A 72,089-nucleotide genomic window follows, 5' to 3' on the forward strand; every position below is an offset into this window, starting at 1 on the left:
CAATCTGAGCCTAAATCAAGAGTCTGACACTTAACTGACTGAGCCAACCAGATGCCCTGGTAAAGACACACTTTAATTAGAAGAAACCCAATTATAAGTTGGGAGCCACAGTCAGATGACATATTTTCATAAGTAAGATTTGTTTGTAGGCTAAAAATTCTATAAGAATTATGGCTTTGTCATTTATATTTTTAGAAAGGAGGTCCGTTTTTCTTACGCATAGGAGATTTGCATTTTTTTCACGACAGCCTCTTATTAACATTTCTGGTGTCCAGAAATACTTATCTTTAAATGATTCCAGAGGGAATGGGGAACCAACTAATGAGTATTGAAAGTTCCCTTCAGGGCTTTCAGTGCAAACTTCATAAGAGGTACGTAGTTGAACATCTTAATGACTGTTCTCTGCAAAAACATTTCAGATGGCTTAGTTTAATCAAACCTAGGAAATCCCAAATCATATAATAACAATAGGGAATGCTGTACCTAACTACAGGATATGTTATAAAAAGATGACAATTTCCCGCATGCTTGTCTTAAAGATTGATGCCTGGAGTTAACAGCCAGATTTCCCAACATTTCTTTATTTAGCTCATTCTGTTTGCAGTGCTGGCGGATGGAGAATATACACAGGAAAATAGATGTGGATTCTGTTCCCATTAAGGATTTTGATTATATGATGGTGTAAGGTGTGAAGTAATAAGGGTTACAAGAGGTATATTAACAAAGTAGTATGGAAAATTAGAAAAAAATAAGTGAAGTCTGATGATAAGTAAATAAAAAAGGCTTTGTAGAGATGTTTGAACTTCTTCAAAACAGTAAGGTGGAAGAACGTTAAGATACAGAAACCTGATCCAAGACCAATGTGAAAATGGGGAAAATAGTAAACCAAGGTATGTATAGGTACCAGACAATAGAGAACGTTGACCTGCCACTCCTGCCTCCAGAGAAAACACGTATTAAAGGGAATAAAGAACATACCTGAAAATTTAGGTAGGAATCAGACTGTGGAAGAACTCCATCTTCTATATGTCCTAGGAATTTGGACTTGATTCAAGAAAGGCTAGATCGGGGCGCCTGGCGGGCTCTGTCAATAGAGCTCGTGACTCTTGATCTCAGGGCTGTGAGTTCAAACCCGATGTTGGGTGTAGGGATTACTTAGAAAAAGTGGAAAAAAAAAAAAAGGAGGGGGGAGATAGATAAGCTGACTTTTGAGCTGGGAAGTGCTATATTCAGAACCGTGCTTTAGAAAATGGAATTGAAACCATTGTAGAGGACACTGTAAAAGGTGACAACTGGATAGACTGAGATCACATTTTTCTATGTGGACTTTATGTTATCATTCATTTTCTAACATTTTTTTATCTTAATTGGTTCAAACTCCATTAGAATAGAAGTTGGCAGTTCATGATTAAACTGCTGGTTTTTTTTTTTTGGGTTTTTTTTTTTGGTTTTTTTTACCTCTTTACTTATTTGATTAAGGAAAAGAAATGCAGACCTATAGAGCTGTTTTATTGTTCTGGTAGGAGAATAAATCCTATGCAAGACATCAGAGAGGATCCCAAAGATTTGCCCTCAGCCATGCCATTCCAGCCTCTGAACACAGTCGGACTCTGCAGGGACAGCAGTAACCGGTTGTTTAGCACATCCCGGTAGGAGAGGGAAGCGATGAGAATATGAACCCCAGAATCATAGCACACACATTTCGAGCTCATTCCAGTAATCTGGAGTACTTTCGTCCAGTTCTAGCGTGCCAGAAGACTATTCTTGCTGTCAAGATGATCAATAAGCCTTGATGTCCCACATAGTTTTCGTATCTAAACTCAGCCATTATAACGTGCTTTATCTGAACATTAACACAGCAGGCAAATAAAACTGCAGTACGTGTAAAATAGATCCGCTCACCCACTGGTAGGAGCAAATTTCTCATCAACACAAAGGCACACAATGACCACCACCACAACCACCCTGTGAGTCATATATTCAAGGGGCCCAGATGAGTCTTTCTTCCCAAATTCATCATCTTTCTTCTCACAACGAATCAGATTTTGTCAAGTGCAGGATCATTTACTCCAACATCATTTTAATTAAACGGCTGTACAAAGAAGTGATAATCTCCCCAAATAAGTCATTGTAACCTTAAATCGATGTTAAATAAAGTTAAACAAATGCATGATAGTAATTTCTCCATCTTTTCACAGGATACGCATTCTAAGCTATTCCTGCTTTGTTATTTGCACCATTTCAAAAGGAACTTTTTTTAAAACCAAGCAATATTTCTTCCCCATTGTAAGTCATGCACATTGAACTTAGGAGTCAAATTTCTCCATGAGTCATGCCCTTTGCCAGCCCGTAAATCAAGAATTTTTTTCTGGGAAAAATTACACTGAACTGCACAGATTAGAAATCAAGTTTCCTCAGTCTTCAATGGGTACACGCCTAATTATTTTAAACTATTCTTTAACTTTGAATCTCATTCCCTGGCTCATGGTAGAGCCGATTATCACACATACCATCTTTTTGTGGTAACGTCAGGATATATATGAAGGCTGGGTGAGAGCGACATCTGCTATATGGGAGGCTTTGGGTGTGTTTGATCTTCTGGGAAATACACATTCTCACACCACAAGTTACCTGAGAAACAGGAGGAAATTTCTCTGTGCAATTCTGAGAAATAAGAATATGAACTACTATCCAGTGAAATTTGAGTATGGACTCAGTTCTAACTAGAAGCAGAGTGAGACTTTTTCTTAATAGTGAAGAGAATATTGCAGTGCTTCATTAGGTGTTATATTAACAAATATGTTATTAAACATATATAACTAGTATACAGTAAATATTTTTTAACTATGAGTTAGGTCTTTGTGGATTATCTTTATATACAAATACCCCACCAGCTCTTGGTGTGTATAGAGTATATATGTCATTCTTTTTTATGCCATTTTTATGCCAAAAAAAGAATATTTATACCACTCTCAGCAATTTCATAGTACAAATATTTTCCATGAGAATGTATGTTATTCATATTTTAGTGATATTATAAAACACAATAAAGAGCTTTTGTAATGTCTCACTAAGTATTAATCACAGAGCCAGATATAAAATGTATTTTTTTTGCAAAAATAACTTAATTCTTTATATTTTTCTTAAATAAGAAATACACTTATAAATAGCCTATCCAATTTTGGTAATATTTAATTAAAGTTTTTTAAAGTTTGCTAAGCTTATCCCTCAATATCCTCCAATGTAGTTTTTTACAAAAATTAATTTTACTTCCACTTCTGGCCATGATAGGATCAGAGACGTGTCCAACTATCCCACGACAAGCAACTAAATACTGGACAAAATAGGTTAAATAGCTTCTTATCCCACCCTACAGATACTGATAACAAATTCTTTAGGATTGTAATCACTGAGAAATGAGAAATAAAATAAGATCACTTTATTGTTGCCTTGGGATTTTGCCTGGAGGCAGTGACTTTAACACACACACACACACACACACACACACACACACACACAAATTTATTTCTATATTTCTTTCATTTTATTCTTATTTTTTATGATGGAATTATTTTACAAATTTACATCATTTCATTTACTTTCCAGCAAAACTGTCAAATACTATTTTACATGAAACCTCTGTATATTAAAGAAATTAAATAGCAGTATTGCTTTTACCGGAAGGGAAAGGGAAGCTATTACTGTTTTTACCCTAGCACATTCTGTATGGTAGCTGATAATAGTTCTCTAGAAAACATAGGTGAAAACTGTAAGGCAGTAAATTTGTGGCAGCAGATTTAGTCAGGTTGTGAAATCTTGGTTGCATGCATTGTTTATAGATTCTTCCTATAGAATATTCCAAATTAAATTATGAAATTTAATTATGCAATATCAAACTGAAACACAGACATACATGTTATGTGATTGAGGCTCTGTCCATGTCACCACTGAGATTTGAATGAATCTTTATATTTGACATTAGTCGATCTGTTTTAACAAAACTAGCCCAACCCTTGGAGCAATATGACTTCTTGGAATATATGTGCTTTGCATTGAATGTGGTTAAGTCTGATAAACCAGGTTTACCATTTTGGGATGAAGGGTAGTTTCTATACCTAATTAGTATTGTCCTGCAAATGCAGCCCTCATTGTTGATGTTTATTTTTGGTCTGAATTATCATAATAAATTATGATTACTTGAGCATTCAGATTTAAGTAGATGATTAATGTAGAATCTATTTAAAATGATGGATTAGGGTGCTCTGTAATGATAGTCTTTTATCATCATGATTTATCACATCTTTCCACTAATATAGTCAACCTTTAAAAAATTTATAACTTTTAGACAGAAAGTATGCATTTTTATCATTTTCAAATGAAAAAAAGCATCTTTTTAAAATTAAGTACACATTTTAAGCTATCAAAAACTACAGTGGCTTGCCTTGAATAGAGTCGTCATTCATTGAATAATTCCATTGTTTTCCTTTTAATATTCTTGAGATTTCAGTAAAAAATGAAAGGGTTTATAATTAATTTTAAGTATACATGCAGGAATTTTTACTTTAAAATTATTGTTCTGTTCCTTACTATTTTGTCTAAAGTATCTTTGAAAACCAAAATAGACCTTCTAATACTCTGGTTTCTCTTCAGATCGCATAAATCTTTCGCCTTTTACAAAATAGACCTTCTATATTTATTCTAATAGTAAATTATGCAATAACATTTTTAAGAGAATTTTTAACTTGCATGAACTATATCCATCGTTCTGTCTGGATGCTCTTGGTAGGAAAATAGGAAAAACTTAAATAGCTCGAGTTGCAATCATTCAGGACCCACACCTCGGCTGATATTAATTCTACTTATGGGGAAGTGTTTCACATCTCCTTAGGATACTGGTGCCTATTTATTAATTGTGGATCTCAAAGTGCCTAACTTCCTTAAAAAAAAAAAAAAGACATACTAAAACAGTAATAGAGCATTAGCTTAACACACCCTGGACATAGTAAAAGTTTCTCCTTTAAAAAAAAAAACTACTTATTTATGGCACTAGACCTGAGGAGGAGGAAAAAACAAAGTACTCAAAAATGTCTTGGTTACTGTACCTTCCCTTAGATAATATTTAATAATAATGGTAATCAGGCCATGCCTATCAATTCCCAGATAGATCTTTTATTTCTTTTATTTTTTATTCTACTTTTTTGTTTACATACTTTTCTATTGCTTAAGACATTTTTTCAGTCAATATTCTAAGCTTACTTTTGGGGTTTCATAGTTACCCTCCTGTACTCCAAAAAAGCTAATGGATGAAATTGTGTCATATTTTTTTAATTCCAAAAGGCAAATTATCTTGTCCCTCTTTCTTCTGTCTTAACAAGTAACCTGTTTAAGAGCCCATCTTGTATTCTCTTGTTATGGGCCCATAGATGGGTCGTTTTCCTTGGTTTGCTCCTTGGAACTGAGGTCTATGTGTCAGGACCCATAATGAGGAGTCAGGCTGATTAGTGGGGCTAGGATGTGGTTTCCTTGTGTGCTGGTGGTTTCACAGAGGGCCCGTTGGAACAACACAAGGATACCTCTCTGTTGATCAGGAACACTTGAGGGTCAGGGTCTGACTCCCTCACAGTAGACAAAGACCAGAAAAATCAAGCAACGTCAGATTCCTCCCAGGAGTTGTGGTGGTCAGGGCATCTATTAGGGGTCTCTGGGGGCCAGTCACCAATTTTCTCATTCCATTTCTTTTCCTCAAATGCTGCTTCCGAGATGCCTGCCCAAGCTAAACAACTGTAGTTGTCCTTACAGAGGTGGCCAGACTGTGTTTTTTTGAGAGAGAGAGAGAGAGAGAGAGAGAGAGAGAGAATGTGTGATCACATAAAGGACAGGGAAGGAGCAGAGGGAGGCAGAGAGAATCTCAAACAGGCTCCACTCTCCGTGTGAAGCCTAATGTGGGGCTTGACCTCGGCACTCAGACATCATGACCTGAGCTCAAACCAAGAGTCAGAAGCTTAACCACCTGAGCCACCCAGCCACCCCCCAGAAGTAGCCAGAGTTTTATTCATCTAACCCTGTTTGCCTAGTAGCTCCACCAAGATCCTGACATGAGAATGGTAGATGGAGTCCAGATTCTCTTAGCCTTTTCTCTCTTTTTATTTTAAAATATATGAGATTGCATGAGACTTCTGAGAGTGTACACAATTAAAAATAAGATATCTAGGTTTAAGTTTACTTACAATTATATTACTTGACAGAAAGGTAAAATGTAATATTCTAAATGACCTTATTTCTATTTTAGATGCATAATTTTTGTTTAAGTTTAAATTCAATAGGGATTTAATAAATGTTAAATGCAGTACTTACAGTACTTGATATTAAGAAAACCAGTTAAATTATCATTTTTTGCATATGAACAACTGATTTGTAGTTCAATTTTTAAAGATGAAAAAACTGTATTTATATTCCTAAGGTATTGAATTATCAGAATACTGGAAAAAGAACTTCAAAAATCAGGCAGTACCCAGTAAGTTTTAAGATGTAGCTATAACCAAGCTACCAGATGGCATGATTACAAGAAGTAATCAAAATTTTATGAGCATGTAGTTGGAACTTTAGGAGCTGTTCTATTGCTATTATGGTGCTGGAGATTTTAGTGAACTGTTAATTATGGTTTTGAAAATAAATTAATTTTAGAGAATCATGGAATTTATCCCTGAGGGCCGAGGCTTAATCTCATAGTAGAATACAACTTTAAAACATCATTCTATGTGGTATCAATAATGTCTTTATTTGAGAAAAAGGAGTAAATTTAATGCCTCAATATGAATTAAGAGATCATCTCTCTTTAAAATGGTGCTCTAGTCCCTAGATGCTTGTTGTATCATGATATATGATGGTCTCACTGTTAATTACTAAGGCATTAAAGGATATGGGAGTAGAGAAATGAGTCATGTCTTATGTGGGGACTCGTCGTCCCCAGGCTGTCCTTCCCTGCTCAGGAGCCCTATTATTTTATCCAGTTCCACGCGTGGCCTCAGGCAGTTTGGCAGATGCTAAGCTTACAGGCAAGGTTAAACATCTTCACTAGTGCCCTGCAACTGCCATCCGCTGACATGAGTAACCCAATTAGTTAATTTTATACTCATTTAGTGCCTCATTTTGGAATAAAGTCCTTATATATGAGTTGCTGATAGCAAAATCTTTTCTGTCTTTAACATATTAGTAAATCAGACTAAAGTTCATATCAACATAGCGACCCTTAGGACTACAATGCTTTTTGTATTAGTACATTCACTGGGAGTTTTCTATTGCTTAATTTCTACAACTGTTCCTATTGTAAAATACCTCCCTCAAGGGCTAACTGAGGAAATTTCTGGGAAGCAAATACAAAGGATCATCTTTCAGGTATGACAGATATTAACAACTCTGGTTTGAGAATACTCCAAACTTTGTGTTCAGTATTTTCTCTCTCCAGAAACTATAAAAACAATGGCAGAGAGAGAGAGAGAGAGAGAGAGAGAAAGGGAGGACAGAAGGGAAAAAGTCCTTTTTCCTTGTGTACCTATTTGTACAAAAACACACAAACATACAAAATGGCAACATAAAACTGTCTTCTTGGTTTCTTTACTTCCAAGCTTATGAATGTATTTTCTCCACCCAACTTTACCACCTACTCTTAAGCCCTACCTTAGCCTTTATATTTAATAGTAACTAAACCACTCACTCCCCCCCCCTTTTTTTGTTTCAATCACCACATTATCTGACTCTTTCTTTGCTTTCCTGACCACTTATCCTGGAACTGATCCATGGCAAACAATAATATGCTTCGATCTGAATGGGCTGTGAGTTCCAGGTGTGTCTGAGTGAGAAACATCCAGAACAGTGGCGGTTGAGTAGGTGGCTTTGCTCTTCTTAGTGTGGATGAACAGCATCCAGTCAGATGGAGGATTAACTAGGACAAAAGGCAGAGGAAACAGGAATTCAGCCCTTTTTTCCTGTCTCACTATTTTAATGGGATATCTTGTTTCATCTTCTCCTACCTTTGGTCTGGGGTTTACACCACCGGTTCCCCTGGTTTTCAGAGGATTTTCTCTTAAGATTTCCCCTATTTTCTCCTGTTATCAACTCTATCTATCTATCTATCTATCTATCAATCAAGTTACAGGTATAGGTCCAGGTATAGAAAGATATAGGTATGCACACCTGAACATATGCATATAGAAAGATGTAAGTATAGATATAACAAGTTATATATCAGGTTATAATATAACTATATTTTTATAAAAAAAGAAAATAAAAATCAAAACCATGTAGATCCCATGCCCTTCCACTCACCACTGACTCTTCTCTCTTCTTTACAACAAAACTAAAAATAGTCGTGGAAACTTGATACATTAATCCCACAACTCACTCACTTCTCAGACTACCCTCTTTTCCATTTTTTTCACTGAAATGGTACGCGTAAGCCATCATCAAAACCTCCATGTAGTCAAAACCACAACCTTTCTTAATACTATTTTTTTTAAAGATTTTATTTCTTTGAGATAGAAAGCAAGCACAGGCAGGCAGAGGGGCAGAGGAAGCGGGAGAAGAGGCTCCCTGCAGCAGGGAGCCCGATGCGGGGCTCGATCCCAGCACGCTGAGTGAGATCGTGACCTGAGCCAAAGGCAGATGTTTCACCAACTGAGCCACCCAGGTGGGCCTTTTCTTAATGCTCTTACTTGAGCATTTCATATATCTTTTTCTCTCTGCTGCTGCTCCTGCCTCACAAAATGCTCCTTCTGTTTTCCTCACTGCTTCTCTTCTTCCTGACTTGAAGAAATGGCCTGAAGAAGTACTGACTCTTGTAACTTTTCTCTTCTCTATTTACACATATTTTCTGAATAATTTCATCCAGTGCCGTGGCTTTGAATATAGCTTTGGTGCTGACAACTTCCAAGTAGGCGTTCCAGGTTCCATCTCTCCCCTCCGAAGATGTTCTGTAATATTTAACTCACACAGAGGCGTTAAGGTATATTCTGGCCAGACTATGACCATCCGGTTTTAGATGAAAAGAGAAAGAATGAGAAATTAAAGTTACAGACATGTGCCAAAGAGCTAATACATGAAGGAAACCGGTTTGAAGCCCAAGTCTTGCGCTGTCGGTTGATTATATTACATGATTTTGTTCACATTTGGTGCTGTTCAAGTATACATTTTTAAAAAATTCTGTAAGTACTACTGAATACTGTACTCTGAATTCATTCATGGGAAACTCATAAGTGTCTATCACTCTTTATTACCTTCTATATTTAGTGAAATTTAGATAATGAAGATAATGCTTATAAAAATAAACAAGATTTTTAATGTGGTGAGAGAAATCAAGGCCATCCATTTCCGAGAAATCATCTGTGCTCTTGTGTTGCAGTCATCGCTGGTGCACTTCTTACACTCACAACTGTGGTGCTAGAATCAGTCACTGATGTTGCTGGGCAGACTCTTGAGATAACCTTTGGTGAAGTGTCAGAGATAAGGGGATTACTGTTTACTACTCCTGACTCCCCTCCATTTATTCAGGTTACCTTACTAAAATGCATTTGCTATCTTCCATTTTTGATATATATCCTTACTCAGTGTTTGTCTCACAACTTGCTGGAAAACATGAAGCAATTACTCAAGCCATGTCAGTTTGTCAGGAAGGAAACCAATGAGTGATGCACTTTCCATGACAAAAGCAGATGTGATTCGGAGAATACACCTATTGATAAAAGCAGTAGGAAAATGAAGAAATAATAGCTAATGTTACTCTCACCCACTCTTCAAAAATTATGAAATCCAGGCAATTTCAGACAAGTTGAAAAAATGGCAGTAAAGGAGATATTTCAGAGCCTATTTCCCCCCTAAATGTCAAGGAATACAATATCCATTAATGACACATTTATCTCTAGAGGAAATATGGCTGCTTCTACCTAAAGGGCTAAGTGATTTTAAAAATAATTAAACTTTTAATTTCAGAATAGCTTTCAATTTCCAGAAAAGTTGCAAAGATATTACAGAAAGTCTCTGTGTATTTCTCACCAACTATCTTTACTGTTAATGCATTCTATTACTATGACACATTTTTTGAGACAAAGAAACCAACTTTGGTGCCCTACTATTAACTATATTGAGATTCCTCAGTTTGTCCCAGAAGTCCTTTTTCTGTTCCAGGACACCACATTTCTGTTAGTTGTCATGTCTTCTAAAGTTTTTTCTGATCTATGAAAATTTCTTGGATTTTTTTTTTTTTTTGATGACCCTGGCAATCTCGAGGAGTATTCCCAGATATTTTGTAGAATGCCCTTCTGTTTGGTTTTGTCTGATGTCTTTCTCATAATCAGACAGGGATTGTGTGTTTGAGGGGTGGAAGACCCCCACATTATATCAAGAGCTTACCGTCACCTTGGTTTATCTCTGCTGATGAGCACCTCAGTCACCTGACTGGGTCAGTATTTGTCAAGTATTGCTGCTGTAAATTTCCTTTTTTTTTTTTCTTACTTTGCTACTGTTTGAAAGTAGAGAGACTCTCTCTTTTATTATTTGTAATAGATTCATTAAAGGCACAAGGGTATCACAGGATAAGAGGGACACCCACATAACACAGCAGATTAAGGTTTCTATGTATTGAGTCAGCTTCCCTGATGGTTCCTCCTATAATAAATCTCTATGGGGGTGAATTGCACTCATTTCTCCTGGGAGGTAGATGCCACTAATACCTGTAGCTAAAACTGTCCTTTTTTGTGGAAGGACAGTTTTTCCACTGGAAGAACTAGGAAAATTCCTTAATTTCCCCACTAAAATTAGCACAAAATAGTCTATTTTCTATATTTGCTTTTCTTTTTTAGGCTCTTTAGAACAGCTCTGTCCCAAACTGTGTCTCATGGAACACTGGACTGTAAGAAGCAGATGTTTCATGAGAATGGTTTCATGTTAAGTAAATTTGGAAAAGGCATGGTTAAAAGGGGAAAAGTTCATATACCACAAACCATTCACAGTTTTTAAATGTGTTACATTATGTTGTATTTCCCAGTCTTGTGGCTATGACATTAAAGCTCCTATAAGGTACTGTCTTCAGGAAGCAGTTTTTGTGAAAAATTTTTATGGAGATAAATTGGATAATTCAACCGAAAACATTTTAAAACAGCAATGCAGTTCAACTTGAAGACACATAAAATATGCACATTTAAGAATCTGAATGATCTTTATATAATTTCTTTCCAACTCTATAATTGAAATGTATAATTTTTTAATACATCTGGCCAAATGTCACTATTTTTTAAAATATAGACATTTTTAAATAGGGTTTTAGTTTTCAGAGTGGCTTTTGGTTTACAGCAAAATTCAGCAGAAAGCCCAGAGATCCCATGTAATGTCTTGCTACCACTCCCCCTACTCGGCACACAAGCTTCCCCAAGATTAACATCTCATTCCAGAGTAGTGTGTTTCTTAAAATTGGTGAACCTACATTGCCAGGTTGCTATAACCCCAAACCCACAGTTTATAGTACAGTTTACTCTTGGTGTTGTACATTCTTTTTTTTTTTTTTTTTTGGACAAATGTATAATGTTATGTATCCACCTAATTATGGTATCATAATTAGGTTTCACCATTCTAAAAATCTTCTGAGCTTTGCCCATTTCCTCCCCCTCTCCCTCCAATCCATGACAACCACTAGTTTTTGGGTTTTTCTTTCTGTCTCTAAAGAGTTGTCTTCTTTAAAAATGTCATAAACTTGGAATCATAAATACGGATCTCTTTAAGGATGGGTTCTTTCACTTAGTAATATACATGCAAGTTTCCCCAATGTCTTTTTTTTTTTAAGATTTTATGTATTTATTTGACAGAGAGACAGAGAGGGCACGCAAGCAGAGGGAGAAACAGGCAGAGGGAGAAGCAGGCTCCCCCTGAGCAAGGAGCCCGATGTGAGGCTCAATCCCAGGACCCTGGGATCATGACCTGAGCTGAAGGCAGTCACTTAATGACTGAGCCACCCAGGCGCCCGCCCCCGCCAATGTCTTTTTATGGCATGATAGTTCATTTCCTTTTTGCTCTGAATAATCTGCCATTGTACACATGTACTATAGTTTATTTACCTATCAACATTTTGAAGAAAACCTTGGTTGTTTCCAAGTTTTGGCAACTATGAATAAAGCTGATATAAATGTTCATTTTCAGGTGATTTTTTTTTTCTTTTTTGGTGGGTGTAAGTTTTACCTCATTTGAGTAAATACTAAGGACTCTAATTGCAGAATCATATGGTAAGCGTATATTTAGTCTTGTTAGAAACCTCCAACTGTTTTTTTAAAGTGGTTGTAGAATTTTACATTCCTACCAGCAACCAACGAGTGTACCCATTGTTTAGTATCCTTGTCAACATTTGTTATTGTCAGTGTTCTGGATTATGGACGTTTCAGTAGGTGTATAGTGGTATCTCATTGTGGTTTTAGTTTGCATTTCCCTGATGACATAGGGTATGGAACATCTTCTCGTGCTTATTTACCATCTACCTGTCTTGTGTGGAGGAACATTTGTTTAGATATTCTGTCTATTTTTAAATCAGGTTGTCTGTTTTCATATTGTTGAGATTTAAGTGTTCTTTGTATATTTTGGATAACAGTCCTTTATCATATATGTCTTTGGTAAAATTATTCTCCCAGTCTGTGGCTTACCTTCTAATTCTTTTGATATTGTGTTTTGCAGAGCAGAGTTTTTAATTTAGTTTAATTTTTTAAAGATTTATTGATTGATTGATTTCACAGAGAGAGAGAGAGAGAGAGAGAGAGCAAGTATGAACAAGGGGAGAGGCAGTGGAGGGAGAGAGAGAGAATCCTTGAACGGGCTTGCTTCTCAGTGTATAACCCCATGGAGGGCTCGATCCTCGGGCCCCAACATCATGGCCTGAACAGTAATCAAAAGCTGGCTGCCCGGCCAGCTGAGCTACCCAGGTGCCCCATGGTTTCTAATTTTAATGAAGCCCAGCTAAAGCTGAAGTTATATAGTTATCTATTCTTGCAAAGACCTAAGTAGCTGCTTTATTTGTTTTAATTCCAACAACTTTAACTTACAAATACTATTTGTGCAGTAAGAATACTCTCTGTATACATTTTATAGTAATTTATGTGAAATAGCTTGCCAAATTGTTCTTACCTACCTTATTCTAGGAGTAGCAGTGATATATAGTTTGCAAGAATATGGTAGACGGATGGAGTTGCATTTCTGATTTCATGATTTTGACTGAAAGAAAATGAGTTTTTCCAATTAGGAAGAAACACACACACACACACACACACACACACACACACACACACACGTACACACGCATGCACTATAAATAGTGCCGCTGGTTCTTGGTTCAGATGAATTCCTTCTGAATTTATAAATGCAACGAAATCTTATTTTTCTTTTCTCTTTGGCTTCTATATGCCAAAGTAAATATTCACAATACTAACGGCCTTGTGCGTTGTAAAAGTCCCGTTTGTGTATGTTTCCCACTGATTTTGACTTCAGTTCAGCTTTCAAACTTTCTCTCAATAAATTATGGGACAAATATTTATTAATTCATCTAATTTCCTCAGTGTCTCAGCTCAGAGATTTCAGCTGATTACATTTCAAATTTGAAAAGGTTAACATAATTGATCATAAAAAGTGATACTGAAATACTTTTCATTCTCTTCCCTCCCAAGAAATAAATCCTATTATTTTAAGTGTATGTTTGTTATAATATGTTTAAAATCTTCACTTTAGCAGTTGCCAAAAACTCGGCTCTAAAAATATAACAAAGATTTGTTGCAGTTGTTAGGTTAACTTGCAAAGCATGTTTAGGGAAGTGGGAAGAGAACTGCAGAGCCTACGACTTTTCTTGAGCCTCGGGGATATTTCAAGGGTTTTTCATTTTAGGGATAGTTGGCAGAGAAGAAGTTCAATTCACTTCTCAGGATTAAAGCCAAATTAATAATTTAATGAGGGAAATGAGGACATGACATAATTGCTGAAATGTGCATTTCTGAGTAGGTATCTCCACTCTGTCATTGAGAGGGGTCATCCTGAAACAGATCTCGCAGACAGCAAGTCCCCTCAGATGCTGCTTAAGTATCCTTAACAAGCGTCCTATACTCAGAACATATTGAGCTTCTAATGGCACCATCTGAACAGCCGCCAGCACCATCAACCTGGACAAACACTGTGAAAAGTACGAGAAAGGCTTTGAGAACCTGTTATGTGCTAGACACTGTGTTTTCTCTGTTTTTGTCTGTTATCATTTCAATGGTCTATTATCAATGGTTACAATTCACACCTCCATTTTACAAATGATAGAAACGGAATTTCAAAAAGTCTAGATACCAAGCCCCGAATAACACACATTGTCTGTGCGACCCCAGCTGATGTTCCCTTCTCTGTGCCACCAGATCACGACAAGCTGCATGCCTCTGTGTGGTTTTTACCCCAGGTGACATCTTTTCTTTTCCCTTGTCTACCTGCTCAATTTATATAGTTTCACTAGGATTCATTCCAGACATCTCACTCAACTCAGGTATTTTCTCCTTCCTAAGGTTCTGCTGAGCTAACTGCTTAATCTTCTCCTTTTGTTTATTCAGTGACATTATATTTTATAGTAGCTTTGACATATCTGTACCTCATGAAAAAAGCCAAGATGATAAAATTCTTCAGAGCCAGTGTTGTGTATTGTTTGTCTTGATTTCCATAATGTAGCATGACCTTGCCATGTAATACTAGCTGCATGATAGAACTTTTATTTATTTTTTATTTATTTATTTGACAGAGAGAGAGAGAGAGAGAGCGAGAGAGAGAACACAAGCAAGGGGAGTGGGAGAGGGAGAAGCAGACTTCCCGCTGAGCAGGTAGCCCAGTGCAGAGCTCGAACCCAGGACACTGGGATCATGACCTGAGCCGAAGGCAGCTGCTTAATGACTGAGGCACCCTGGCACCCCACAATAGAACTTTTAAATTGGAATGATTATCTATGATGTCTGGCCATCATAAGGTAAAAATCTCAAGGAAAAATTCTACTCGGACCTTTAAGAAATATTTTCAGGTAATGTGAGAGCCAAAAGTTGAGATACAGTAAATGAAAGAGATGTGGGGAGAGATGCAATTCAACTTCAGTGGATCCAGTTTTATACAAGTGACCTTGTGACAGTAGACCATCAAAACTCCCTTAGATCCTGTGACATCTTCTGGGTGAAATGTCCATAATAAAAGAAAAAAAGACATAGTAAATGACTATGCCAGCTAAAACACAAGCTATATGGAGTCTATGTCAAGTGCTTAAAAATCAAAAGGAGAACCTCGGTGATGGTTGTGACATTCCCAACACACCATGTCTGATGTATCCATGACCTGTTCTCTTGCGAGCCCAGATCAAGAAGACCATAGTACACACCTGTCCTGCTCTTCAATTGTCCTATCTGACTCAAAACAAGAGTTTTATTAACTTAATATTATTTTTTTTCTAGTTGAGTTTTAGAAGTTGAATTTCATTATTCTGAAGTAATCTCTGATAAGTATGAAAACTCATGCACATAAAAGCCCCTTGAAGTAAGGCAAATATTTTATTTCACATCTCTTCAAAATAATGAGGATTTCATGAGACCAAGTGATTTGCATTCCCTTTAATACTGCCGCTACATTTTGAATCAGGGTATTATATAAGATCTTCAGCCTTTTTTGTTTTTTTCATTTTTATTGGTTTTTAAACAAAGAACACTCCTTGTAATGGATTCCTTAAAAATGTTTTAAGTGACAGGAAACGTCAAACGCTGAGGTGAATTTCATTGTATTCAAATGATTAATGAGTTTATGCCATGTTGGAGGAACACTTACTAAGCCTGTTTGTCATACGTTATGCTATGTGCAGACATGTGTGTATTATAAACACTTCTTCCTTATAGAGCTCAAGATCTATCAGTTTATATCTATAGACAAAAGCATTGCCACCTGTCCTCCAAAACAATATGAATAAAGAACTTATAATGTTTTAAACACCATTGAAAATATTTTAATGAGGAAAAAGGAAAATTTTGTTTATTAGAAATGGTCTACCTTGCTTGAAAACTGACAAATTATTGACGGAGAGGTTTTCTTAGTTACATAATTCTGCTAACTATTAAGTTTCTTTGCCTACATTTATCAAGAGTATAAAATCAGTATTATCAAAGATTCTTCATGATTTGGGGGAACTTTATAATTTTCAATGGGAAAAATAATGATTCTCAATGAGTGAGGCAGAAAAGTAAAGTTTACTTTGATTAACTGAGAGAAGAAAAATGCAATGAAGTTTGAAAAATAGAAGAGGGTTTCTATTCAAAACACTGGTGAAGTTTTATTCCTTATGAGGTCAAAGCACAAAGAAACAAGTTTAAGTTCTAAGATGAGAATTTAAGGAAAATATTGTAACAGTTGTGTTATACAAATAGGGTAAAGGCAAAAGAAAACAAAATAATAGAATCTATGTAGAAATTTTCTTGCAATAGGTTTTATTTGAAAATGTCAGCCCTCATTTACTTCCCTGTAGTTGACCCACATTCATCATGTAGTTGTGGTTTGGAGTTGGGAAGAGAATAATACAGATTACAAGTTTCAAACTCTTTTATCATGCACATAACATCTTCCTGAGCGATTTCACATGCCAGGTAATATGCTAACTTTTGAAACATAACCTTCCATCGGGGAAATTGTGATCCACAAACACAGAAAAACAGTAAATGGATATTCTATAACAATTTGATAAATGCTGAAATAGTAGTAATGACAAAATGGATCTTCTGGCAAGGAAAATTACACATGGTTTTAGGAGAGGGTCAGGAAACACTTGCAGAGAAGAGGGGACCACTTAGATTTAGAATGACATATAGGGGTCAGACGAGGGCCAGAGGAAACTGGAAGAAAATGTAAGGATAGAAGCCAAGATGTAGAAAAGTTTGTCACAGTTTGTAAACTGCAAACTGTTCAGTGTGTCCAGAACAGTATAAGGGGTGAGCGCTGTCACTACAAAGGTCTTCACATTGTGGTAAGAAATTTGAATGTTATCATCAAGAAATGGCTAGTTATTAAAGCAAGGGAGTAGCCTGGAAGAGTTTTATAGAACCATCATGACACAAAGTGTAAGGAGACTAGAAACAGAGACATATAGGCGCCTGGGTGGCTCAGTGGGTTATGCGACTGCCTTAGGCTCAGGTCATGATCCCGGAATCCTGGGATCAAGGCCCACATTGGGATTCCGGCTCCATGGGGAGTCTGCTTCTCCCTCTGACCTTCTCCCCTTTCATGCTCTCTCTCTCTCTCAAATAAATAAATTTAAAAAAAGAAAAGAAACAGAGACATACAGACACCTGTATAATAGTTTTGTCAATAAATAATGGAAGCCTTTATTAAATGCTGTTGGGAATGGAGAAAAGGAAGACATTGTTTGGATGTGCATTTGCATTTTATACACATATAAGCAAATGCATATACAAACACAATCTCTGTCTAGTAGGACCCTGGTAGGTAACATTAAAACAAGATAACTGCTATTTCCTCAAGTAAAACCCACATCCACTTGAAAATAATGGTTAAAGGGGCACAAAGGAACTGGACATTTCTCACAAAATCATATACTTTCATCACTATTATCTGGCTACAGAATTAAGTTCATACTTTGGATTTTTTTTTCCAGTACTGTTCCAATACTCTTTCTAAAGAGATTGGAAAGGTATTGATCTCTTATTTGTTTCTGGGTAAGTCTTTCTAAAGGACAGAAACAATTGATCTCATTTCTTTTATGAAATTTACCATAAAATCATACATATATTTATGTTGCTTGCCACATGTGTATTATCAAGCTGTGGGGCTACAGAGTCCCCAGTAAAATTACGGAAGCTGGAGTCACTCTGGGACCATATTAGGGCACCTGAGGTGAGACAGTTAGATGTTGGCTCCTTTTCCTGGCAGGTCCCTTGCAGCCACCTGTGAGGGACTGTCATGAGAGATAACACTTTTATTGCATCAGTGGTAGAAATAGATGAAAATAACTGTAGACTGTGTTCACTGACATCACCCCCAACAGGGAGTGGGTTTGTGACCCACCATAAGGGTTCTCATGAATATATAGTGACTGAGTGCATCTGTCAATGGGTGGGTAGGATGGGCAGGGACAGGGGTGGGGTACAAATCTGCAGGGACAGCAATTTTGTCATTGAGGCCTTATGCACCAGAAACTGATTAGCCTGGAAAAATTCTTTTTCTTTCTTTTCTTTTCCTTTTTCTCTTTCTTTTTTTCTTTCTTTCTGCTTTAAGTTTCTATCTTTATGATATTTTTCAAAGATCATATTTTGTCTATGCTTCAGTTTGGAAGTCATACAATGACCTTTGTTCAAAGCCAATAAAATTCTTACTTGACTAAGAATTATTAAACTCTGGAATAGATCACTAAGAAACACTGAACAATGTCTTTGAAGGGGAGATTTTCATTTTCTCTGGTCTTTTGACAAAATTAAATGGCGTCCTGGGCATTCTTATTTGAAAGTACGAGAATGGACTAAATGTCCTCTTCAATTTACTCTTTACCTTATCTAATGTAAAATTGTATAATCCCGAATCCATCTTGAATTTCATGGAAATAAATAATTCCTTTTAAGCAGTCTTCTCAACTACTGGGTCTTGGCCTTGACTCAGGCCATTAAGAGTCAAGATTTTGGCAGAGAGATGCCTACTGTTGTATTGTCAGTTGCTTTTTCATTCAACTTCATTGCCATGACTTTGGCTGCTCATTTGCAAAGGAAGAAACAGCAGGTACAGAAGGGCCATTTCATCAAACTGGTGCTGGGTATTTACAAAGTGAGTTTAGTCAACCTCAGTTTGCTTATCTGCTCCATAAACCATCCCTAAATAATCCATTTTACTTGAACAACTATATAATTCATGAAAAGCAATTTAACATTGTACTTTTTAAATGCTAGGCTTGCAGGGGTACCTGGGTGTCTCATGGGGTGAGCCTCTGCCTTCAGCTCAGGTCATGATCTCAGGGTCCTAGGATCGAGTCCCTCATCGGGCTCTCTGCTTAACCGGGAGCCTATTCCCCCCCCCCCCCGCCTACTTGTGATCTCTCTCTGTCCCTCTCTGTCAAATAGATAAAATCTTAAAAGAAATAAAAATAAAAATAAATGCTAGGCTTACAACTGTGAAAAAGCAATGTTAAGAAGTCCAGAAATCATGCCTGTTTCATATGCTTAAAGGTCACATAAGGCCAATGTGCTGGTTCCATGAATTTGGGTAAACATTGAGTCTGTTGAATTGTCAGCACAAAATATCCATCATGAAATGGGCTCACTTGTGGAATTTCTATGTAGTGTAAAGTGAGAAAAGGCTTGAAGTCAACTTAACAGATGGAAACTGGCTAAAGTGATTAAACACTGAAAGTTCAATCCCTCTTTACAGAGCTGCACTGAATGTTAAATCAGACATTTGACCAATGAGATCAGGCAAAAAGAGAAATGCATTTCTGCTCACAGTAATCCATATATATAATATATTCAAAGTACTTCTGAACTGGGATGTGAACCTGGGATATCTCCTTGGTAAGAGTAATTTTATTTTATACCATTTGAATCTTGCAAAATATGCCTGCAGAGAATTTTGAGTTCTGAAGCAATTATTCTGTTATTATTTGTTCTCAATATCTTGTATTTTAGTTCAAATATGAAGAATACTTCTCTAGTTAAATCCACTTAGTCAATTCAACTGTCAAATGATAAAGGACATGGAAAGAAATATGCTTATTATTATTCAAATAGGTGGCCCTGAATAAAATATTCTATCTATGCTATTATTTGGGAAATGCATTTCTCTGTGATTTTAAAATAGTAAATTTATAATCATAAATGCCATAATTTACATACCCAGAATGCCTAATCCAATTTATATACTTAAAAAACAGTTTTATACAGCATTTGATTGGAACAGATGTAACTTTTGTATTCCTGGTAATTACAAAACTGCAAGTAGTATTATCTTCTAATTAAAATTTATTGGAACAATTAGAGCCAACAAAATAAATGAAGTTGTATTGGATTATAACCCAAAGTTTAAAAATACATATCCATAAATGCATTCTGATATCAATAAATGATTGAATACATAAACAAATTGGGGAGGAAGGTCCAAATCTCCCATACTGAAGAATTTCAAATAATTTATGTAGATATTCTGCCCTTGAAGACGGTAAGCATAACTCTCTACTTCCTAAATATGAGCTACACATAGTGAATTCCTTTCGAAGACTTTGTGGCTGAACAGAGGGAGGTGTAACTTCATAGTGGAGAATCTTTCAAATGCTTCCTCTGCCAGGTAATCAAGGTCAACATCAATAGTGATGTCATGTTGATAATACGTATCCTTGATACACTGTGATGAAAATGGTCCTTTCCCTCTGTGGTCATCCTCCCAAATGTCTGATGAAAGACATCAGACGAATTCCAATAAAAGGACATATTATAAAATATCCAACCTGTACTTCTTATAACTGACAAGATCATCAAAGACAAGAGAAGTTTGACAAACTGCCAGCCAACAGGGATCCAGGAAGACATGATGACTAAATGTTATATGGTATCCTGGATAAAATCCTAGAATAGAAAAAGAACATTTAAGTAAACATCAAGGAAGTCTGAATAACATATGGACCTTGGATAGTAGTAATATGTCAATATTTGTTAGTTGTAATAAACAAAACTCAGTAACGCAAGATGTTAATAATAGGGAAACATGAGGACAGGGTATATGTACTATCTACTCAATTTTTCTATAAATCTAAAACTGTTCTAAAAATAAAGGCTATTCAAAGTAATATTTTAAAACATTATGTATATAATAAATATATATGTGTACATAATATATATTTATAATTTTCAAAATTCATTTGAACACGTGACCTAGTATAACCAGTAAGATTTCTACAGAAAAATAATTACTAATAATCTAACCCAAACTTTCAGTGTCATATGTTTTCCTGTAAACCTCTTGATTTGGGGAGATAAAACACTAATTAAAATGCATAGCTTACAAAAGAAAGGGTTATGTTTTATCTGCTGACAAGTTGCTAAGAAACATCCCACTGATTTTCAAATTTGCATGTTAGGGGTTTCTTACTCAATTTAAATGTTTGTTAATGGCAAAAGAATTTACCTCCAAATTATTTTCTAGCTTGTTCATTCTTGAGTCTTGAACATTCTCTGCTTTGCCTACCCTTTGAGAATTGAAGGAACATATATAGATTCACCTTCAGGGAAGGCTTGTTGGCTACAATGTACTTATGGTTCCATCACATCAACAACGCAAGTCTTTCGCACTTCAAAACTCCCACAGCACTTTGGTTCTAATCATATTTCGAGAGTAATCATTGCTGACCTTTTCAAAAGAAATTCTATCTTCCTCACTTCCTTCTTTGCACCTGTGGTAGGCAGAAAAATGGTTTCCCAAAGATATTCATGTCCTAATCCCCACAAACTAGAAATATGTTAGGTTACATGAAAAAAGACAACAGAGGTTGCAAATGGAATTAAGTTGCTAACTCCAACCTTAAGACAGAATACGATCCTATATTATCCAAGTGGGCCCAACATAATCACAAAGGTCTTTGAAAGTGGAAGAGGGAGGCAAAAGAGGAGAGTCAGAGTGAGATGTGGTTAAAGAAGCTAGGTCAGGAGTGCCTGGGTGGTTAAGTTGGTTAAGTGTTTTGGCTTAGTCATGACCTCAGGGTGTGAGACTGAGTCCTACATAGGCTCCACTTTGGGTGTGGAACCTGCTTAAGATTCTCTCTCTCCCTCTGCCCCTCTTCCCTGCTAGTGCGCAAGACCCCTCTCTCCCTCTTTCAAAAAAATAAAGGTACTTTAAAAAAAAAAAATAGGGAGCAAGTTCAGAGAAATTCAACATCACTGGCTTTGAGGATGAGGGAAAGGGGACATGAGCCAAGGAATGTGAATGACCTCCAGAAGTGGGAAAAGGATAGAAAATGGATTCCCACCTTGAACCTACAGAAAAGAATGCACCTTGTTGACCCATTTTGGACTTCTGAACTACAGAACTGTTAGATAAATTTGTGTTGTTTAGGGTGCCCTGGTGGCTCAGATGGTTAAACATCTGACTATGGCTCAGATTATGGTCTCAGTGTCCTAAGATCCCGCACCCTCTGGCTCCATGCTCAGCAGGGAGTCCGCTTATCTCCCTCCCTCTGCCCCTCCCCGTGGCTAGTGCTCTCTGTCTCTCAAATAAATAAATAAAACCTTTAAAATTAATTAATTGATCAATTAGTGTTGTTTGAAGACACTAAGTTTGTAGCAATTTGGTATAGCAGCCATAGAAAACTAATACTGTGCCCCCAAATACATGTGAAACCATGTCTATATTTAATATAGCATTCCTTCCTATTATAGTGCCCTGATTTGTTCATTCATATTTTCTCTAAGTATCTATCAGGCCAGGAAGTATCATTTGCAATTCTAAGTTAGCAGCATTGTCACTTTGGCAACATTTTGGCACTCAGTAAATAGTTACTGATCAAGCGAAGACTGTGCTTGTAGCACATAAGACAAACACCCTGGACTTTGAGGCAGAAGAAATTCTTAGTTTCTCTGATTTTCAGTTTACTCATTTATAAAAGTTGTGTTCTTTAAGGCTATGAATTTGAATATTATAGTGCTTTTGGATATGAAACTGGAAACATTGTACAGATATAAAATGTTAGAGTTATCTAGCTTATGTTGCTGTTAGCTGTCTGTCACAGCTTTTCCCAACTAGTCTGGTAAATACGTGAAAATACAGACCAATTCTAACTCATTCCTCTGCATCTCTTCTGCAACATGCATTATGGAAATTTCTTATTTATTGTTTAAAAATAGCTACATATTTAAAACAGCTTAACTAAATGTAGCAAGAATGGGTTAGAGCAAAGAAAGGACAATGACTTAAAGCAAGAATAGAAGTTTTATTGTTAATGGGAAGTATTCATCCTTTCTGATGGCTGAGTAATATTCCATTATATATATGGACCACATCTTATTTATCCATTCATCTGTTGAAGGGCATCTTGACTCCTTCCACAGTTTGGCTATTGTGGACATTGCTGCTATGAACATTGGGATGCTGGTGGTAAATTGAATTTAAATTTAAAAAAAAAAGCTTCCTTGTTATTCGAAATGCCACTTCTTTCATTGCCTTCTCTGAGATTATTTTAAAAATGTGGTTCCTTTCTCATCTTCAGTGTCTGTAATATCATTCTTAGTACTTTCTAAAATATGGGTAAGTGATAGAGGATGACAGTGACATAATGATAGAATTACATGATTTATTCAACTAAGTAGGAAAATAGATTTGTGCTTGAATTATCCATATTCACAATCTTCGCTGAAAAGCTATACGCTCTGATGGTCCATTTCTACATTGTGCTTTCACGAAGTTCTTAAGCATCCTTCATTCAGGGTTATGGCAACAGAAGGCAAAGTTCTGATGCTGATATGCAAATGTTTAAGATGTGGACCTCCTATGAGCACCCCAGGGTATCTTTCTGAATTCTTTTCTTTTACTGGGAAAATTCCATCTTCCATCAAGGTGTCTAGAATTTACTGTTCCCACTGATTTCCTCCAGTGCTGAAATCCAGACCAGAGAAAATGTCACTCCTTTAATAAGCCTACCAGGTTACTTGCAGTTTTAGATTTCCAATTAACTCTGGGATGAAAGGATTTGGCCATGTTAGAAAGAATTTCAGCCATCATTGAGCAAGTTAGAAAAGCACATTTTGGAACCAGGGATCTAATTTTCTAAAATCTCATCACCTAGGCAGCAGCATATTTTGCGTCCTTCTGAAACCGACTGTCTTATTCCTATGACTGAGCACATCCGTTTCAAGACTTGAAATATCTTTGACCATAAGAAAAGAAGACAAGTTCCAACATATCATACCTTTGCAAATATGAATTTTATAATGAAATTCCTTCTTATGGGGCTTTAATATCAGTGTTATTGTAAGGTTTAATCAGTATATTTTGAAAACATGTTAAGATCTTTTAAGGATTACAGTTAACCACTAAAAAATATTTTCTGTTACCTGTCATATTCTATCATAATTTACTGTGGAGAGACATACCTTTTGACGTATTTGAAAGGAAGAAGTATGTGTGTGTGTGTGTGTATGGGAGTGGGGTTGCTAAATGCTTTATGATAGAATAATGCAGATATATGAAATTAATTCAAAAACACAAGCAATTTTACAATGCAGGTCATAAAAACTATACTTGATGAAGAGTTCTTGTTCAGAATTAATGTTCACATTTTCTCAAATTTGTGTCTGTCACTTAAATTGAAGTGATTTCACTCTAGATTTGCCAGTTCACTTAGCCTCTTGATTCTCTCCTATAATGTTTTGTCATTTTTCAAATTTTTAATCTCTATACTGCTCTTTGGCAGCGGTGATTCACTGCCTAGGAAAAGTGCTGGAATATGTTATAACATAAACAAAATCTTCATTTTTCTTAAGACTTTTCTTGGTAATTTTATATTGCCTAGAAACCCTAACAGAAACTTCATATTTTGGAACATTTCTAAATTTAACAGTTAAATTAGAAGTTCTGCCTATTTATTATTAATTACATCTTCCAATATGTGGAAAATAATCTATAGGCTATTTAAAGTGAACATGTTAAAATTGATTCTGAAAGCCAAATTAGTCATTCATTGTCTTGAGACTCAAAAGGGAGAGGAAACAGAGCCATTAATAAAAGCTACTTATATCCAAATGTTTCACAAATTATAGTTGGAAAGTATGAGTCATAATGGTTAAACACTTCATCATCATTTTAAGACACACAGACAAACAGAAAATCTTATAACACTTAACTTTATCACCTACCAAATTTTCTTTTTCCTTTAAGATTTTGTTTTTAAGTAATCTCTCCTACACCCAGTGCAGGGCTCAAACTCATACACTGGAAGTTCAGAGTTGTGTGCCCCATGCACCGAGCCAGCCAGGCATCCCCAGCTGCCATATGTTCTTACTGAGTGTTGGGGGTAGGGTCAATTTTTGCTTGGCTTATTACCTTTATAAATTCCATTAATCAGTACATAGTCCCTTTCTTTCCATTCTTAGGTTCAGAGTATACAAATGATCAATGAACACATAGACGAGAAGAAACTTCTTTTTTTTTTTTTTTTAAAGATTTTATTTATTTATTTGACAGAGATCACAAGTAGGCGGAGAGGCAGGCAGAGAGAGAGGAGGAAGCAGGCTCCCCGCTGAGCAGAGAGCCCGATGTGGGGCTCGATCCCAGGACCCTGGGATCATGACCTGAGCCGAAGGCAGAAGCTTTAACCCACTGAGCCACCCAGGCGCCCCCAGAAGAAACTTCTTAATATGTACCTTAAATAAATACATTTGTTATCAAGTGACTTTTTTTTTTTTTTACAATGAAGATACTTAAGTCTTCAGTTAGCTGAAACCTGGAAATATAGATTATACGTTTCAAGGGAGGATTCAAGACCTCTTTGTGACTCTTGCAAAGGTGATTTCTGCAAATATCATCAGTCAATCAAAAGTGGATAGAAAGGCTAAGAAGAGAGTTGGAGATTGGGAAAAGATTGAGAAAGCAGTTCTGTGCCAGAGTTCCTTCCCCCAGCCCAAAGCCTGGGAGAAGGGGCTTCGATAGGATAACCTGGATTGTTCGATGTTTGTTTCCTCAAAGACATAGTGAACCAGTGTTCCATTCACGTCCTAAAAAACAAACACATAAGTTGGCTGTCTAGCCTGCGATGGCAGGAAAAGGCGAGATGTTCGAGGTTTGCCCTTTCTGACTGTGAGGTCAAAAGTCATGTGAGTGTTTCCCAGAGGTCATGCATGGAAGAAAATCAGCATAGAGTTGCCTGGGATCCTGTCCAGGATGGCGTTGCAGAGATCAGTGGGAACTACGACAAGGAAGAGAAAGAGAAGGAAGAGGAGGAAAAGAAGTCGAAGAAACAGTAGCTAAAAACATACCACTGTATGCTCAGATGCTCCCTGTAGAGGGGTGACAGAAAGAGCAAGTGTTCTAATTTCCAAGAAATCCAAATGAATTGGTTCCGTGGAGAAAGAGGCAGCTGTAAGGAACTGCCAAGTACAAGACCATACTATGCAAGGGTGCCTCTCTTATTCTCCTTGTAAACCAAAATCCGAAGTTTCCAGAAGTAAGAGTCTGCGAAGCAGAGTGGAAACACCAGGAGAGAGAGGGAGAAGGTAACGACCTCAGCCCTTTCACAACTGGCTTCTAACAGGCCAGAGCTGGGTGGAGTTCTCTCTGAATGCAGTCTGAAGATTTACTTACACCTGGAAAGAGAAATATTATTCATCTGGGACTGTTTTTGTTACTAGAAATAACTGAAGGCCTTTTTATCATCTGAAAAGAGCTAGAGGAATCATGGGCAACTATTTTATTTATTGTCCAACAGCAGGAAAGACCCAGCCTTCTAAAATGAGTTACTAAGGACCATGGCAGGAGGGGGAGACAAAATGCATTGATGTTAAAATTCTACCCTGTGCGGCTCTGTTTTTAAACTTAACAGAGCACATTCAGAGTTAAAAATGGATGAATAAGTGAATGAACAAATGAATGAGTGAATAAGTAAATGAAATAAACAAAAGCAAGTAATAAGCACTTTCTCTGAATCCAATTTCCTTTACCGCTAGACTCTTTTCACTGTTTATGTTAACCTCTCAGTTATAGCCTGTTTTTCTGGAACTTTTACTTTACATCTTCTACTGGACATTTCTTCAGACTAGGGTCTGTTTCTTCTGGTTCTTATTAATTTCTTAAAAAAAGATTTTGAGTCTATGTAGTATCAAGTTGTATAATTAGAGGAAACTTGTAAAAATCAAAATTTCCATAATGGTTTTTCATATGTTTGTCTTGTTATATTTACATGAGACATAAATGATTTAAAGTCTTAGATGAAACTTAAGTGGGATTAAATTCTATGATGGATTCCATTTTCAACTGGGGAGCCGTATCCTGCACTCACGTTGAACTTGAACACAAGTGATGGTTACCTACCGTCTCCCTATGGTCACACTGTCACAGGCAGTGCTGGGGCTCAATCAATTCATTACCCCATTGTTAAGTCTTCTAGTATTTTCAACATAAAAACCTAGGAGATAGATGCAAGTGTGCCAAAACTGTCTGACAGTTTATGTACGTACATCTATCTATCCATCTACCTATGAACTCATACTGATCCCTCTGATTTCATTGCAATGCCACAGGTAATTTGTTCTTCCTTCTTTGCTTACTTGTAACTTCTTCCTCCTGCAGAGAAAGTGTTTTCAATCCTAGTATACACATAAAATAGATTTACTAACTAGACCACAGCATTTAGGTACAGCTGTTGTTTTTAGCCTTACGGTATCCAGTTGAGGGACTGTTTTAAAAAATTACTTAGCTCAGTACTTTTCTTGCCCACCACTTTCAGGATGCTTATGTTATCAATTTGTACTAGAATTAGGTTCACTTGTTAGTGTTCATATTCGTTTTTTGGGTTCCTGCCAAATCCTGCTTGCTTTCCATATGTATATTTTAAATTAAATGTTTTTCTCTCTCAGACTCATTTTCCCTCTCACATACAAAGGCTATGTGGTCATTATTAAAGGACCATAACACATATTTTTTTAAAAAATATTTTATTAATTTATTACAGAGAGAGATAGACAGACAGCATACACAAGCAGGGTTAAGAGCAGAGGGAGAAGCAGATTCCCTGCTGAACAGGGACCCTGATGTGGGACTCAGTCCCAGGACCCTGAGACCATGACCTGAGCTGAAGGCAGCCACTTAACCAACTGAGTCACCTAGATGCCCCAAGTTTTTTAAAATTCAAGTTGGTCACTTAAACAAAATTGATCTGGGTTGGAAATGACCAAAATGATGTGTTTAGCTGTCTGGTTAACCTGCCACATAGCTACTGAATAAGCACTATGATTGAAAATGTGTGTTTCAAATAAAGATGAACGGGGGGCCTGGGGGTGCAGTTGGTTAAGCTTCCACTTCTCAGCTTCAGCTCAGGTTGTGATCTGCTCTGTGCCAAATGAAGCTGCAAGGGGACGATAGTCATCAGCAAAGCAGGGAGAGGGACTCACGAAGACCCCAGGCATCCTGGCACACTGATCTCAGACTTCCAGCCTCCAGAACTGTGAGAAATAGGACTTGGTTTGTGTGAGGCACCGAGTCTGTGGGAATTTTGTTAGAGCAAGCAAACTGACGTAGATACTTCATCTAACGCCATTGCGAATCATCGTTGGGAAATCCAGTCATGCAGTCATGCCCTGATGACGTGCTGGAGATGAGAAGCACAAAATCAAGGACTTAAATTCTAGCCAAACTGCTTTGGAAGACTTAAGAGATAGTTGAGAGTTATCATATTGTTAGAAAATTACAAAGTGCAAAAGACATGGGGCATGCTGTAGAGAGACCAGGTCTGTCGGTCAGCAATGAAATAGAAGAGAAGAGAGTGAGAAGACAACTTACAGGACATTTTGATGAGGACCAGTCCCAGAAACTCCAGGCTGCTTAGGGTTCAAACTTAACTGGCTTGAGGGAAGTTTTAGAAGATAGTACTGTCGTGATCAATAAAGGAAGTTCAAAAGATGGAGATGTATTTTGATTTTTCTAGAATGAATTCAACTGTGTTCCACATCAGAGAGTATAATTGTGAAGGTGAAATGCCACTGGATAGGTATGGACATGAAATAGGTAGAAAAATAAGCTCCTGACCTAGTGACAAGAACTTTGAAAATGGTATAATGTATTCTTTTCCTCCGAAAATGATTTGAAGGTTTTTACTGGGAAAGAATAGCTCTGGATTTTTGTGTGTGTTATTTTTATGTAAGTCTTCTTGGGAAAGGTTGGCCAGTTGTGATAAGGTTAATGAGTAGCAATGTGTTTTGGGAACTTCTTGAGAATGAGGGTAAGAAATTGCTTAATTTAAGGGTTACATATAATATTTTGAAATGTTACTCTTTGGGAATTAAGTACTGAGTTAATTATCCTTTTAAAAATGATGATTTTTATCTGTATATACCATATTTACTCTATCCTTTCATGCATTCATGGACATTAGGTTGCTTCTATATCTTGGCTATTATGAATAATGCTGCAGTGATCATGGAAGTACCGATATTTCTTTGACGTTCTTTTTTTTTTTTTTTTAAAGATTTTATTTATTTATTTGACACAGAGAGAGATCACAAGCAGGCAGAGAGGCAGGCAGAGAGAGAGGAGGAAGCAGGCTCCCTGCTGAGCAGAGAGCCCGATGTGGGGCTCGATCCCAGGACCCTGAGATTATGACCTGAGCCGAAGGCAGCGGCTCAACCCACTGAGCCACCCAGACGCCCCTGATGTTCTTTTTTTATTGTTGGTTTTTGACATTTTTTTTTAATTTTTTCATTTTTTTAAAAATTTAAATTCAATCATTAGTTCTGATTCAATGTTTAATGATTCATCAGTTGCATATAACACCCAGTGCTCCTCACATCATGTGCCCTCCTTAATGCCCATTCCCCATTTACCCCATCCCCCCACCCACCTCCCCTTCCACAACGCTGTTTGTTTTCTGGAGTCAAGAGTCTCATATGGTTTGTCTCCCTCTCTGATTTCTTCCCATTCAGTTTTCCCTCCCTTCCCCTATTGTCCTCTTCTTTCAATTATTTTGTAATATATATATACAGTAGTGAGATTGCAGGACACAAATGATAGTTCTATTTTTTACATTTTTGGTGGAACTTTGAACACTGTTTTCAGAGTGGTTGCATCAATTGACATTCCCACTAACAGTGTGTAACAGTTCCAGTCTCTTAACATCCTTACCAATACTTCTCTTAAAAAAAAAAAAAAAAAAATCCGTCCTGATAAGTGTGAAGTGATATTTCATTGTTGTTTTGATGGGCATTTCCTTGATAATTAGTGATATTGAGCATCTTTTCATATATCTGTTGGCTATTTGCATGTCCTTTTTGGAAAAATTTCTATTATAGTCCTTTACCCATTTTCTAAATGTGCTGTATGTTTTTTTGCTATCCAATTGTAGGAGTCCCTTGTATTTTTGAATATTGACCTTTTGTCAGATATATGGTTTACAAATGGTTTGCATATTTTCTCCCATTCCATGGGTTGCTTTTCACCGTGTGGCCTGTTTCCTTTACTGTGCGGAGCTTTTCAGTTGGATGCAGTCCCATTTGTCTGTCTTAACTTTTGTTGCATGTGCTTTTGTTGTCATAGCCAAAAATTTACTGTCTAGACCAATGCCATAAAGTTTTCCCTTTATTTTTTTCTTCTAGAAGTTTTACAGTTTCAGGTCTTACATTTAAATCTTTAACATTGAGCCTTAAGGCAAAAAAAAGGGGGGATGAATCCTGATATTAGGATAACATAGATGAGCCTGGAAAGACATTGTGAAATGAGCCAGTCACAAAAGCAAATACTGCATGATTCCATTTATGTAAGGTACTATATCAGAGAATAGAATGGTGACTGACAGAGACTGGGGGAAGGTGAAAGAGGGAGTTGCCATTCAACAGCTATAAAGTTTCCATTATGCAAGATGAGTAAATTTGCAAGGGGTACCTTACGACACTGTGCAAGTTAACAATATTGTACTGTGCACTTAACATTTTCTTAAGAAGGTAGATCCCCTGGTAAGTATTCTTACCACAATAAAAATAAATAAATAAAACTGTACAATGACTTTTTTGGGACTTTTTAAAAATATATACTTTATTTATTTATTTGAGAGAGAGAGAGAGAGGGAGCACAAGCGTGGGGCAGAGGCAGAGGGAGATGCTGAGCAGGGAGCCCAATGCAGAACGTGATCCCAGGACCCCGAGATGACCTGAGCTGAAAGCTAATGCTCACTGACTGAGCCACCCAGGTGCCCCTGTTCATTTTGGTAATCTAAGTACTAAGGAAAAGAACATCTTAAATGGGGCAAGGTTGATTAGGTTGTGACTACTTCTGTTTACATTAAACTAATCTGAAGGTAGGAGTATTTTTTGTTTTTGTTTTTTTATTTATAATTAAACCTGAAAGTAGACATTGTATGGATGGATCAGAATTGTATGATATGAATAAGAAATAAAATATAATTGTATTTTAAAATTTTGATGCCATGAAGTTTAAATGATACCAAATGAGTGGCAAATTTTTCATGTTTAACTTACTAATTTTTTAATACACGTGGAAATTTATTTTAGTCTATCAAGTGAAGTTAGACTAACTTGAATACACTCTTCAATTGTATTGAATTGAATACACTCTTCAATTGAATATTGAATACACTCTTCAATTGATACACAATTGTGTCTGTTCCATTTTTTTATAAAATTTTTATTTATTTATTTGACAGAGAGAGATCACAAGAAGGCAGAGAAGCTGGCAGAGAGAGAGGGGGAAGCAGGCTCTCCGCCGAGCAGGGAGGCCGATGCGGGGCTTGATTTCAGGACCCTGAGATCATGACCCAAGCCAAAGGCAGAGGCTTAACCCACTGAGCCACCCAGGCACCCTGTGTTTTTGTTTCTGTTCTGTTTTTGACCAGTCTTGACTTTTCAATTTATCAGTGCTTCATTTTACACATATTATGCCATATTAACTTGAGAAAAAGAAATATCCCAGTGACTGTATGGAGGAACAATTACTTCTCTAGCCATCTCTCAGTTCCACTACCAACGATCACTATAAATTCCATCTCAGCAGAATAGTGACAGTCATTCTAATAGATCCATTGGGTGGGGATGGGGATGGTGGTGTTGATTATTTTCTTTTTACTTACACAGGTTTGAAAGCTCACCTCTTTATAAATTTCTCTGGCTCCATGTTTCCTAATGGAAGAAAAATTCAGACTAGCTGAATTTAACTCACTGAACTCCTCCTGAGGAATCTTTCAATCTCTTTCTTAAATCACCTCAATAAACAACACGTTTAAAGACATGCAACATGCAAATATGGCGATTTCTTTGAATTCCTCATTCAGTTTCCCAGCTTGGTCTTTGAGAAATATATACATACGGCCAAAGAGCTGGCCAAGAGCGGCTCCACTCACAGCTACTCTGAATATTACCTTATTATTGAAACATATTTCCCCCCAGTATTCGTAAAGGGATATGGATATAGTGAAGCCATTTCTTTTCTGTAATTTTTCACTTGAATGACCAAGTGTTTTATTTTTATCCGAAATAACAGAAACACACTTTCAGAATTCTGCCTCAAGGTCATGTAAAATTCCTAGTCCTGTACTCCAAAGTTGTCCACCAACAACTTGATGGATTTACTCTCTTCTAGGACATTGTCCTTGTCTGTTAAATTTATAATATCAAGTATGAAGTGACAAGTCCTTTATGCAGGGAAAAGGAAGAGAGCTAAACTTGATGAAGATCCATTACATTTTTAAAGTTTCTGTGCATCCAGTGACTTAGGCGCAGAGGGAAAGCCTCGGGAAAGGGAAGGGCAAGGAGCTGCATCTTGAACACCGTATCATTAAGAAGACAGTAGAGGAATCAGTGTCACATTTTAGATTTTGAACACATATAACCCCCCAAATAGGTGACCTTCTCCAACTCATTCATCATATGACCAGAGAAGCAGTTTACTCCCATAAAGGGAAATCTTTACAAGTTCAATGGTTCTTGAAATGTCTAAAACAGAGGGAATGCATGTTGAGACCTGTGCCGAGATTAATAGAAAAACGGTAAGAAAAACCTCAGGGATTTGGAGCAAAGCCGTTTTCTTCAGATGTATAAATAATTCCCTCTTAGGAAAAGAGAATTTCGCTTGCTGTAGGATTCTACTAGAATCTAAATAGTTGAAACCACAGGTTACTAGGTAATTTTTCAACCCCAATTACACATTAAACTGACAGATAATTACATGTCTTGCAGCAAAGTTGATTTATCCTACCAGAGTGATGTGTGCCCTCAAAATATCTCCTTATTGGGACACCTGGGTGGCTCAGTCAGTTAAGTGTCTGCCTTCAGCTTGGGTCATGGTCCCGGGCTCCTGGGATCAAGCCTCGAATAGGACTCTCTACTCAGCAGAGAGTCTGTTTCTCCCCCTCTCTCTCTCCCTCTGTGTGCTCTTTCTCTCAAATAAAATCTTTTTAAAAAAATCTCCTTATTAAATGGAAGCTGTATAAAAACATGTGTTGCCCAGGGTCACTGAAAACACATTTCTTAAATTAGAGAATTCCTCAAACACTCCATGTAATAAACCTGTTGTTCTAAAAATCTGAGTTCATCAAATAGACACATTCAGGAGTTTCAAAAGAGGTCCCTTACAAGACCTGAAATAAAATAACAATGCTTTTCTCTTGTTCATAGGCATCTTTACAAAGAAATATTTTAGTACCGGTCATCCACAGGCATGACCTCAGAAAAGTTCATTGTCCAATTTGTCTGGAAGATGAGTTAGTATGCAGTCAGGATCTAAACCCACCCACTGGGAAGGTCCATAAATATGGTTGAAGAGAGGTGGGAAGAATAGAAAGAGGCACAGTGCTTGGCACACGGTAGATGCCTGCCTCCAGTGTAGCGATGACTACTGTCTCTCGGTTAATGATGAACTCTTATAGCCCAGACCTGGGTGATATGTAAACAATGAGTTGATTATGAATGGTATTTTTCCAGTTAAATGCTCAGGGAAAAGATAACTTCCCAGTGACAGTGCCTGATTGTTCCACTCAGCTCTTTATGGTTCGTCTTGGAATTTTATAGGTCATGAGATGGTATCTTATGATTTCATATTTTTTGAAGTATCCTTATAATAAATAAATAATCTTATTGCAGTTAAGATAATATGAGTTATGTCTTTGCCTTTCAACACAAAATAACTTGCAAAGCTGAAGTAGAAACTTGTGTCACTTTCTTCAACCCTGCTAATGTAGATGTTACATCTGCAAAAGGTGGAGCTATCATTAGACCTAGGGGAGCTGTCAGGCATATCAGCAATTACTGTAACACACTTCTAGCAACTAAATGTATAGTAATTTTTAAAAACAGATTTTATTTATTTATTTATTTATTTGTCAGAGAAAGAGAGCACATGCATGCAGAGTGTCAGGCAGAGGCAGAGGCAGAGAGAGAAGTAGGCTCCCTGCTGAGCAAAAAGCCCGATGTGGGACTCGATCCCGGGACCCTGGGATCATGACCTGAGCTGAAGACAGTGGCCCAACCAACTGAGTCACCCAGGCGTCCCTAAATGTATAGTAATTTTAAGAATGATGTCAGGTTTCCTTTTCCTCCAATTTTAGGCTAAATCTTGGAAAATAAAGGGAGAAGGATTTTCATCTTGACACACAGAAGATGTATGTGTGAAGTTTTACCCTGTACCTAACCACCTGAGTTGAGTCTGGAAATGAAGAGACATAGTAATACAGATCTTGAAGTGTTGAGGAATCTAAGAGGAACAGAAATAGTTCTGTGTGTCCCATGGTATAGACAAACAATGGTCCGTGGGTTTCAGAGAGGAATCTCTATGACGATGAAGTAGTATAGAATGAAAATGCCAGGGCGCCTGGGTGGCTCAGTGGGTTAAAGCCTCTGCCTTCCGCTCAGGTCATGATCCCAGGGTCCTGGGATGGAGCCCCGCATTGGGCTCTCTGCTCAGCAAGGAGCCTGCTTCCTCCTCTCTCTCTGTCTGCCTCTCTGCCTGCTTGTGATCTCTGTCAAATAAATAAATAAAATCTTAAAAAAAAAAGAATGAAAATGTAAATATAGTGTCTTCATTTCAGATGAAGAGAAGTCTTGAATGGATATACAATACAAGATATATTAGAGACTAGAAGATATCAATGTTTTGGGCCCTTGACAGCTGAGACCTCTGGAACATGGGGCCTTGAGGAGAGCCCAGAGCATTCATGTCAATGGCAAAGTAGACTCTGGGAGGAATCAAGCTTTTCATCAGGCATGGAATCGATATCATTACTACTTTAACCTCTTACTAAAACTGAATCCATGGCAATAACTATTCAACTAAATGAAAGAAAAGCAAAAGTTAAATAATTTCTTATTAGTCAGTTGAACCAGGTCTTGTATTTTATTTATTTTTGTTTTTATTGAAGAATAACTAACATATAATGTTAAATAGTTTCAGGTGTGCAAGATATTGATTTGACAATTTCAAACATTATTCAATGCTTACTACAAATATAATCACCATGTATTACCATACAATATTATTACAATATTATTGACTATATTCTCTATATATAGGGTTATTGAGGTAGTTTTTTTTTTTTTAAGGTAGCATTTTAGAAGGGAAGAAAACGATATTGAGAAGACTGTATCTGAGTTAAAACTTGGATTACAACTTTTTTAGGAAAATTACTTTGGGATTATTATTTTTCTTTTTGGTAATGAAATGTCTTAAAGATTTTAGGTTATGATTTGATAAAAGGTAAAAATTTTAAATTTACAAATATGCTTTTTGACAATGGTTAATGATAATATATACACTCTATCATATACTTAAATGTAAGTATAAAATTTTTCACATATTTTATATGAAATGTGTTCTAATAGGATATGAATTCTATGTATCTCTTTTTCAATGGGTATCCATTCATCTTTCTGATGACAGTAGTCATCGCTACACTGCTAACAACTTTTTAATTAGTTGAGGTGATATTACTATATTGAGCCATAGAGATGGGACAGTTATGCTTGTTCTACTCAACCTAAGTCTGCCTGAAAAACAATATTAAAAATCTCATAGAATTCTTCTAGTACCTTTTTCCTCTTGCATAGTATTTAAAGGATTGCTTTTCATTTACGTTGTAAAAAATCACCACTCTACATAGAGCTGTTTGATGGGTCTTCTGAAGTGTCTGCTCATTGGTTTAATTTCATGCTGCTTTATGATACTCCTCTTTCAGGGTCTGTAATGTCTTAACTTATTCAATCATTAATGGTGAATATAACATTACATTTGACTATTAAATATCTTTATTCATTTTTTTCCCACATATTGACATTAATTAAGCACATCATATGTTCAAGATATCAGAGCTAGGGTATAGGGTACTAGGTCTGTAGGTGCCATCAAGATACTTAAAGAATAGTAAAGTAGTCAATTATATCAATAGGCCATGTTAAATTAAAAAAAAAAAAAACAAGCAGAGATACCCAAAGTCCTAGGAAATTTAAGGAAAAAAAAAGAAATGAATTTTGATATGGAATATAGAAATTATAGAAGGAATTTTATATGAATGCTATAAGCTTTGGAAAACTGAAGACAGATAAAATGCATGCCAGACATTTAAGAATGAAGAAATAGTTTAAGCCAAGTTATAGAAAATGGAAAACATATGGTGCATTCAGGATAGAATGTAATTGAGTAAGACTGGAATATAAAATATATTGATAGGCTGAAGAACTGGATGAAAATTTGGCAGACACTGTTTGGGAACTTTGTAAAGAGTCAGGATTTTATGGTGTTTGTAGTGGTGAATATTTTTGTTTAACAATAGACCAACATTGTCCTAGTTGGTAGCCTACTCAGTGAAAAGTCACAGTGCTACTACACATTTGTAGAATGTGGTCCAAATGCCATTTTCTGAATTATGATATTGTTGTAACACCTCTCTGGTTCCTTCACAGAACACAGTAATCTTACTGAACAGTAGGCATGGGGTTAAATGATCCTTTGTATCATAATGGGTGAACTTCACAGAATGTAAGTTATATCTTAACAAAGTTGTATAAAAAGACAACCTAAACACATAAAAACCTTAATGATTACCCACGGTTTTCAATTTGGCAAAGACCAAAATACAAAACCAGTTTTAAACACACCGAGTTGACTTTCAAACAATTGACCTCCAAATAATTAAAGTTCTTTCCATAGCAGAATGGGTTCTATTATTCTGTTAATAAAAATGATTAAATGAGTAAAAAGCACTGATCATAGAGTCTGAAGATATTTGCAATTACTACTTTCACTGGTGCAAAAAGCATTCTTTTAGTTCCTTTTTCTAGGGGGACAATTAAATGAGAGAAACTACAAATTATTCTTCGTACGTGCCATCATTGACCAAAGTCTAAGTGAGGCAGAAACTTCAGAAAATAGTAATGCCATCAGGGAGTGGGGGAATGACAGACTTTGTATGTTTTCATCATTTAAAAATATTTTCCAACTAGAAAAAAAAATTAAACGTTATATTTCTCCTCATATCATAGTTAACTCCATGGTAATTAAAATGTTTGCCATGCTTTAAAAATTTGTGTACCAGGAGGCTTAGAATTTGGTAAGTGATAGTCATAAAGTTTCACCTTAAAAAGATCTCAGTCTATATAAACACATTGAATTGGCCCACAAGATTTGTGTTTTTAAATGTTAAGAATGAGAATTTTTGTATGAAACTACTTGGCTTAGTATTTAAAAAGTAACGGACAGGCTAATGCCTGTTTTCTGACAGGTTTTTAAAGGTATCACAATATATGCAGAAACATCATTTAAAAATTGTGTTAACATCCCAAAATTAGGTACTGTTAGGTACTGTTAGGTACCTAACATTACTGTTAGGTAATGTTAAATGAATGATTTAAATATTTAGTTAATCCTCCCTTTTATACCAAAAAGGAGGCCAAAAGGGTCTCCAGGATAAGATAGTATAATATAATTTTAAGTCCTTTTTTTTTTTTTGAATAGTTTCTCTTTCAAAAGTAGTACTAACAAGTTACATTTCTTCTAAAAAGAAACACCTAGATTACACATACTTTCCTCCCCCCACCCCGCCCCTCTGCATTTAAAATTCCTTGTTTTTATTTGTTTTGGCTTGTTCTGCTTTCTTTCTCTCCAAATCATCTATAATGCAAAGCCTGTCATAATGGCATGGAATGCATTTCTTAGAACATAAACCATTTTAGAAATATCTTTATAGCCAAAGATAAAATGAAGCATAAAAAGCATGTAAATTAATTTAACATTTCCCCCCAAATAATAGCACTTTAAAACCCTGACTCTACTGTTGTGCATGCTTTAGGCTTAGAAGATTCAAGAGGTAAAAGAGAAAATGCCGTTGCTAAAATTTATTCTTCACCTTTTGAATTCATTTTTGGAAAATGTGATTGTTTGCCATTGTGCATAAAGAAACTCAAACAGGAAGAACTTTTTAGAGTCGAATATATTTGTACAAATATCTTCATCTTAAAAAGAAGAAAATGGAAAAGGAGTAAGTAAAAACACTGATAATCATGTGAGATACCTTGATCTGAGAACATAACAATTTTATTAACCTAAAATTCTTAGGTAGTCCAGGATCAAGGTGCAGTTGAGATTTATTTGTAAATTTCAAACAGATTTTACTACGAGATCTATGATGTGAGCACTTTTGCTGTAATAACAGATTATCAAAATTCATATGTGAACTAACTTTTGCTCAAAGGTTAGGCCAGGAATATAATTTTTAGATAGCAAATTTGCCAAAATAGCTCTAGTTCAATTTTGCCTTTATGCTACAGCTGCATTCACTTGCTCACTGAGGCTAGTATCTGCCTAGCAATGGGACGAACTATTTTTTGAAAGTTATGGACACTAAAGAAAGTCAAGTGCAAGGTATTTACTGGGGGAGAGAACAGGCTGTAGGCAACTGCGGTTAATAAATTCCTAAACAAAATCAAATCAAAATCCAAGTCTGTTCAGGTAGATAATGAAGACTGTAATTAGTCCAAGTCAAAAAACAAAAACAAAAACAAAATGATAGAAAAGCCCTAGTGCAAATGTAAGCAAAGCTTTAACTAAATTGTTTAGTGGACATTTATTTTGCGTCCACTAATATTTTGCTAGGCAACTGGAAGAGCAGAATTGGTCAAGAGAAATAAGGTCTACTTTCTCTTAAAGTTTGCTTACCCAGATGAAAAAAATCCATTATAATTGGAACATGGAGCACCAGGAGAGAAGTGCTATTTACCTCTAGAAAGCCGGGGCGATCATAGCAGCAGCGTTTCAGATGAGCAATGGGATAAGACAAATGTCGACAATTGGTAGATAGCTGGAAAAAGTGAATCTATGAATATCAAACCAAAATATGATCAATAAATGAGAAAATTATTGATGTAGGATTCTGTTTATGCATCTAGTGATATAATAATAAAGGTGATTGATGTTTAATGTAGAATGGGATTGAATGAATCTGCAGGTATGTGTTAAGTGGATTAGAGGCAAAGCATGAAGTAAGTATAATAGCCCAGATGACAAAAACAAAGCTTTATTGGCATGTATATAAACAATAGCCATGAATGAGTGAAAGAAAGAAACTAACAGGTATTGATTAAGTACCTAGCATGTGGTCAATAATGTGTTAGATGTTATGGCAACCTTATTCTCTATAGGTGAGATGATAAACATATAAAACAATATGAAATACAATAGTAAGTGTTTAGTGTGTGACACAAACCAAAATAGAGATATTCATAAAGAAAGAGTCCAGGACTTTTTGGAATATTAGAGAAGGATTTATTGGATATGGAGAAATGGCCATAGCAGGGTCCTCATACTTAAAGAATTTGAAATAAGTTATACCTGAAGAAAGGGAGAGAGGGAAGGAACCATATGAGCCAAAGACTGAAAGTATACACAAGGCCATTAAAAACAGTTTAAATCAATTAGAAATTAGAAATTAGATTTGGAGTTGTATACAATTAAACAGGAGGGACCATGGATCATCAAATGGTGGGATGAAGGGTATGGATGTGATTTTTAACAAAAAAGAAAGAATAAAAGTAAATTAAATACATGGAAAAAATGAAATAGAAACAAGATTAGTCTGAAAGGTAAACTCAAGTAAGGGAGAAGGTTTAGCAGACACAGAGTTGCTGATAGTTACCTAGAATAATGAGGCAGATTTAAACAAAACAAAATAAAAAACCTTAGAATTAAAATGCAATTCGGTGTTTTTTATTATAGCAATATACAGATTAAAGTAAAAAAGACCTGCCACTAGTATATTTCAAAATGTATATGCTAGTATCTTTGTAGGAAATGAGCCTAAAAATATATAAAACAACTTCCAATATAAACACATTAAGAAATTATAAATGTATCTTAAGGAACACATTAAATAGGTTGGCAATATGAGTTGATTAAGCAAAGTCTCAAAGGTTATACATCCTACAATGTAGAATACTTCATATTACCTTTCTTGTGTGTATCATTATGAACTCATAAATTCAATGTTTTCACAATTAACTGACATCTTTATTCATCTTTAGATGCTGAAATTGTCAACACTTTGTTCATTGGGAGACCCTTTAGGGCTACTTTTGATGTGATTCCATTAACCTTGGAAATGTATCTTTCTCTCTGGCACCAGAACATGTTACAGGTTCACCTTGGACAGATGGAATTATCTCTGTCTTCAAGGAGCTCTTGTTCTTTTTTGTGTATGATAGTGTAAGCCTTAGGATGACATTGTCCCTAGGCCATTTTGGTAGATGGAAGAGTCGTAAGAACTCTATTCTCTTATTTATTTTTTATTTAATTAATTTATTTATTTTTGAGAGAGAGCAAGCATGAGTGGGGGAGGGACAGAAAAAGAGGGAGAGAGAACCCCAAGCAGGCTCCACACCCAATGTGAAGCCCAACGTGGGGCTCAATCTCAGGACTCTGAGATTGGGACCTGGGCCAAAACCAAGAGTTGGATGCGTAACTGAGCCACCCAGGTGCCCTGAGAATCGTATTCTTCCAAAGATAGGAGCTCATATTAGTAATTTCAGTTCCATTTCAATACGATAGTTATTCCTTTTAAAATGTTTTGATTCCATAAGTGACCTTCATTCTCAGTTAGAAATATTCCTGAGAAGTTTCAAAATGATAATTTGAGAAAATTATTTAGGGAGTTTGTAATTTTCTCTGAGGTTCATTTTGTCCTTAGGAACGAGCATTTCAATGACTTTTTTTCTGTTGACTATCAACAATATCTTACGATGCCTAGTTCTGTTCCGTTTGTCTATTATTTTTAATTTCTTTCAGTTTTAGTTAATACTCCAAAAGAATCCAGCTCTAAACTCTTACAGGATGACACTCGTATGCTTATTCTTTTGTGTTATTTTTTCTTTTGTTTTAGGTTCTTGTAAGTTTATTAAACTATTGGAGGAGGGAGGTAAATCTCTCTGTGAGTAACCTTTGGGACAATTGGAAGGAAAGAAAGTTCTAAACAAGACTTTAATTCTGTCGATTAAGTTCATCTACAATTTTTTTAATACAGTTGTTTTACAATGTTCATGTATGGGAGTTTGACTAAACAAGCCAGTTGGCCTCAAACTCTTTAATTCCTAGTAATATCAGATTTTATAAGTTTTTGAATATTCAGTTAAATTTTTTCTTCACTAAAGTCTTCCTATATTAAAGCTTTTAAATTGATTATCTGTGTCAGAACCACAAGCTTTACCTTATATTATAATATAAAACATCCCTTTACTATCACATTTAATGTATTATGCTATTTATTATTACACTATATCTGTTGTTCCAGTGCTTGCTTTGTATCACCCCAAATGATTCTCTTAGGTGATATTATTTAGATCCAATAACAAAGTCCTTAAATTTATTCTGGAGAAATTAGGGAGATGACTCTTCTCTTGGAATTCTCCATGACTACAGATCGCAGTACATGGAAACCTATGCTATGTTTTGTCAAAAATCTCCTTTTGAATAACATGACAAAACTGAATATCATTTCATGCTTCTTTCCTTTTTTAAAACATTCTTACATTAGCTACAAGAATCCCTAGTGTAAAATTCAACATCACAGACATTGGACAAATATACATATCCATTTCTGTGATAAGTTCTTACTTCCACAAATTTGTCAGTAATGTTAGGAAAAATCAAAGTATATACATAAACATAGTATAGTTTAATTTTTATTTTCTGGATTCTATAGATTCTGTTCATTCACATTTTTTAAAACGTTTTACTTATTTATTTATTTATTTATTTATTTATTTGACAGACGGAGATCACAAGCAGGCAGAGCAGCAGGCAGAGAGAGAGGAGGGAGCAGGTTCCCTGCTGAGCAGAGAGCCGGATGCGGGGCTCGATCCCAGGACCCTGAGATCATGACCTGAGCCTAAGGAAGAGGCTTTAACCCACTGAGCCTCCCAGGTGCCCCTATTCATTCACATTTTTAAAATATTATCAGTCTGTAAAATTCTAAGTCAGTTAAACTTTAAAACATTCTTTTTTTAAAAAAAAATAATTTATTTATTTATTTGACAGATAGATCACAAGTAGGCAGAGAGGAAGGCAGAGAGAGAGGAAGGGAAGCAGGCTTCCCACCGGGCAGAGAGCCTAATATGGGGCTCGATCCCAGGATCCCAGGATCATGATCTGAGCTGAAGGCAGACGCTTTAACCCACTGAGCCACCCAGGCTCCCCAAACTTTAAAACATTCTAAGGACAACCCTAAATTCCCATTACATTTACATTAGTATTTATGTACTTTGTTTTAGTCAAGAAATTGAAAATCCTTGGAAGACAGTAATGTATATTTTGTCCCAAATGTCCAATTTTTGTATTCCTAGCAATTGTGCTAATTTCCACAAAGAAACACAAAGTATTCTTCTAAAACAAGTAAGATGAAACATTAAACTTTTTGGTTTTGTTATATAACACGTACTTTTAAATCACATTGTCAAATTAAGGAGAATTTGATATTTACCTTCAAAATTAGAAAATGTGTTATTGAAAAACCAGAGATTCAGAAAATAATTTTTTTACCAAAAGATGGAGGTTGGAGATGTTGCTCCCTTTCAAAATCTGGGCTTCTGCTATTAGAAAATTTAAAACTGGCTCTTGAAAAAATGAAGACCTTTTAGCCTTAGTTAATCCTTTTATCATTTTCTTGGCTTGCGGCCTCCTCTTATCACCCCATTAGTTAAATTTCTTTCCAAACATCAGATTCTGCTTTTAAAAAGAAAGAGCATTTTTAGTTAAGTTTAATTCCTATCATTTTTAGCCTCATAAAAACGATTCACAGCCATTCTGTCTTTTTAGCTAGAAACACATACATTTAAGCAAAGAACATAAACACAAGTCTTCATATTTCTACCAACAGAATGTCTTGTTTTCCATTTGTTAAAAACTGTTTGCGGAAGCAGCTGTGCTGATCACGGTTTGGCATTCCTTGTCTAGTCTGCCCTTCTCTACCTTGTCTCTCCTCAGGACGCTGATGTGAGAGCTCCAGCAACGGGAATCTCTCCCTTCCTATTGGCCCATGGAAACTCCAGCAGATGGCCAGGAAAGGAAGGAGCTTGAGATGAGGGCTATTATCTCCTCCGTCCTATCAAAGTCACCTCAGGCTAGAAGCCTCCTCAAGACCTTCTCTCTGTGACATTCCTTTTCCCTCTTCCTGTTAGGGTTGGTCGGTGCTCCACCACTGCTCATCCCAGGTTCCCACAACACCCCTGTGCTGGCTGATTAGAACTTTGTAAAATTCACCTTTCTTATACTACTTTGATTGCAGCACCACTGTTAGGTCTCTGACTATTCCAGGAGTCTTTTTTTTTTTTTTTAAAGATTTTATTAATTTATTTGACAGAGAGAGAGAGCACAGGTAGGCAGAGTGGCAGACAGAGGGAGAGGGAGAAGCAGGCTCTCCACTGAGCAGGAAGCCGGATGTGGGGCTCGATCCCATGACCCTGGGATCATGACCTGAGCTGAGGGCAGATGCTTAACTGACTGAGCCACCCAGGCGCCCCTCAGGATATTCCTTCTTTAAAAGAATTCCTTATTCCTCCTCTCTCTCTTTTTTTTTTAATATAATAAACTTATGTTTGTATGAATTACAAATCTTCTAAGTTACTTCTGGAGGCGAAAGATAAATGAGCACTTCACATATTAAAACATAACTGCTTATCTTTATACATCTTGGTTTGGTTTCTAGCCAGTGCTCCTTGATTGGTGTACAATTGTTTCAAATACAAACAATTTCTTTAGCCTTTTGTTTTAATCATCCCAGCTTTCCTTTTTTAAAGGAAAGCTTCTCGGGCACCTGGGTGGCTCAGTGGGTTAAGCCGCTGCCTTCGGCTCAGGTCATGATCTCAGGGTCCTGGGATCGAGTCCCGCATCGGGCTCTCTGCTCAGCAAGAAGCCTGCTTCCTCCTCTCTCTCTCTCTCTCTCTCTCTCTCTCTCTCTCTCTCTCTGCCTGCCTCTCCGTCTACTTGTGATCTCTCTCTGTCAAATAAATAAATAAAATCTTTAAAGGAAAGCTTCTCTATTTTTGCTGTTTCCAAGTTCTCAGATTTAATGTTCACTATCTTAAGGATTTAATGTAAATACAAATAGCTTGAGTTTCCAGTTTAGAACCTTACCCAGAGGGCACAGCTGAGCAGGAGCTCAGTCCCACTGCACCGCGATCACGCCCGACCTGAGCCGAAACTAACCGCACCCCAGGCGCCCAGGATGGTTCAGTATTTTTTTAAATGAAAGTACGGTGCCCTTCTTTGGATTACAGGACTTATTTTATATGGTGAGTTTTGTGGAATTGAAGGTCCCATCCACCATGAGGGAGCAGAAGGCAAAACAGAAGGGGATATTCTGCAACCTCTCCCCAACCCCCACTCCTGGATGAGACATGCGTGACATTCTTCCCGGAATCTCCCAACTATCTTAATACCTTGCTGAAGGGGAAAACAACCTTGACCATGGCCTTTGTCGGGTATTTTTTAGGTATTCCTTAGGTCGGTCCTCTTTAGCATATGAAAGTTCTTTTGAAACCTCACTTTTCCTTACTTCCCCCAACTCCTGAGTATATAATCACCGCTCCTCGAGACCCTGGTCTAGCCGCTCTTTCTGCACATGGGTGCTGTGTCACTGTTCTTTAATAAAACCAGCATTTTGCACCTGAGGTGTCATAAGAACTCTTTCGTGGTTGTTGGCTCTATCCTCCACCCACCGAACCTCACCGGTGTTCCCAGAGCACATCCCGCTACCTCCCCAGGGATCCCTCCTACTGGTTTGAGAATTTTCACTATCATACCTCCTGGGCTTAATCTTATATTGAGAAAATAATGGTGGGAGAATTCCTGACGTCTAGGAGATGAGAATTGTTGGAGTTTCTTCTTATTCCAAGTGATCTTGGGGCAGAGTAGGAGTTAGAAGTCAGTGATTTTTTTTTTTTTTTAAGATTTTATTTGACAGAGATGCAGCGAGAGAAGGAACTCAAACAGGGGGAGTGGGAGAGGGAGAGGGAGAAGCAGGCCTCCCGCTGAGCAGGGAGCTCCCTATCCCAGGGATCAGGACCTGAGCGGAAGGCAGACACTTGTTTTTTTTTTTTTTAAAGATTTATTTGACAGAGAGAAAGAGAGATCACAGGTAGGCAGAGAGGCAGGCACAGAGAGAGGGGGAAGCAGGCTCCCCGCCGAGCAGAGAGCCTGATGCGGGGCTCGATCCCAGGACCCTGAGATCATGACCTGAGCCGAAGGCAGAGGCTTAACCCACTGAGCCACCCAGGTGCCCGGGAAGGCAGACAATGACCGAGCCATCCAGCCGCTCCAGAAGTCAGTGATCTAAAAGATCACTAAGTCTTGCCAAATGTTGGGGGAAGAAAGTACGCAGTTAGCCCTGGTTTATGTTTGGAAGCAACATACTGTATTCCATGAGCTAGGTGTTTTCTCTTTTAATTTTCTAAAATTAGCAACATTATTATTATTTATATTAGTGTCCATTTCTTGCAGTCATCAGTAAGGGGGTGGGGCCTGCACTTCTAAGTTGGGAAGGATTGGTCTTTTGCTTTTGTAAGTTAGAGTTTTTATTTTTTTATTTAGCAAATAAATTTGTTTTGTGAGACTCACTTTCCGCTGAAACCATGGGACAATAATAGAGGACCTGACGCCATGTATTAAAGAATGTCTTCTATTTTAGCAAGATCTCTAATATGTTCAGCTTGACTCATAAGTCTAAAAAACATGTGCTATTTTTTTCATCCCCTATTTAGGATTGAAATACAAAATAACTTGTTCGAGGTTTGCTCAGAGGTACTTTTGGCTACAGAGTCTATTGTGCTTCACTCCCACATATTTCAGGATATTATACTCAAAAGTACTTCACAGATAACCGAAATTTCTAGTCATTTCTGGCATTTCAATTCTAGGTTTTATAGACTATGGACCTTAATGCTCTAATCTGATCCAAGTAGACTTGGATTCTTTTCTTGAAAATTGGACTGGGCACCACCCACAGTTCATCAGAATAGTCCAGGGAGGGGTGCCTGTGTGGCTCAGTGGGTTAAAGCCTCTGCCTTCCGCTCAGGTCATGATCTCAGGGTCCTGGGATCGAGCCTCGCATGAGGCTCTCTGCTCAGCAGGGATCCCCCTCTCTCTCTGTCTGCTGCTCTGCCTAGTTGTGATGTCTCTCTCTCTCTCTGTGTCAAATAAATAAATAAAATCTTAAAAAAAAAAAAAAAAGTCCAGGGAACTGCAGATATTTTATGAGGCCAAAGAGCAAATATTTGAGAATTGGGAAGAGGTAGCAGAGAAACACATACTGGCAAACAGATTAACTCAATCTTTACTCTTTACCAAAAATTGAGTTTCCTGAGTATAAAACAGCTTTGAGGATAGGGGATTTCTTTGCTCTTTGAGCTCAACCTAAGTCCACCATACTCAACAGAGAAAGGACTATATTGTGCTTATTGGGGGCGGGGGGGAACTCTCATGATTGTGAAGGAAAGGGTGTGGAGATTCTGTGCTCATTAAAAGTTCAAAGTGCTACATTAATTGACACTAAGTACATAAATTTGGAAAGTGCTAAGATGTTCAAAGATCTTTAAAGGACTGGAGACTCCAACTTTCTAGGTTTAACCAGATTATAGGATGAGTAACTTTGTCTGTGGGGAGGTGATTTCATCTGGGCACAGAGAAGCAAGCCGTTCCTGTTGACTCAAGAGGGACATCAGTAGAAAGCAGGTACTGGGGTGTCTCTGGTTGGATGCTATAAACTGGGTCGGGGGAGAAACTCACATGTGATCACAGTTTTGTCAGAAACAGTTACTGAAACTGAGTCTTTCTTAGCCTTTAATTCTATCTTTAAGTCTACTTCTTGGGACAGTAAGTTTATCTTTGAGGATGGTTTCCATGTGGCCTTTGTGAAAGGTGATGCTAACAATGGAACAGAGAGGATATTTTTTGAGTTATATTCTTTAAAAAAATTTCTTTTTAAAGATTTATTTATTTATTTGAGAGAGATCGAGAGCAGGAGCACAGGGGGTGGAGAGGCAGAGAGAGAGAGGGAGTGGGAGAGAGAATCCTGAAGCAGACTCCCTGCTGAGCAGAGAGCCCTATGTGGGGTTGGATCTCACAACCCTAGATCATGAACTAAGCTGAAATCAAGAGTTGGCTGCTTAACGGACTAAGCCACCAGGCACCCCTGTTAAGTTATAGTCTTAAGAATATTTTTTTAGAGGAGGATGTAGGTATCAGAGCAGCTTTCTTTCATCATCTCCCAGTGGTATCAATAACTAAAGACCAGAAACCAGTATTGTAAAAAGTTGGCAGGGTTTTGGAAAATGTGTGAATTGCCCACATCTGTAGATTTATAGATTAGCAATAACAACAAAACACAACTGAGATAGACTCAGAATGTAACCAACTCTGCAGCCTGGCTTGAAGAGAGGAATGAAAAAGACCATCCCAAAGGATAAAATGGGCCCCGGTACCTAGTCAATAATTTACAAAGTTACTCTTTTGTCACACTGATGAGCAAAGATTTCCACTCTGAGCTGTGACTTCCTCCTGGGAAGTTACAGGGTTAACCTACCTAGAAAGCAAAAAGCTGCAAATCCTTTTTAAAGGAAAATAAATTCTTGTAGAACTCAAGGATTGAATAAAATTATTTGACTATGTTATGTAAATACATGAAAACATAAATCTAGGTAAGAACACTTTATGGATGTGACTTATATAAAGCCAAAATTTATAAATGTAATTGCAATTTAAGTAAAAATCAAGTCAAAACGTCAATTAAAATTGAAATTCAAGGTAGTATTTTAATACCTTGAAGAGTGATGTCTAGATGAAATTAACTCACCATTGTGAGGTTTATGTTTTACTGCTATCAACTGGTTCTCCAGGATTGACCACATCCATTTTCCCATATGGGAGGGCTGATTTAATTCTTATTCCAGTTGTCTCATTTAATTGAAATTTCCTTGAAATCTTCACTGGTACATTCATTTGTTACAAATACCTTATTTTGCCTGTTTTGTGCATCTTATTTTCTCCATAGCTTGTGGCAATTAAAGTAGTACTACTTGGAGATTTTTGTTATTTTAATCAAAATCCTAGTTGCAACTGCTGAAATGATAAGTCAGTGCTTGGGCATAAGGTGGTCATCAGAATGATCCCAAGTATATAATCAAAACTAAAACTGTCAGTTACACATGTGAAACTTCTGATGAAACCCAGCTGTGTTCTCAGACCTTGGTCTTGATAAATCCTTCCATAGATCATTATTATTATTGCCTCCTACATGAGAACACCCACTCCTGTTCCTCTGAAATTCATTCTCTGTACTGAGATCTACCCTCCTTACTTAACTGTCTTATCACTCACAACTTCGACTTTTATGGTTTAAGTAAATGATGATTTACCAAAAATGCTTTAATCACTACAGATAAACTCTGTGCAGAATGCTTTGCTCACATTTATGAACCAGGTTTTAAATAACTGTAATGCATATTTATCCTTCAAGTATCAGATTAGGTATTTTCTCCCTCAAGATTTCCCTGATTAGGCCATACTTGTTTTTGCTTCATATAAACTTTTTCCCATATTTTTAATAATTTTAATAATCTTTTAGGGCTGTTTTAAATTTACAGCAAAATTAAGGAGAAAGTACAAAGATTTCCTATAGACCCCCTTGCCCTCACGCACACACAACAGCCTGTCTTGTTACCATCATGTACCCATCAGAATGGTACACTTGTCATAGTTGATATACCTGTGTAAATCCATTATGATCACTTGAAGTCCATAATTTACATTAAGATTCACTCTTGGTACCACATAGCCTATGGGTCTTGGCAAATGTATGATGACATATATCCTTTATTATGGTATCATACAGAATAGTTTAACTGCTCTCAAAAAATTCTCTAAGCTCTGCCTATTCATCCCTCACCCAATCCCCCCCAAAACCACTGATTTATTCAGTCTCCATAGTTTTGCCTTTTCCAGAATGCCACATACTTCAGAGCATACAATATGTAGCGTTTTCAGTTTGGCTTCTCTCAATAATGTGCATTTCAGGTTCTTCTGTGTTTTTTCAGAGCTTGATCGCTCGTTTCTTCTTAGTGCTGCACCATATTCTGTTGTCTGGATGTATCACAGTTTATTCATTTATTTACCCATGAAAAGACATCTTGGTTGCTCCCAAATTTTGGTAAATATAAATAAACATCTGGGTCAGGTTTTTGTGTGGACATGCATTTTCGGCTGTTTGGGTAAATACCAAGAAGTGCAATTGCTGGATCCCATAGTAAGATTATGTTGATTTTCGTAAGAAATTGCAACTGTCTTCCAAAGCAGCTACACCACTTTGCATTTCCACCAGCAATCAGTGACAGTTCTTGTTGCTTCAAGTCCTTGTCAGCATTTGATGATGTCAGTGTTCTGGATTTTGGCCATTCTAGTAGGTTTCTAGTGGCATCTCATTGCTGTTTTCATTTGCATTTGCTTGGAGATATATGATGAGGTTGGGAGCATTTTTCACATGTTTATTTGCCATCTGTATATTTAATCAGGTTCTTTATTCTCTTTTGGTTGAGTTTTAAGATTTTTCTTTTGTATGCTTTGGAAACAGTCTTTTTTTCAGATATGTCTTTTGCAAGTATTTTCTCCCGGTCTGTAGCTTGCCTTCTCATTCTATTGACATTGTCTTTCACAGAGCAGTGTTTAATTTTAATGAAATCCAGTTTAATAATTCTTTCTTTCATGGATTGTTCTTTGGTGTTCTATCTAAAAAGTCATCACTATACCCAGGTCATCTATGTTTTCTCCTATGCTGTTTTCTAGAGTCTTAAAGTTCCTCTTTTATATTTAAATCTATGATCCATTTTGAGTTAATTTTTGTGGAGTGTCTAGACTCTTTTTTTTTCATGTAGTTGTTCAGATGTCCCACCACCATTTGTTGAAGAGACTATCTTTTCTCCATTTGATTGCCTTTGCTTCTTTGTCCAAGTTCAATTGGCTGTATGTATTTGGGTCTATTTCTGGGCTCTCTGTTCTGTTTCATTGACTTATTTGTCTTGTTTACTATAACATTTTAGTAAGTGTTGAAGTCAGAAAGTGACAGTTTTCCAACTTTGTTCTTCTCCTTCAGTATTGTTTTGGCTATTCTGAATTTTTTTTCTTTCCCTGTAAATTTTAGAATCAGTTTGTTAATATCCATAAAATAACTTGCTGGGCTTTTTATTGTAATTACACTGACTATAGATCAAATTGGGAAGAACTAGCATCTTGACAACATTGAGTCTTTCTGTGCATAATGTGGAATATCTCCCCATTTATTTAGTTCTTCTTTGATTTCACTCATCAGAGTCTTACAATTTTCTTCAAATCTTGTATTTTTTAGATGTATATCTAAGTATTTCGTTTTGGGGGGTGCTAATATATAGTATTGTGTCTTAAATTTCAAATTCCATTTATTCACTGCTTATATAAAAAGTAGTTGCCTTTTGTATATTAACACTATATCCTGTAACCTTGCTGTAATCATTTATTCGTTCTAGGGTTTTTTTTTTGGTCAATTCTTTCAGATTTTCTACATGTCATTTGTGAACAAAGACAATTTTAGATCTTCCTTCACAATCTGCATACTTTATTTCCTTTTCTTGCCTTATTGCATTAGCTAGAACTTCTAGTATGATGTTGAAAAGGAGTGGTGAGAGGGGATATCCTTATCTTTTACTTGCTATTACTGGGAACGTGATGAGTTTCTCACCATTAAGTTATCTGCTGTTATTCAATGAAGTAGTCCAAAGGTGTCAGTTGTATCCAGTTTGATTGAGTGATGGTGCTTGAGTTAATCTACCTCCATACTGATTTTCTGCCTGCTAGAATTGTTCATGTCTAAGAGAGGGGTGTTGAAGTCTCCAACTATGATGATGGATATATTTATTTTCATTGTATTTTTTGTTTTACCTCATGTAGTTTGATGCTGTTGTTAGGTGCATACACTAAGGATTGTTATGTCTTCTTAGAGAATTAAGCCTTTCAGCATTATATAATGCTCTTCTTGTCCCTGTTAAGTTTTGTTGCTTTGAAATCTGTTCTGTTGGAAATTAACAGAGCTAATTGTGCTTTCTTTTGATTAGTCTTAGGACAATATATTTTCTTCCATCCATTTACTTTTAATCTATATGGGTCTTTATATTTTAAGTGGGTTTCTTTTTTTTTTTTTTTTCAAGATTTTATTTATTTATTTGACAGAGAGAGAGAGAGCACAGGCAGGCAGAGGTAGAGGAAGAAACAGGTTTCCAGCTGAGCAAGAAGCCTGATGTGGGACTCGATCTCAGGACCCTGGGATCATGACCTGAGCCAAAGGCAGACACTTAACTGACTCAGCCACCCAGGTGTCCCTTAAGTGGGTTTCTTATAGGCAGCATATAGTAAGGCTGTGTTTTTGATCCACTCAGACAATGTCTATCTTTAATTAGTGCATTTAGACCACTAACATTCAAAGTGATTATTGGTATAGTTGGTTGAATATCTACCATATTTATTACTGTTTTCTATTTACTGCCTTTGTTTTTGTTCTTGTTTTTGTCTTCTACTCTTTTACTGCTTTTTGTAGTTTAATAGAACATTTTATATCATTTAACTTCTTTCCTTTCTTAACAAAACAGTTGTATTTCTTTTTTGACCATTTTTAGTAGTTGCCAGAGAGTTTGCAGTATACATTAACAACTAATCTAAGTCCATTTTCAAATAACACTATACTGCTTCATGGAAACTGTAAGTACCTTTTAATAACAAAATAATTCTAATTCCTCCCTATCATCCCTTATATCATTGATGTCATTCATTTTATTTACAGAAAAACATAAACATATATATGTACAAACACACATTAAATGTAGACATAGACATGAGCATACATAATCAAATACATTGTTGGTATTTTATTTTGAACAAACTATTATCTGTTAGATCAATTAATAAGAAAACTAAGTTTGTTTGTTTTTTTAAGATTTTATTTGTATATTTGACACAGAGAGAGAAGCAGTGAGAGAGGGAACACAAGAAGGGGGAGTGAGAGAGGGAGAAGCATGCCGCCAGCTGAGCAAGGAGCCTGATGCTCCATCCCAGGACTCCGGGACCATGACCCAAGCCGGAGGCAGACACTTAACCACTGAGCCACCCAGGCACCCCAAAAATTAAACGTTTTAAGTTTACTTTCACTTATTCCTTCTTTGATGTTCTTGCTTTATGTATGTAGATCTGAGTTTCTGTTCTATATAATTTTCCTTCTCTTTGAAGAACTTCTTTTAGCATTTGTTGCAAGGCTGGTCTGCTAGCAACATATTTCCACAGTTTTTGTTTGCCTGACAAAGTCTTTATTTCTCCTTCACCTTTGAAGGATAATCTCACAGGGTACAGAATTCCAACTGAGTAGTTTTTTTTCTCTCAACATTTTAAGTATTTCACTCCACTCTTTTCTTGCTTGCATAACTGCTAAAAAGAAATCATATCTAATTCTTATCTTTATAGGTAAAGATTTTTTCTCCCTTTGGCGTCTATCAGGATCTTTTCTTTATCCTTGATTTTCTGTAGTTTGAAATGATATGCCTATCAGGTTTTTTTGTTGTTGTTGTTTTTCTTTTCATTTACCCTGCTTCATGTTCTCTAAGCTGGATCTATGATTTGGTGTCTGACATTAAATTGGGGAAATTCTTAGTTCTTATTGTGTCTAACGTTTCTTTGTTTGTTTCTCTCTTCTACTTCTGGATTCCCATTACTTGTATACTACACCTTTGTAGTGTACCACAGTCCTAGGATATTATATCCTTTTGTTTTGTTTTGTTTGGTTTGGTTTTTTGGGGTTGGTGTTTTGTTCTTTTGTTTGTTTGTTTGTTTGTTTGTTTGTTTTGGCTTTATTCCCTTGGATTTTCAGTTTTCAAGGATTTTACTGATATATCCTTGAGCTCAGAGATTTTTTTTCTCAGCTAATAGTCCTTCAAAGACATTCTTCCTTCTGTTACAGCGTGTTTATCTCTAGCATTTCTTTTGGTTCATTTCTTAGTGTCCCTATTCGCTGACACTGCCCACTCATGCATGCTGTTTACTTTATACATTAGAGCCCTGAGCATATTAATTTTAGTTGTTTTAATTCCCCAGTCTGATAATTCCAATATCCCCACCATGTGTAGTTTTTTTTTTTTTTAAAGATTTTATTTATTTATTTGACAGAGGGAGAGAGAGATCACAAGCAGGCAGAGAAGCAGGCAGAGAGAGAGGGGGAAGCAGGTTCCCTGCCGAGCAGAGAACCCGACGCGGGGCTCGATCCCAGGACCCTGGGATCATGACCTGAGCCGAAGGCAGAGGCTTAACCCACTGAGCCACCCAGGCGCCCCACCATGTGTAGTTTTGATACTTCCTTCATCTCTTCCAATTATGGTTTTTGCCTTTTGGTCTGTTTTATAAGTTTTTCTCAATAGCCGGCTTCAATGTACTGGATAAAAGGAACTGCTGTCACTAGGGCTTTAGTAATATGGCGGTGAGATGTGTGTGGTGGGGAGGTGTTCTATGCTCTTAGGATTAGTTCTTAGTCTTTCTGTGCATCTATGCCTCTGGACTACAAAGTTCACAGTGTTTTTTGTTTGTTTGTTTTTATTTCCTTCTCCTCTTTGAGTGGGAGAGGTACAATGAGCTGGAGTTGAGTATTTCCTTTTTCCAATTTGGAAGGCTACAGCCAGCTGGAGTGGGACGTTTCCACTCCCCCAGGCCATTTAGGCTCTACTATCCCAGCACGCTAGGCTCTGGGTAACTAGTTTCCACTATGGGCTGCCCTTGTTAAGAAAAACAGTGCTCTGTGATATTTCAAATTGTTTCTTTGCCTCTCTCCCTACAGTTAGAAGAAGGGGGTTTTCTCAGGCATTTACTGTATGGAACTGGTCTAGCTCCTGGAGGTAAATCTCACAAAATTGTGGGAGTCTCCTACCACTGGGTCCCCCTGGAGTTTTTAACTAATAGAGTTGTCCATACTGAGTCTCCAGCAAGTCATCAGTTACAGTACTGGGTGTCCTACCCCGGTGCCAGGTCCTCTGGTGGTTTCAGCTTATTAGGCTCAGCTAAGGTTAGTTTTATATTTTGTTAGGCTCAGCTTGGGTAAGTTGTTATATTTTGTACTTGCCTGTTGGTCTCTCCAATCTTGGAAGAAGCAGTTTGCTTGGTATCCTTACCCATCCTGTGGATCCTAGAAGAGTTGTTGATTTTCAGTCTGTTTAGTGTTTTCCTTGTTATTAGGATGGAGTGGGGGTTTCCGAGCTGTTTACATGCAGAACTGGAAACTGGAAGTTCCCCCTTTATTAAATTCTAAAGTATCTTTGTTGCTTTGGTTCAATAGGCATCGAATTTGTTATTCAACAACCCATGGTCCTATCTTAAACAAGGCTTCAAGTATCTTTACATCTTTCAGTATTTTCTCTGTCCCAAAATGTAATCCCTCAGGAGATACCTTTTTCAACTAAAACTGTCTTGAAGGGTCCCCGGAAAATCATGAAGGATTTGTTTTTTCAACTTGTAAAAAGAGAATTGTTATACATAATTAGGATTATATGATATGGTACTATTCATGATTGGCATGGAAAAATGACATGTCAAAAGACATGGTAACACTCTTTAGGTTAAATTGGCATAGGTAAAATATTATTAATATAAATAGTTCAGAAATTGTAGGCTCTATGGAAAGATATAAAGAATTGTCAATGCCCTTGTTGTCAATAATATATCTCTCTTTGTCAGAATCCTGGTGTTGTTTTGCTTAAAATTGGTTGATGGTACAGTGCCATCAATTATAAATTCAGTTATTTTTAAAATGTTAAACTGGTCACAACTTTTCTTCTCTAGTTTAAATCTAACATCTTCTAGGTCAGTGCTTCTTGGTTGGGGATGCACATCCTCTACCTATAAAGTTTTATTAATACACAGATATTTCTTAACCTTTAATAATAGAAAAGTTTAGTTCATGTATTTGGGGTGGAAATATACAATTATGGTTGAGAAAATGAGTTGTGGTAACATAATTACCTTTTGATGGTAAATGACTTAAGATGGGCATGGACTCAACTCTGGCTGGTAAAATACAATAAGAAGTCTGCTGTTTGGCTGCCAGTGAAGATTTTCCCTGTGATAAAAGTAATCCCTTGAGGAAAATTTGCCTTCCTGCCTGCCTTTGTATGAACTCCAAGAGACAATGATAGCTGAATTGTTTTGATTTCCTGTGGGAAGAAGTTTTAGGACAAAAGTCAGATCCTAGAGTTTGAAGAAAAATGGGAAGCACCTATGTAAACATGAACTTTCAGAGTCTCCTGAAACTGCTTTCTCAGGGTAATTTTTAATTGATATTTTTAAATAGTTTTAACCAATTTCAATCAATTTTCTTGATATTGTGGCCAAAAGCCTCCATGCGCACAGAACTCGGCATATGGTAAAGCCATAGAGATATCCTTTAGATTTACTATTGAAACATGCTATTAATGGTTCACCAAAACTTGAGACATTTATACAATGTAATCCCCTCATGTTTATTCTGGAGCATCATGTTTTGACTAATAGAAATCTTGGAGACTTGCCTAATACTCATAATTTGGGAGTAAAGACTTTATTTACACCAACTTTAGGAAACATAATGTGAAACAGTGACATCTAGACTAATAAATGAAATCATTGTTTGACTTCTTTTACTAGCTGATTATCAACTAGAGCAGAGAAAACCTGGTTTCCAGAGCCTTTTTAATTCTCCAGAACTTCAAGCTTAGCCCAGGAAGGGTGAGTAGCTATGGTCACTGTATCACTTGGGGGGCCACCTACCATTTTCTGAAATTTCACCTTTGGTAATTCATCATTTGGTATCTTGAAGGCTTTTCTGTTTTCAAGCTCATTTTACAAATGCTAGCTCTGAAGGAAGCAGTAATTTGAAACAGTTAGAGAAAGATTACTGTGAAACCAGGATAAGGCCCATGAAAGTAGAGAGGAAACTTTGACAGAGAACAAGTTAACCTTCCTTATGAAATTCAATTTTTTCCTTGGGTTCTGACCCCTCTGCTTGAGTAGGGGACGTTTAATTAGATTACAAAGTTATATTATCATGGCATTTTAATTCTGGAAGGGACGTTAAATATCAGCTAGTTCAACTCCATTTTAAAAATGAGGATGAAGTTCTATAAATTTCAAATATATTGCAATCTAATTTATAGGAAAGAATCTCTGTGTTTATTGCTGTTCAAGCATAGCCAAAAATGCTCCTTAGAAAGTAAATTTGTGAATCTAAGTAGTGACCCAAATTGCTTTTTACAGAATAGCAATTGGGGACCAGGATAAAACTGAAAATTTATCTTTCAGTAAAGGGTCTTTCACTGGTTAGGATAGCAATTTTTGACAGGACAGAGAGACTGGGCTTGGTTGGTTCATAGGGCAGAATATTAGTTGTATGATATGCATGCTTTAGGATTTAATTATTCAATCAAATTTCTTAAAAAGGAATAATAGATCACTTTCACTTTGGGAATTGAACTTGAGATGAAAGAAAGAAAAGAACTTTAGCTCTTGTAATTTCACAGTATTTTACCCTACTTATTTATTTTATGCTTAAACTCTTGCTGCTCTGTATACTAAGAGAAGTAAGGCAGCATTATCAGAACTCAAAGGGCCATCAAAGGATATACCATCAACTGTGGGTAGTCAGTATGACAAAAAAGAAGTAGAGCATTGGACTCAGCTACAATTCCCTGACTGACATTAAATTTTACAAAATAAGCTCAGAGCTCACATCCAGCAAGTGGAACCCGCTATCCTATTAGAAATGGTTGTACCTGCCACTGGTTGCTTCATGATAGCATTTAGCAATCTGCAAACAGTGCGCTAACCATGGTAGACAGTCATTTAGCATCTACGCAGATCTAGCAAATCTGCAGAACCTTTAAAAGTGGTATAGTTAGAAAATATATAATGATAAAATTTAACCTGGTGTGTAGATGGTTTCAAACACTAAACCCCTTGCATAAATACAACACCCTTGCAAATTTTAATAGGGTTACACTAACAACTATGCAAATGAGAAAGTATAATCCACTGGATTTATTTTAAGGTAACTTCCCTTGTCTGCTGTGTTCTTTCGCACATGGACACTTCCATATGTGCCTCCATGACACACCCAACATGGTGCCCTCCTGAGTCAAAGACAATAACCAATGACTTCTGACCTCTGTACAAGGATAGCTTGGCCCAGTATAATACTCTTTGGGGAGTCAGAATTTGGAAATATGAGAAGTTGACTGTTGGTAATCAATTGAACTCATAAAAATGTGCAAACTTAGATAGTGAGAAAATGATGTATACGAAAAGGTAATGGGATCAAAATGGTGAAGAAGCAGTACCATCATGAAGGAGAAAGGGCTTTCAGTCTCCAAAGGTGTAGAGTTCCTACCAGATTTCCAAGTACAGATTTAGGGAGCTGAACTATGGCATTCTTGGGGTTCGTGTTCTTGACTCTCCTTCTTCTGACTCACTTCTTCCCTTGAGTCCTTGTTTAGACTCCCCTTTCACTCCTATGCTTTAAAACTGAAACCCTGGGCAGTTCAAATATAAAAGGAAACAAGATAATAAATGGAGGGAGATAAATCATCTAAGCTCATGATTTCATCAAATATAACTGATGACTTTCAGTTTTACTAGGTAGTTTCATATACAAGCTACATCACGAGGGGCAGGACGGCATAGTTTCTTGAGAGAGTCTGAACACAGATTACCTGGGTATGAATCCAATCATTAACATACATTAGATAGATAGCATTATTGCTAAATTTTTAGACTCCCTTCCTTTCACTTAAGCTGTAAAATAAGCATAGTAGTAACATCTACCTCACAGGAATAATATGAGAATTAATGCGATAATATTTGTAAAGCACTATTAAATATTTTGCACTCACTTTTAAATGTTGACTCAGATTTATGTTATTCTCTAAGTAGCTAGAATATTATTGTGCATTTTCATTAATGAAAAGTCTTAAAAATGGTAAAAATCTGCTAATACTAGATGATACATACAGAGATACTCTACATACTGAAATAATTTAGTTTATTGGCTAGTACACCATTTACATCATTAAGCATTCTCTGCTAAAGGGTATGCTTATCTGTTTATTAATTTCCCCCTTACTCCTTATTATAAATAAGCAACTCAGTTGCTTTTCTCAAGTGACACAAGGTTTTCCAGTCCCAAAGAACACCAGTTTTTCATACCAGGCACCCTCTCTTTTCAAAAAACCTTCCCTGGTATCTTTTAAGTTTGGAGAAGTATTCTGAACCCTTCCCACATTTTCCTACACAAATTTTATCATGCCGCTTTTAACATCATCCTGAAATAACCTGTTTTGCAGGTTGTAAGTAGACAGAGAATCTCCAGGGAAAGGTGATCTCATTTGTAGCCTCCACAGCTTTCACAGTGTCTAACGTATAAGGGACTCTTTAATTAATGCTTGCCGAATGGAAGTTGACCTTTGTTATCATGACAAAAATTGCAAAGAGAATTAAGAGAACTTGCAAGATCAAGGTCTGCACATACTGAGGCGTATTTGTTACCTCAGAGGATCTTTCTAAAGAAATTAATGAAGAGTACAGCGGAAGAATGGAGCTAGGCAGCATAACCGGCTGACTAACAGAATACCTTTGTGTTTATTTTAGTATAAAATTCTATTCTTTCTATAATGAAGGGTGGGACAAATTTCCTCTAAAATTGCTTATGGACTATTTAGCCCTCCATTACAAATTACTCTACCAAGAACTTCCATCTTTTTAGGAATGCTGCCTCCTGTACTTGAAATTATGTGTCTTTTCCTGTGTTAATTATGATGTAAAATAACTCCCTTGCACAACCACATCATAAAATGTCGAGTCTTCTTGTTCAAGTAATCACTTATGCTAATCACAGTCGTTACAATTGACATTGATGAGAAAAAGTATACACAAAAGATAACATCTGAATATTTTAATAGCATGTGTTAAACATTAGATAAAATTAATAAGAACATTAAAAGATATGTGTTTAACAATGTGATTAGATGGCAAGAACATTCTAATCATCTTCAAGAAAGTGTAGTTCTTTTCTTATCACAGCTTGGAGTATATGACAAAAGGCAGAAAAAGAGAAACAATTTAGTGAAGGCACACTTCAAATAAGCAATTAAAAGACCATCACCAAGCTTCAAGTGACCACAGTGGTTTGGATTAGATATGAAAGCAGGGAAGAAATTTGCTATATAAATACTTTCAAAGAAGCAAAATAGCTCAGAGGCAAAAAATCATGCATGGCCACTCAGAACTCATTTGTCTGGATTGTAATTTATAAATCTGACATAAAATCTTCTGTTAATTTTTATGATTTCTCTAAGATCTTACTTTTCCAGGTCATTCAGTTTTACTCCATGTCATAAGGATTCCCTAAAATCTGTGCAGTTGTGAATTTTTATGATCATACTTGATACTTTAAAAAATACGGTTATACTACATTTAGTTTCTAAAAAATTTTGGCTAGCTTTAGTTTATTAAGATTCATATGTTTTTTGCTCAATTTTCATAGAAGCTTTCAATAATTGGACTGTCCCAGTGTTCATAAAGAGAGAATCACCAAAGGGGAATACAAATTACGAAAATTTTACATTTTTATTACTTCCTATTATACATCTTCTTTTGAGGTCAGACGAAATTGCTTTCCATAAAACTTTGGGGTTCTAGCTAACAGGGTTACATGGGAATTAGATTTATTAGATTTGAAATTTGCCTTGTTTTCTTTTTTTTTAATTTTAATTTTTTATTACCATATAATGTATTATTTGTTTCCGGGGTACAGGTCTGTGAATCATCAGTCTTACACAATTCACAGCACTCACCATAGCACATATGCTCTCCGATGTCCATCACCCAACCACCCTATCCCTCCCCTACCCCCACAAGCAGCCCTCAGTTTGTTTCCTGAGATTAAGAGTCTCTTACAGTTTGTCTCCCTTCCCCATCCCATCTTGTTTCATTTTCCCCTCCCTTCCCCCTATGAGCCCCCACTCTGCCTCTCAAATTCCTCATATCAGAGAGATCATATGATAATTGTCTTTCTCTGATTGACTTATTTCACTTGCCTCAAAGTGATTACATCAGACCACGTTGATAAATCATACGATACGCCCTCCATGGTGTTTGGTTGTCTGACCCTTCAGAGGGACTGACGCATTCGCAGGAGTTGTTAACTAGAGGTCCAAGGGGATCTAGACAAACCCTGGAGCCCATATTCTAGAGAAATGTTCACTTTGCTGACTTTTTGTTTTAGTAGCTCCTGGGGATTCTGATCTCTCCAAAGTTCCAGAGGTATTTTGAAAAACAAACCATCAGAATAGCAGTCTCCTGGGTGTCCCTCCTAAGAATCACCTAACTTGGGTCCCACACTATTCCCTGGGTGAGAAGGACTTTGTTAGGCACTACTGTGGCACTTTGTTATGAATCTCATTTGGTCAGGGAGAAATGGACTAGGATTCCAGAGCTGCAGGTGATCATAATTAAGTGCTCCTCCTTTAGCTCCACGGTCTTCGCTGTGTGTCCTGATTCATCTCCCCCACCACTCCCAGCCCTCCACCCCCTTGCCCCCCCCCCACCCCCTCACCCTCACCCCTGGCTGAGAGTGGGCATCAGGAAGATGGATTGGGGCAGGGGTAAGTGTACTGGGAGGCTTTGTTCTCCTTTCTGCTACCTAGATTCTCATCTGTCATGCGACCACTTGGGAGGCTGTGGACTCAGAACATTTATTATAGTCAGCGAAACTGGAGTGGGAATAAGATTTCTGTCCTGCTGGCCAAAGAGCTGTCTCTTTGAGAGCAGCCTGTCCTTTTCTTTTCCTTTTGGTCATGTTGAAGGCCAGATGTCACAATAAGTATTTTATAACTTGCTGACTCTGTGAGCATTCTAGGAAACCGAAATGCCTCTAAAACTTGAGAAAAAAAGCCTTTTCACATGAAAGGTCTTTTTTTCTTTCTTTCTTTTTTTTTTTTTTTTTTTTTGGTCATGTGGAGGGTTCAACCATAAAGTCACTGATAGGAAAGCGTTTGGGCTTAGCTGCTGGTGCTGAGACATGGCCATGTAGGACGCTTTGCGAAGGGACAATAAAGACACCATAGAAATTGCTGTTCCCAGCACCGGTGTCTCCGAGCTGTACACTCATCAGGCAGTAGTTACTGGGAATAAACTAGCCTCCAAAGATCAAAGGACACGGGACCCCAGCCTGCAAGTAGTTCCGGAAGCTTCCCGAAGCTGGCATGGGATATAAGGGACAGATGCCCTTCTGAAGTGGGCTGACTCTGGGCCACGCCAGGAGGCGGGTAAGGTAAGAAATAGCTCCAGTCTGCTTTTTCTCCTGGAGACTGGCCTGGTGCCCCCCCGTGGGGCCAAATCTCTTTTGAACCATCCCTGATAAAACCACATTGTCTGGAGAGCAAGCTGATGAGTTGTGTAGCCTAATCCCAGATTAAAAGACTGGATGTACCTGTATTAAAGTATCCATAGAGAATTTTAAGTATATTCTTAAGTAAGAGAGAGCTAATAAATCAGTACTGGAAATTCCTGGAAAGGAGGATTGCAATGAAATGTCAGTAGGCACAGATGCTGAAAGAGGAATATTAAAAGCAGAGAAAAAAAGTAATAAAATAAGAGAGGAAGGAGAATAAAAAGAGGGTCTAGAGAGAAGTTGCAAGATGAAGAAAGTGAGGGGGAGACCCAGTTAGACACCCCGAGAGGAGGACTCAAGATGGGAGGGGAGAGGAAACCGGCCAGAGAAACGTGACAAAACCCAAACACACTGCCTATTTATATCATGGGCTGGAAGGAGCATTTTTATTATTAAAGCAAGAACATTAAATTCTGTCAGTCCAGTGAGGATTAGAAATAGGTCAAGGCAGGTGCAGACAGTGGAATTATGGTGAGTAGCTTAGAAGGAGCCCAGCCAGATACTCTCTGGGCTCCTGAGAGAGAAGGTAGTTGAGTCTCATAAAATACGCCTTCTGGGGGCGCGAGGCCCAGCAGGAGGGCAGTGACTCACGTGGTGACCGCTGAGTGGGCGCGGTGTTCGCACTGGGATATACAAGCGTCCAGCCGGCCCACGTGGCTGTGTAGTAAGGAAATCTGTGTTTAGATTTACTGTAAATAAGAAGCCACCCCTCCCCCAACCCGCTTCTACCCCGGCCTGGCAAAGAAGCAGAATTTAAATCTCCCTACATCTGCGGCCAAGAAGAGGCCGGCTACATGTGTATAAGGAGAAAGCTGTGGTCCAGCAGGGAGAGAGCCGTCCTTGCCCAGCGACCAGCATCGAAGGAAGCCAGCAGTTCATGCGGCTCGTGGACAGGTAAGCACCCTTAGCTCTGTGTGCTCAGATCCACACTGCAGGGCGAGTATCAAGGCAGAACTCAAGCAAAGGGCACCAAGAGAGTGGGGGTGTCGGCCTGTCCCAGGGGAGGAAAGTGAAGAGAAACTGAGGAGAAAGGAAACCTTGATGCTAGCCGAGGAGCCTAGCTGAGGGATCCACGTGGTGAGGAAGAACTTGACATCTGTATGAGATCTCTACGGTGTAGCATGTGTGCTGGGGCCATCAGGAGAGCTGGACGGGCTGTTGAGATACTTACCGATTGGCATACGGCCGTGAGCCACTTTCTGCCATCTGCTTCGCTTGCCGCTCCAACCAGCTCTTCCCCTCTGCCTCCGCTGTGACCCACTCTGTTCCGTTTGGTCATTGCCTTAGTCAGTCAGACCCTGGGAAAATCCCACCTTCTCAGCCACCCCTGCCATTGGTTTTCTCTGAGGATGTCGTAGGGACACTTGCCTGTTCCCCACCTACCTCCCCTCTCCAGCCCCGGAAGCCCCTAGAAGCCACTGCCATGGTGCGCCATAAAACTCACCAAGATACCACCAGAGCTTTTTTCTTTTGGAGCAGAGCCCATGACAGCCCGCCCCCAGGCTCTTTGTAGTCCTGGGGGGACTTTGGAGGGGAGACAAGGCCTTTGGCAGGATTGGTAAGGTTTTACTGACAAAAGGTCATCATGACCTGCTGTTGAATGTTTTCCACACAATTCCTGCTGTGTCTGCTGTAACAGCAACTTACATTTTTCTTTCTCCATTCAGATTGTAGAGAAGCACCTGATCGTTACGATTAAGAGTTTGAGCTCGGGGGTCAGGTTTCCTGTTTGTAAGTCAGCTACCTCAATTGTGGTTGTACATCCTCAGCCTGGCTACTTAGCCCCTTGAATGCTCACTTTCTTTCACTCATTGTATGGGAGTGATGGTGCCTATTAACTCAGGGTTGCTGAGAAGAGTGAGTGCAACAACACACAAAAGGAGGGACAGAATCGGCAGGGTTTAGCACCGATTAAGTCATTGCCATTGGTGTGGTTGGTAGCGTCTCTGTGCTTCTATGATGCAGACTTACGTGCCACTGATGGGGCTCGGGCGCCATCTTGCCGGCACCCAGAACTGTGGTGAGGATGGGATGCGGATGCGGAGGCAAGGCCAGGAAGTCTATATCGTTTCCATACCAGTAGAAATCCTTTCCACGTGCCCACATGTTTTATCGCTGGGGTTTCTCAAAGATGAGTTCTTGGTCTCTGTCTTCAGTGTCTCTGTTACCCAGAGACACTGGGTTTGCTGCTTTTTCAAACCACAAAGCTGCAAAGCATTGGTAGAATTTCACGGGGAACCTTGCCAGTTTGTCAGGGATCAGTTCTTCCACTGAAGTATTTTAGGGAAATTCCCTTTCACGAAAAGCTTGTTGTTACAGAAATCTTTTGGTTCTCTCCTGGCTTGTTGATGTACTATAGATTAGTCCTGATTTTGTTTACCATATTCAGGGCTGGACACTTTGCGCCTTCATAAAGATTGAACATGTCCTCTCTCCTCCCGTTTCTGCTCTGTATTTGACTGTCAACATCCACAGAGCCAGGACATGATATGACTGACCACATGTCCTTGTGTCATGCCAGACTCCATGGTTTTACTGATATGACACAAAGGCCATGTCTCTGTGGAACTGTTACCCAGGTACAGAAAGGTATTCTTAGAAATGTACCTCTTAAGGGATCTGCTCTCAACTCATTGTTCAAACTAGCATAGAATTACAGAATATTTTTGAGATGGGAGAGTACTTTAGAGGCATTATAATCTAGGTATTTTGTACCCATTAAAGTGATAAAATAATCTCTTCCTCTGTGATGTGATCACTAAGCATTTAAATATACCCCCAAATTCCACTTCATTAACATGAATATATCTATATCCATATAGATACATATATGTGCATGCATATATTAATTAGATACATGAAATATTTAATTATGTACATTTTATAATATATGTAATAAAATACATATCCTTAATATCAGTATATAGTTTTCTTACATGAAATAAAATCTGCCTTTTAGTAATTTAGAATAATACAGTAGGGATCTTAGTCTAGTCTCATAAATCATGGAAATCACCTTTACAACATAGGTAACTTGGTCTCATCTTTTCTTTCAAGAAGAGTTTACTTGAACTCTACCAGATGCTGAAAACAGGCTCACCTTGGAGCATCACAAATAACCCAAAGTAGAGTTTCTGCCCTGAAGAAGTGCACTAGGAAAAGCTCTAGGGGATGAGAAATGCAGAGGAGCCAATATGAACAAGGCACAGCCAGATAACATCAAGATCAAGAATTTCAGTGCTTCTGGACTTGAAGTCAGAGAGAACTTGAATTCTCATAGTCTGTTTTCTGCTGCACGTGACCGTGTCTTGGTCCTACAGTGCTGCAAACCCTGTACTCCCCTCCCTAGGAGGCATCTCCATCTGTGAGTTTGCTCTGTATTTTCACCTTAATTCTTGGCACCACCATCATGATTAAAACAGGCTGGAGAGTCAGACCGATGGGTCAGATACTTCTGTTTGACTGATGATAGATGGGTTATTTGTTACAGCCTGCTTAAATCTTGTCCATGGCTCCCCACTGCCTATTAGGTGGAGTGCAAGTTCCCCAAGCACTGTGTAAAGGTATTTCATGAATTCTCAATCAGGACCCTCCTGCATTTCCAACCTCATCTCCTGACGCTCTTCACCAGACACCTTTGTGTTCCTAAACTGCTAATTGTACCCAACACACTCTGCTCTCCCCCACCTCCAGGCCACTTCCCCTGCAGGGGTGCGCTGGCCTTCACTGTGGCCATCCCATCCAACAAGACTTAACTGAGGACATGACGTGAAATTTGTTTCTCTCCAATCATGTTAAAGCTGCTTTCTTTACATTTCATGGTGCATCTGGTACTATATCCATCTCTCCTACTGTGTTATAAAGAGAACTAATGCAGTGATGTTGTCACCTTGCTCCTACAGTTTCCATTCCAGTTATTTTTCTAATTTAGTAATTGGCCCTTTAGCTAAATAAATTTTAACACTTTGTCTCTGTCAATATTTCCACTATGTCTAAGAAGTGTCTCTATAAAAGGACTAGAAAACAGACACTGCAGGCCTTTCCTGGTATCCTTCTTAGAGAGAATTAGCTTTTCCACTTTCTTAGCAATTCTATTATCTTGCAGATAACTCATGTACATTATTGGTTCAAAATGATGTATTTTCACATCCACAATTCCTTCTGGAATTTAAGATTCGTCAAGGGCAGGGGCCCGTTTATTTTTATCCTTCTATCCCTTAGCACAAGACCTGTCACAGTACAAGACCTGTCTGAATGAATGTTAGTTAAAATTTAAAATACAGCATCACCATCATCCTCATCATTATCATTCTTGTACAAGGGTAACACTTGCCATGAATAGCCACATGTTGCTTGAGCGCAACATTGACTTCACTCAGGAAGAAGTCAATACACCCTAACAATTCCACACATGACCAATGCCCATTGGAATCAAAAGAACTATGAATGCTCACATTTTCCCCTGAAAACTGCCTTCCGCTTATATCTAGCTTAAAATCTGTGTGCTCAAACCTTAGCTTCTCAAAATGCCACCGCTGTGAGACAAGTATCTGGTTATCTTTAAACAGTGCTTAAAAATCTTGATGAAAGAATGCTGACTGTTGCCTAAACAATACAGAATTAAAGTTCTGCTCAGCAAATAGAAAATCTAATTTAAGGAAACCACAATTATTTTCCCCTAGAAATCATTCCTTTGGTTTAACAAGTAATTCTTTTCAGCTTGCACTAAAGTCAATGTATTATTGCACTATCTTACATGATTTAACACTAAATAAACAATCAGTGCATACAGAATAAAGAGCAGGATGTAATTCTTCTAGAAGGTAATTTCCCCTCTGATGCTATGGGCTGGAAAAAATGATGAAGTTCTGTGTGTTTAAGAGGTGCTGGCCTTGATGCTCTTCCAAGGTGATCTCATGGTTCAACTCCCTGTTGTCGCTCAGAATTCCCTCTGCTTCCCTCTGCCCACCCCATGTCTGCTGTTTTAGGGGAGTCCAGGGGCAGTGGTATATAGCTTCCCATTGCCATATACAGGCGATACTCATAAAATAATGTGGGTAGGTTCAGGGAAGGGGATTGCAGAAAGGATTCAAATTTTCCTCATTTAAGTGGACAGGAAATCATCTTCCTTCTTCCAAAAAGTAGAGACTATGGTAGACACAGTGGTATTCATGCTCCACTTTTTGAAAAAGGGGTAAAACCCTGAGCTATCACTCGATGACTGACACCCAGCCCTTTGCATAAAATTCATCCATGTCTCACCAATACTTCAATCTCCCTTTCTCACTTTAACTTTCCACTGGTTAGTAATTACAACATTTACCTTGTCTGATGAGGTTCAGTATTCTTGGAAACTTCCTACTTTCTTCTATACCTGGACTATCTTGTCATTTGTGTGATTTCTCCAAGGATCTTCTGCAGATTGTAGCCATAAATACTTGGAGAAACCGAACTCTGCTAATTTGAGAGAAAATTCATTATCCTTTTAAATTTAAATAATGTCTTAAGCTAGCTCAGGAGTCCATAAGGGCACCAAAAGGGCCAGTGATGTTGGAATTTGTAAAAACTAAGCAGGATTTTTTTTTTTAAAGATTTTATTTATTTATTTATTTGACAGAGATCACAAGTAGGCAGAGAGGCAGGCAGAGAGAGAGGAGGAAGCAGGCTCCCCGCTGAGCAGAGAGCCCGATGCGGGCCTCGATCCCAGGACCCTGAGATCATGACCTGAGCCGAAGGCAGAGGCTCAACCCACTGAACCACCCAGGCGCCCACTAAGCAGGATTTTGATAGTTAGTTTTGGTTGAGAGAACCTTTTGACTTCCTTCCCTTATACCATGTTGGTGGTGGCTGTCCATTCCTCTTCATAACGAGGCCAGCAGAGAAGCCCTGTAGTTCCCGTCTCCATTAGCTCAGAGTCATGTCTGCTTGTGGACCCTGCTGCTCTTCCCAGGTCTGCATGTCAGGGATAACCGTGAGGTTAAATGGTTTTGGACAGAACACTCAGAAGCCTGATGTCTCTAATGGAGACAGTTCTCCTGTCTCTCATAAATCAGAGAGGCTCCCACTCAGGTTTTATAAAGTCCATTTCACCCCTGTGTGAGGGAGAAGTGCCAGGTTCATTAATCCTTTCCTGCCTAAAAAAATCAAAAGGTAAGAGAAATACAAGCATCTGACACGGGCACTTTATAGATAAATACACGGATGTGGAATTTGGAATTTATAGTCTTGGGTTTAGCATGATTATCAGAATTCACTGAAACACTGTCGACATAGCTGGATATTAATACTTTATTTCATTTTAGGAAGGAGGACAAAGAGGAGGAAAATAGCTATGCCTCTAAGACCTTGCCAGGAGCTAGGAAAAGGGCACCCCCTGCTCTCATGAAGTGTGCATTTGACTGAATGGAGAATGCTCTCTCAAGGTTATTAGATATCTGATGCTTTTAGGGAATTTGTGTATTTCAAAAGAAGAGGGGATTATGAAAATAATTGAACAGTGGTAACACCTTTAGAGGTATCAATGGTGAGAAGGAATATAATTGTGTTAGTTTTAGTTGTACAACATAGTGATTTGATTTTCACACACATTCTGAGGTGGTCACCACAAGAAGTCTAGTTACCATCTGTCTCCATACAAAATTGTTACAATATTATGGACCATATTCCTTATGCTGTCCATTACATCCCTGTGTTTTATTTATTTTATAGCTGGAAGATCAAACCTCTTAATCCCCTCCACTAATTCACTCATCCCCCGACTCCCTTCCTTTCTGGCCACCACCAGTTTGTTTTATGAGTTTGTGTTTTGTTGGTTTTTTTTTTTTAGATTCCACACACAAGGATAATCATATAGTACTTGTATTTAATTTATTTCTCTTAGCATGATATCCTTTAGGTCCACCTATGTTGTTACAAATGACAAGATTTTGTTCTTTTTTTATGGCTGAGTAATATTCCTGTGTGTGTGTGTGTGTGTGTGTGTGTGTGTGTGTGTGTGTGAGACATTTTCTTTTTCTATCCATCTATCAATGGACACTAAAGTTGCTTCCATACCTTGGCTATTGTAAATAGCCCTGTGCCTTTTTGAGATAGTGTTTTTGTCTGTACTGCCATTTGCGAATATCTTCTCCCATTCCGTGGGTTGCCTCTTTGTTTTGTTGACTCTTTCCTTTGCTGTGCAGAAGCTTTTGATCTTGATGAAGTCCCAAAAGTTCATTTTCACTTTTGTTTCCTTTACCTTTGGAGACATATCTTGAAAGAAGTTGCTGTGGCTGATGTCGAAGAGGTTACTGCCTATGCTCTCCTCTAGGATTCTGATGGGTTCCTGCCTCATGTTGAGGTCTTTTATCTATTTCCAGATTATCTTTGTGTATGGTGTCAGAGAATGGTCGAGTTTCATTCTTCTACACATATCTGTCCAATTTTCCCAGCACCATTTATTGAAGAAACTGTCTTTTTTCTACTGTATATTTTGTCCTGCTTTGTCAAAGATTACTTGACCATAAAGTTGAGGGTCCATATCTGGGCTCTCTACGCTGTTCCACTGGTCTATGTGTTTGTTTTTGTGCCAGTACCATGCTGTCTTGGTGATTGTAGCTTTGTAATATAGTTTGAAATCAGGCAACGTGATGCCCCCAGTTTTGTTTTTCTTTTTCAACATTTCCTTAGCAATACAGCATCTCTTCTTGTTCCATATAAATTTTAGGATTGTTTGTTCCAGCTCTTTGAAAAATGCCCATGGAATTTTGATCAGGATGGCACTGAAAGTATAGATTGCTCTAGGCAGTATAGACATTTTAACAATGTTTATTCTTCCTATCCATGAGCATGGAGTGGTCTTCCATCTTTTTGTGCCTTCTTCAATTTCTTTCATAAGTGTTCTGTAGTTCCTCGAGTATAGATCCTTTACCTCCTTGGTTAGGTTTATTCCCAGGTGTCTTATGGTTCTTGGTGCTATAATAAATGGAATCGATTCTCTAATTTTCCTTTCTGTATTTTCATTGTTAGTTTATAAGAAAGCAACGGATTTCTGTGCATTGATTTTGTATCCTGCCACATTACTGAATTGCTGTATGAGTTCTAGTAGTTTGGGGCTAGAGTCTTTTGGGTTTTCCATATAAAGTATCATGTCATCTGCGAAGAGAGAGAGAGATTGACTTCTTCTTTGCCAATTTAAATACCTTTTATTTCTTTTCATTGTCTGATTGCTGTTGCTAGGACTTCTAGTACTATGTTGAACAACAGTGGAGAGAGTGGGCATCCTTGTTGTGTTCCTGATCTCAAAGGGAAGGCTGTCAGCTTTTCCCCACTGAGGATGATATTCGCTGTGGGTTTTTTCTAGATAGATTTTATGAAGTTGAGGAATGTTCCCTCTATCCTTATACTCTGAATTGTTTTAATCAGGAACGGATGCTGTATCAAATGCTTTTTCTGCATCAATTGAAAGGACCATGTGGTTTTTCTTTCTTCTCTTATTGATTTGCTCTATCACATTGATTGCTTTGCAAATGTTGAACCACCATTGCACTGAGATAGTGTTTTTGTTTTCTTTGGATGAAAATTTAGAAGTGTAATTGCTAAATTATATGATAGTTGTATTTTTAATTTTGTGAGGAAACTCCATACTATTTCCACAGTGGCTGCACCAATTTACATTCCCATCAACAGTATGTGAATGTTCCCTTTTCTCCACATCCTTGTCAACACTGATTTCTTGTCTTTTTTGATGCTAGCCATTCTGACACGTGTGAGGTGATATCTCTTATGGTTTCATTTGCATGTTCCCGATAGTTGGTGATGTTGAACATCTTTTCATGTGCCTTTTGGCTATCTGTATGTCTTCTTTGGAAAAATATCTGTTCACGTCCTCTGCCCACTTCTTCTGATTCTGATTTTCAGCAGTGCATTGATTTGCCAAGTCAGGCTTCCATTTATCTGCCGACTGTCAGCATAGTAGATGAGCTTTGCCATCTGCTAACTGAGGAAGGTTTTTGGTTGCCCCTATTGGAAGGGCATCTATTACTTTGATGATGGCAGCTGCTAATCCAAAAAGGAGAACCCTGTATACCTGTCTGATTTCCACATCCCTGATAGGATGGAACCAAATCTAGGACTGCCTTGCAAACCTGTAACATGTAAGATGTAGCAACTAATAGTCCACTCCCTTACTGAAACACATCTTGCAGAATTTTGAGAGGAGGGAAAAAATTAAATTTAAAGTGATTGCATCTTCATGTTTTTCATTTATATAGATAAAAATCTTAGCAATAAAAGTTAAAAGATCAGGCAGAAAATACTACTTCACTCCAAGTGATAGTGTCCTCCCTTAAACCCTATTTGACCTCCTTTACCTATAACTTTCTAATTTTTAAGCAACTGCTTTTTCAGCCCTCCATGCCGAGTCACTCATCTTTCCCTCCTCCAACCTCTCACTGAATGTTTTACATCTTAATTAATACGTATTCAATAATCATAAATATCTGATGAATAGACACAAAATAGTAAAGGAATTGGCTATGTTAACAGGACAGGAAAAGGGGAGCACATGGTATGCACACATGGTTTGAACAAGGAAGTTGAGTAAGTTGTGCAAGGGAGGGCGCCCTTCCCTCTGTGAAGAGAAATTTGTATATAGGCAACTTGCCTTTCAAATGGCTTTAAATACTTTATGTATACATGTAATATACATTTACATACATGCATAAACTCTAACAGCTTATTTCTCAGAAAGAGATGTTTTGACTACTTATCAAGGGCCAAAACCTCTCAGACGAGTACAGATGTCACATTCATTGTAAAAGGAGTTAATGTGGATTTATAATTTTTTCTTACATCATGTTGGAGAAGTAAAAGCAAAGACCGTATTTTATGTCATTGCAATAAATTAATTTAAACTCTTTCTCATCTGAAGTCCCAATTACCCTGGATGAGATGCTAGGCGAGAAAGTTCTCTGTTTTCAGATTGCAGTCTTATTTTTAGATTGTCTTTTGCATTGTCATTTAAATTTCTTTGCTGCCCCATCTGGTGGAGAGGCCTCACATCCTACTAGTGCTGGTTTATAACTACCCTGGAATGTTTCTGCTGCTTATTCTATGGACAATACATGATTCCCTAAGCATCAGTTCCTTTACCGGGTCCTCCGGCCAAGCCATACTCAACCCTATGTGCCTCCTCCCTTCTTTGGGTCCTCATGATATGTTGTCCAGACTTTTAAAATGATGTTCATAAATTGCACTCTTTTCTTTTCCCTTTCTTCTCCCAAAGACTGAGATATGCCCAAAGGCAAGAGTTCAGTGATTTTCATGCCTAAGTTCCTGTTGCCTA

This window comes from Enhydra lutris, unplaced genomic scaffold (assembly GCF_002288905.1).
Source record: "Enhydra lutris kenyoni isolate GAN:26980312 unplaced genomic scaffold, ASM228890v2 scaffoldscaffold36, whole genome shotgun sequence".
NCBI classification, from domain to species: Eukaryota; Metazoa; Chordata; class Mammalia; order Carnivora; family Mustelidae; genus Enhydra; species Enhydra lutris.